At 46.1% G+C, this 72,089-nt stretch overlaps 1 protein-coding gene across 2 annotated transcripts; it reads left to right on the top strand.

The window, feature by feature from the left end:
- The first annotated feature begins 13,754 nt into the window (after positions 1–13,754).
- LOC145394074 (uncharacterized) lies at positions 13,755–45,197 on the top strand. 2 transcript variants are annotated; one of them, XM_080268040.1, is made up of 4 exons: positions 13,755–13,788; positions 37,351–37,717; positions 42,544–42,650; positions 42,767–45,197. In XM_080268040.1, the coding sequence occupies exon 4, from the start codon at positions 42,998–43,000 to the stop codon at positions 44,003–44,005; it is 1,008 nt and encodes a 335-aa protein (XP_080124166.1). In that variant the 5' UTR covers positions 13,755–13,788; positions 37,351–37,717; positions 42,544–42,650; positions 42,767–42,997; the 3' UTR covers positions 44,006–45,197. The 2 variants fall into 2 exon arrangements, with proteins under 2 accessions (XP_080124166.1, XP_080124167.1); XM_080268041.1 differs by having other exon boundaries at positions 13,759–13,788; positions 37,354–37,717.
- Positions 45,198–72,089: the final 26,892 nt, after the last annotated feature.

The raw sequence follows: 72,089 nt of genomic DNA, 5'->3' as shown, positions 1-72,089 counted from the left end.
CATACGATCACCCGGGCCGCGCGCCCCTATTCCCTGGAACTCGCCATTCGCCACCACCTTAGTCAAAGTGCACTACCTTCCGGGCGAGCTGACCACCGACAGGATTGGAGTGGAACTGGCCTTACAGTTCTGTGCAGCATCCCAGCCACGGCCTATAGCTGGGCACCTGAGACGGCCGATAGCCGCTCAGTTAATAAAGAGACGGCCTATAGCCGCTCACAAAAAGAAAGAGCCACGGCCTATAGCCGGGCACCAGAGACAACCTATAGCCGCTCACAAAAAGAAAGGGCCACGACCTATAGCTGGGCACTAGAGACAGCCTATAGCCACTCACAAAAAGAAAGGGCCATGGCCTGTAGCCGGGCACCAGAGTCGGCCTATAGCCACTCACAGAAAAGGTCACAGCCTATAGCTGGACCACTACTTAAGAGACGGCCTATAGCCGCTCTGCCTAGTGCTGCTCACACCCCCTACAGAAGCCAGCGACAGCCTATAGCCACACTGGGGAGAGACAGGTATGTCCCCTCTCCTGTAGTTGCCTCGGAGGGCACGCCACCAGCAACGGCCTATAGCCGTGCCCATAGGGAGGAGACGGCCTGTAGCTGCTCCTCTCCTGCACGGCACCCTCCTTGTGGGACCTCGGTGACGGCCGATAGCTGCACCGGCAGGCAGGCAAAAGCCTATAGCCACACCTCGCTTGAGTGCCCATTAGGGAGTCGGGCCCTGGTGACAGCCTGTAGCCATGCCGACAGCGAAGGGACAGCCTGTAGCCACCTGGCGTCTGTTGCCCAAGGGAACCTAGTGACGGTCTGTAGCCTTGCTGGGAAGAGTCGCCGAAATCTCTTGCCTCCTGTGACCCCGCAACGAAACTGTGAGCTGTGCTCAGTCCTGCCCTCCAGCAGGAGCACAGGTTACCCGCCTGTCCACCCAGATCGAGGCAACCTCCAGCAGGAAGACCACTGCTCGGAGGATTGGTGGAGCAGCCCCGTACTGTCCCCGGAGGAGAGAGAGGATGCCTACCTGACGGACTCCAGCCAAGAGCGACGCCGCTGCCCAGCCCTGGTGGCACCCCCAGCAGAAGACCACAGCTAAGGACATCCCCTGGACCCCCGGGGGGGGCCCACTCCCCACCACGATAAAGGCGACGCCCATCCTCCACCAGGCGCTTGAGCGAGCGCCTCCAACGCCTGTTTGGCCCCAGTCCTGAGGGCCAGACCACAGTCCCCAGCCCCAACAGTGAGGGGCCTTTCACCACGCACAGCCTGAGCCCCAGCAGAGAGACGATGCCCCTGAGAGTGGTCCCATGGCTGTGGGATGAGGGGACTCCCACAGGGCCTCCACCCATCCTGGGCCGAGAGTTGTGAGTTCTGGACCTTCCCTTCCCCCACTGGCACCAAGTGTGCACAAAAAGACAGTGAATTTATAGTAAACAGTGAGATTGGCACTAAGAGTACAGACTTGAGATTACAGTGAATACAGTGAGGCCAGAAAAGACCAAAACAAGTGAATAAAGAATAACAGGTGTCCTAGTGAATTCCAGTGTACAGTGGGGCCAAGTAAGACTCTAGGATATGGAGACGTAGACAGTGAATATTACGAGCAGTGATATTACCTTTGCCCCCTTGTAACGACACCTGTAACTATTCCCCTCCCCAGTATTCAGCCCATGAACTCAGTGTCAGAACAGTGAATGCCTCACTACAGTGCCTCACCACCACAAACAGAGTAATAGTGCCTTTACCCTCCTGAACCAGGCTGACTCCTGTGCATACAGTATCCTGTGCGATACTAGACCCAATAATGCCAGCCTATGTATTGAATCTTGTCTATGAAATTGTGTGAGATTGTCTACCTGTTCCACATCAGCTGAATTTGTCAATATACGTGTAAGGTCATTGCCCTGTGTTTTTATGCCCTGGCCCTCTCTTGTTTGTCTAAGCTCCAGTCTAGAAAGAGAACCCAACTGCACTCTAGGCGTTCTAGGGACGGGGAGCCGCCCCTTAAACACCTATCATAACGCTGGTGGACAGCGGTGGTTCTTGACCCGGGCATATACAAAGAGGACCAACAGCGAAATCATTCAAAATGGCAACAAAACCTCATGTACAATTGCCCAAGTTCGACCCCGAACAGTACGACATTCACACATATCTAGCAATAATCAAGCCATTGCTGGACATCAGGTTCAAAGATGACAGGCAGAAAATTGCTGTCACATTACCACTACTGGGGAAAGGCCGCAGCTAATACTGCACCAAAAATCGTCCCTGAACTCACATGGGCAAACGTTACAAAAGTAGTAATCCAAGCTATCACACCCTCATTGGGAAAGGTAGTAGCACTGTCCTAATTGGATAGCCTAGCATACAACGGCAACCTGGATGACACTTCGATCCAGGCCAGGCGACTCATCACCGCCACATACCTGGAAGCAGACGATGAAACCCGGGAACAACATACCTTCAACACTCTCCTCAGAGTCCTCTCAGGCATGGTCAAAGAACATTTTATAATTCATGACCCAACGGGAGACCTCGACCGAGACATCCAGCTGATACAACGACTCCTAACCTCCTGCTCCGCCCCTCAACAAATTAATGTGGTCAGTAAATTCCCCACGAACAAACTCACACCGCACAAACCTCGACCACCACTACCCCAGACCAGCACGACACCTGCTTGTTCTGGTTGGCCCAGTCCCCGGTGTTCATGTGCTCATGGAGGAGCCTGTAGTCCTCGTCCTGGTGCACTTCCTCCTCCACTTGATATAGGTCCACAGTGGAGCCTTCTTCGTCTTCTAGGGTGCAGGCCATCGCTGCCACAAATGCAACACATGTAGCCTCTTCTTCCGCCAAGTCTGTCTCATCTGGTCCGTCCCATAGCAGGGAATATCTTGAGAGTGCATCTGCTGTGCGGTTTGCCTCCCCCTTCAGGTACTTTATGCAAAATGAGAACATCAATGTCTTCTCCTTGAGGCTGAGTATATGGGGGTTGCTGATGTCTTTCAACTCTTTGTCCTTGAATATCTTGGTGAGTGCATGGTAGCCTTTTTCAGGCACCATGTAATGGCAAGGGCCTCCCCCTCCAATGTTGAGTAGTTCTTCTCGGCCGCTGATAGATGATGGTTGCCACATAGGGCCAGTTTCCAGCCGCCCTTGCAGCACAGGAGGGCCTCTTGAGACACACACTGGCAGTACTTCTGCATGACCACAAAGCCTGCTGAAGTCTGTGAACACTGCTGTGGGCCATGTGGTGTCATAATACTGGAGGCCCTCCACTGCAAGCTTGCCTTTAGCCTCCTTTGTTGACTCAAAGATGGACTGGAGTTGGCAGTCCCAGTACACCACTTTCCCTGACGGTTTTTTCAATGATTCTCTGAAGGGCTCCATGAGTGGTGCAATGGAGAGGAATGGCGCCACCTGGTTCACCAGTCCTAACCACGATTGGATATCTGTAAGGGAGGGGCGTGGTGCATCTGGATACTGGTTATGCTGCTTAGCAAGTCCTGACTAGGCTGATACTTCTCCCAGTCAAGCTGATAACCTGCGAAGCTCACACTTCTGCAGAAGTGGACTTTGTCTGGGTGGAGCGTGATCCCATTTTCTGCACACGTTTGAAGGAACTGGTATGTGTGCCAAAAAGCATCAGCAATGCTAAGCTCATGCAGGAGTGTGTCCTCGACACATTTTAGTTTCCTGGGGATCTCTTCTGTTGCATCATCAAAGTGGTTGGTAAAAGTGTCCTGCCCTGCACTGTGGCCCATGGGTGTGCGCTAATAGCGAGAGCGGCCCAACGGGGTAATGAAGCTGGCTAGCTTCTTGCTCTCCTCATCCAGAGGGAGCTGTTAGTACTCCAAATAAGCATCCACTACTGTTTTGAACGTGTGCTTTGGCACGACGGTGATGGCACTGAATGGGAGGCAGGTGTGGTGGGTCTTCTGCTGGCTTGCCTGGTTGAGTCACTGATATTCCACTGTTCTGCTAGGCCACCCGTCCTTCTTCGGGACCACCACCATACAAGAACACCACTCCATGGGTTCTCAAGCTGGTATGGGCTCGATGATACACTTCTTTATGTCCTCTTCCGATTGCAGGTGAACTTTGTGGTAGAAATGGTGAGGGACGGATTCTGGCATATGCATCGCATAGAGTTTTGAAGAGAGGCGCAGGTGGATGTGGTGGGCTGGTCTCGTTATCTCCGGCAGGGGGCCATGGATCACTGCAAATGTCGTGCGCCTGAAGTGCTCCAAGCGTAATGGTGTGTATAAAACTCACGTTGCTTACAAGCAAAGCGGAGATCCTCTCTTTGCCTCAGTGGTAATGTGCACACCTATGAAGCACAAGGGCCTGAGATCGACTCTCGATCAGGTCAGTGATTAATTTGTGAAGTTTCAGTCTGGTTATTACATTGGTTGGCAGTTATGTGGGATGTGAGGCGAGGCTCAGAGGACAATGATGTTGTTGCTGACAGCATCTTAGGCCTTGTATCCCGAGGGTGAGCTGTTCTGTGTGGTCCGCAGTGCCCCCAGTAGTGGCCTCCAGTATGCTACGCTACCACATGTGTTCAAAACTGCCCATATTAATCACCAAGAGGAGAAAAGAGTGATGTAATGGGATGTAGAAAAGCCTGCATTGCTTAGAAGCAAAGTGGGGATCCTCTCTTTGGCTCAGTGGTAACGTGCACGCCTATGAAGCGCGAGGGCCAGAGATCGACTCTTGGCCAAGACTATCTATCTATCTATCTATATACCTAGGCTGCTTCCCCCAAGGAAAGGGAGGTAGCCGAGACAGGACGACTCACTCTCCATTTACTCATCCATTCAAACACATTCATTCGCATCTTAGCCCCAAAGGGGAGAACGGACAGATCCTCACCGCATCACACCGCACAAGGGTTAACTGCGCAATGCAAGCAGCGACATCCACAGCAGGGCCCGACAGCAGAACTGGTTTACCCCTGCCACATCATAACAGACCCATCCCCTTACCCGCACCTGACCTGACTAGCTGATCAGACCAAATGCGGGAGAATATCCCCTCAGGGCTGCGTCATCACTTATTCATTCACAATTTCTCTCCATTTATTTCTGTCACGCACAGCCACTCTTCCTTGCTCAACAGACATCCCTCTCGCATCCAGCGCTCTCTTCACACTGTCCATCCATCCTATTCGTGGTCTTCCTCTCAGTCTTACACCTCTCACATCAGATCTAGTTATCTTTTTCACCAATCGCTCATTATCCATTCTCTCCATATGCCCAAACCATTGCAACACCCTCTGCTCAACTCTACCAGCCATCTCCCGAACAACTCCAGTTCTCCTTCGCACTTCATCATTTCGCACTCGATCCATACGCGTCACTCCACACATACTCCTCAGACATCTCATCTCCATTACATTCAAACTTTTCCTCTCTGCTACACCCATATTCCATGTTTCAGCCCCATATAACGCAGTCGGTACCACAACACCCTCATACAGCCTTCTCTTTACATCCATTCTAAGCGAACGACATTTAAACACTTTTTTCATTCCTCCCAGCACCTTTCCTACTTCATTAATTCTAAACTTCACTTCTGCATCTATTCTTCCATCCACAGCAACATGTGACCCTAGATATTTAAAACAATCTACCTCCTCAAGCAACTCACCATTCAAAACTATATTCATCCCCCTACCATCTATCAACCTCGTACACTTCATCACTTTACTCTTATTCTCATTTACTTTCAATTTCCTCCTTTCACACACCCTTCCAAACTCCTCTACCAACTGTCTCAATTTCTCCTCTGAATCAGTCACCAATGCAGTATCATCTGCAAACAGCAGTTGCTTCAGATTCCACTCTCCTCCATCAACATTTACCAGACTCAGACCACCTAAAACTCTTGCATTCACCTCCCTTACAACACCATCCATGTAAATATTAAACAACCAAGGCGACATCACACATCCCTGTCGCAGCCCCACTCTCACGGGAAACCAATCACTCACAGCATTTCCCACTCTTACACACGCTCTACTATTTACATAAAAACTTTTCACCCCTTTTAGTAACCTACCATCAAGTCCATACAATCTTAAAACAGTCCACAAAGCCTCCCTATCAATTCTATCATACGCTTTCTCTAAATCCATAAATGCCCAAAACACATCCTTGCCTTTCGCTAAATACTTTTCACACACTTGTCTCACAGCAAACACCTGATCAACGCATCCCCTCCCTCTCCTAAAGCCACACTGCTCATCACTAATCACTCCCTCTGTACCCTCTCTAACTCTCATAATTAACACTCTACCATACACTTTACCTACAACACTCAACAGACTTATACCCCTAAAGCTAGTACATTCATACTTATCACCCTTGCCTTTATACAACGGGACCACACAAGCACTTGCCCAGTCAATTGGCACCATACCTTTCTCAAAGCACACATTCAATAATCTTACTAACCAGTCAACAATAGTCACTCCACCACCCTTCAGGCATTCCACAGCACACCCATCCATACCTGCAGCTTTCCCTGTTTTCATCTCCTTTACTGCCTTCTCCACTTCCTCCTTCGTGATCAAAGAATCATTCAACTCTCCCAACACATTTATTCCTTGCACCCTTCTATCTGCCACAATCTCAGCCACGTTTTCCTCCTCTACATTTAACAATCTTTCAAAATACTCTGCCCATCTCTTCCTTACTGCATCCATCTCAATTAACATCCCTCCATCCTCTGCTTTTACTCGTTCTTCCTTCCCAGACTCTCCCTTTCGCACCCTTTTCACCTCCTTCCAAAACATTTTCTTATTCTGTTGAAAATTCTCTGTCAGCCGCCTACCCCACCTCTCATCTGCTGCCACTTTAGCATCACGCACAGCCCTTCTCGCTCTATTCCTCTTTTCCTTATACCTTTCATATGACATCTCATCCTTCCTCTGCAGCCACACTTCATATGCACGTCTCTTCTCAGCCACAGCCATACTTACTTCCTCGCACCACCATTCACATCCTTTTCTTACACCACCACCCACACGTCTCACACCACACACCTCTTCTGCATGCTCCACCACAGCACTCTTAAACAACTGCCATTCCTCCTCCACACTGCCATTTTCCCGATCTTTCACTGCGTTCCACTCATCTTTCAATTTCTCCTGATACTCTATCTTTTTCTCTCTTTTATCCAACTCACTCACTTTCAAAACCTCCCTGCCACACCTAACCCTCCTAGCTCTCACCCATCTCTTACCTACTCTTAACTTTCCCTCCACCAGGTAGTGGTCAGACATACCTCCACCCTCCCCTCTCAGAACTCTCACATCCAACAATCTTCCTATTACATTCCTAGACACAACCACATAGTCCATCAAGGCTCTATCAACAACCCTTCCACCCTCCTGTCTCACCCATGTATACTTATAAATATCTTTCTTCTCAAACAGCGTATTCCCAATCACCATCTCTCGCTCAACACACATCGCTATCATTCGTTCCCCATTTTCATTTCTTCCAGGCACACCATGCATACCAACTACGCCTTCAACTGCTACATTTCCCACTCTAGCATTCAGATCTCCCATCATTACCACATTCACATTCGCTCCAAAACTCTGCAGACACTCATAAACATCATTCCAGAAAGACTCCCTCTCTTGTTCATCCCTTTCACTACCAGGCCCATATGCACTCACAAACACCCACAACTCACGTTCAAATTTCGCTTTCACCCACATCAGTCTCGATGACACCTCCTTCCATTCAATCACACACTGCTGCACTTCCGGACTCACTAACAAGGCCACACCTTCTCTTGCCCTTCCTCTATCAACACCTGACAATCTTCCATTCACACTTCCAAACATATATTCCCCCTTCCCTTTCATCTTCGTTTCACTCAAAGCTAACACATCCAACTTTCTTCTCACAAACATTCTCCCAATCTCCTCCCTTTTAGCCTCAATTGTACTACATCCACGCACATTCATAGACCCAATCTTCAGGGTACGGGGATAACTCCATCCCCCGTCCCTTTCTCTGGCCTGTCTCTTTTTAGGAACTAAAAAAACAAAGGAGGGGGTCCCTAGTCCCCTCACCCCGCCAAGACAGTGATTAATTTGTTAAGATTCAGTTCGGTTATTACACAGGAACCACTTTTCCAACAGGTTCACATTTTCTTCCATCAAGGCGTATAGGGAAGTATCAGGTTGGGTGGAGATTGGGGGGTTTTCCACCTGTTCATCGGCCGCTACAGTCACAGGCACACTGGGGAAGTCATTTGGTACCACACCCAGAGCTTTGCACGTCTGCAGTGCCAGATACAACCACTGTATCCCATCAGTGAAGTACAGGTTCGCCATACCAGACCTTCCACCTACGTCGAAGCAGCACTCCTTGCATTCCACAATGAGTATGCTACTGCCTGCAAGGTAATTAATACATACAGTAGGTCTTGGCAGACTTTGCGGGGTCAGCCCAAGGCCACGCATGAGGTGGCATTCCGCAATGCATACCTGTGCACCCATGTCGGTTACCGCCATAACCTCGCATGCTGCAGGTGGGTTGTCACACATCACTTCTACCCTGAGGCATGCTGACGCCTTGGTGCTGGCTACCGTGATGCTGCCAGTGATCTCGGCGGGGCTGGGCAGCTTCACTGACCTACACATTCGCTGGAAGTGGCTGACCCTCCCACATCTGTGGCAGGTGCCCTTGACGGCACTCCCCGCTGCACTTGCTGCCACTGCGTCTCCAGCAGCCCTTTGCTGGTGGAGGAGGGGTACAAGGCTGGGGTGGCCCTGCACTCACCTGCCGTGCCTAAGTGGCACCGATAGCTTCCGTTTCCTCCTCGGCACTCACTGATGCACCTGCCATACCATTATGGCAGCGCACTCCTGCCATTTTCTCCACCAATTTTAACACTTCACAGGCGTTTGTGATTTTTTCCACAGATCGCAACGTTTGGAAATTGCCACAGCACTTCTGTTTTCATACTGAGGTTGCACAGCCCCATCACACGCTTTTTCAACAGCATGAAATCGTCGAGATTTATAGAACATTGGGGGCACTTAAAACCATACTCTACTGCCTTGGCTCTACATTTTACCACATATGACCACACAAGCTCCTGTATTTATGTGATGAAGTCTGACCATGCTCCCACAGTGTACCTAGGGCCAACCACCACATTCCTTACCATGCTAATGGCCTCCTCCGTGCACATGGCCTCAAATCTATACTTGGCCACCCATGCATCCACACATTGCTGCACTTCAGGATCACACAACATTCTCATGTAACCCTCGGCCAAGGGTGGGACCCACGCCTCGAACTGGGATGACGACATTCCCATAGTAGCCTTACCAGGAGCTGCAGGTGGAGCCAGCACTCACCACTGAGCCTGTGCCTTTGGGTGCAGGTTTGGGTACATTGGCTGGTAGGCTGTCCCCATTCCTGGAGGTTGTAGCTGTGGTAGTGGCATAATGTACATAATGCTGCATACTTGGTCTTCTGGCACCATGCAGCAGAGCTAGTCTGGGTTCACCTGCAAGAGCACTGGCGGTGCCGCTCCTGGGTCACCCGTAGAATTCCACTGCACCATGTTGGGGATGAGAACCAGGAGGATGAAAACAGAGAGGCCAGCTTGAAATTTATTCTAATAGGTAGAAGAAAGGGTGCATCCTCTTAAGGGTGGCCTGAGTCAGACGGCTTGCCATGCTCCGGGCAGTGGCAGTGGCGGGAAACTTCCCCTGTGATTTCAAACTCCATTGTTTTTGTTATGTCAACCTCTCGTCCTTAGAACACTAACTACTGAGCTGGGGTTCTCTTTCCAGACCGGAACTAGAATTCACAACAAGAGGAACAGGGCATAAAAACGTGGCTGACCAACCTTACACATATATTGCCTTAGTTACAATCAGTACAGTACAATGACAACAGTATACATAGACAGGTTAAGGGGGACACAAATGGCTAATAGACTCTGGCCCAGGCTGTTGGAGGTCTGGGCGGCCATGGTGCCTGGGCATGGGAGGTAGCTCGTCAGGTGTGCCTTCCTGTAGGAGGCACAGGACTACTGCTGGAGGCGATGTCGTCCGGACAGGGTTGCTGGTAGGCATGAAGGGAGGCCCTTTCCTGGTTGGGTCTTGACAAGGAAGGTGGCCCTCTGGACTGGGGCCGAACAGGGCCAGCAGTTGGGCTTGCCTCTGTCTCCTCCTGCAGGAGGGCTGCCTATGGGTAGGGCTGGGGAGGTCATGCCCCAGAGTCCTAGGGGTGCCCCTGGGTGTCTGGGGGCTGCTGTCTCTTCAGAGTCTGACTGCCGTCAGGAGCTGCCTGCGGCATCCCTTCCTCATGGAGTCCGTCAGTGGAGAGTGTCGTCCGGGGGCTGGCTGCAGGGTACTAATCCCCAGGGTCAAGATGGGCCCTCGCCAAAGTTCCTCTAGCTGCAGCTCCTCTGAGGGGCTGCACCTGTGGGAAGAGAGAGAAAGGCGTCCCACTCGGCCTCTGGATGGGTGGTGGGCTGAGCCAGGGACTTCCTCCAAGGGGGTAGTCTCAAGGGCAGTGGATGAAGGGCGTACAGTGGCCGTCCCTTCCTTTGCAGTGCATATAGTGGCCATCACCGCGGGTCCACAGGTCCTAGAAACAACAGCTGAAGAGAGGACAATGGCCGTCTCTTCCTTCCTGGTGTGTACAGTGGCTGTCACCGTGGTGCTGCTCCCTAAGGAGTTGGCAGTCGAAGGGCGTACAGTGGCTGTCCCTTCCTGGTGCGTACAGTGGCCGTCACTGCAGGCCTGGTCCTAGAAGCGGCCGCAGCCGAAGTGTGTACAGTGGCCATCACTTCCTTCCCGGTGTGTACAATGGCCATCACCATGGGGTTGCATGGGGCAACAGCTGAAGGGCATACTGGGGCCCTTCCTTCCCTGTGCGTACAGTGGCTGTCACTGTGGTGCTGCTTGGGACTGTACTAGGACAAGTCCCACCCCGATCCTGGCAAGGGCTGGTCCAGCTGTAATGTAGTCTGCCGAGACTGTGTTCCTGCTGGTGGCCATGTTGAGGGGAAGAGGGGTGCAAGGTCATGGGGAACCCAGGTCAGTATCACCCGGGCCTTGCGTTCTCCCTATGCACCTCCCCATGGTCTCCTGGGGTGGGTGTCAGGCCTTGGGTCCTTCCTGGGGTGGGCACTTCAAAGAAAGCATAAGCGTATCATTTGTAGGCTATGTACAGTAGTATCTAGGTGATCTACACTAGTAACACTGCCTATGAACAATAATCTGTGTTATGCTAGGTGTCTTTAGGTCGACTTCTTGCCCTAAGAACACCAGCTACTGAGCCGGGGTTCTCTTTCAAGACCAGAACTAGAATACACCACAAGAGGAACAGGGCATAAAACTCTGGTCAATCAACCTTACATGTGTCATATATTGAATTCACACACCACTAGACACAATGTAGATACAATTAAGACACAATACAGTCACTGTCCAGGCAAGAGGTCTCCTACAGGGCTGCTGAAGTCTTGGGCTCCTACAGGTGTTGGCCAGGTGTGGGAGGGGTTCTGTCAGGTGTGCCTTCCCTTAGAGGGCATGGGACTACTCTCAGGGTCTGCATCATCTTCAGTGGGCTGCTGGGCAGCATGGAGAGAGGCCCTTCTCTAGTGGGGCTTCGGTGGGGCGTCCGGTCCCTAGGGCTGGGGCCGAACAGGGAGAGTAGGCACACTCGTCTGCGCCCACCCTACAGAGAAGGTCGTCGTCCTCTGGGGCTGGGTAGGTCACGCCTCGGGGTCCTAGGAACGTCTCAGGGAGTCTGGGGATTGCGGTCTCCCTCAAGTCGGGTCGCCGTCAGGAGTGGTCTGCGGCGTCCTCTCCTTTGGGAGTCTGACAGTGGGTGGTGTTGCCTGGGTGCCGGCTGAACTGCTCGCACTCCCAGGGTCACGATGGGGCATTGCCAGATCTCCACCAGACAGGGTAGTTCCTCCTGGGGGCTGCCTCTTTGGGGAGAACAGGAGGGGTGCCCTGCTCGGCCACAGGAGGGGTGGGCCAAGCAAGGGATGTCCTCCAGAGGGGAAGTCACAGGTGGTGAGAGACAGGTGGTGTCTGGTCTCTCCCTGACACAGCAGGTGGCTGTCACTGAGGTCCCAAGGGCAACACGGGTAGGGCAGCTAATGTCCATCCCTCTCCTGTCAGTGCTGCTAATGGCTGTTACCGGGGCTCGACTTCCTGGCAGGACTGAGGGTGAGGTGCAGTGACTGTCACCGAGGTCCTGTGAAGGGAGGCGTGGCTAGTGGCAATCACCTGTCCCCCAGCACAGCTGTAGTGGCCATCGCTGGGGCCTTGTTCTCCGAGTGGACTGTGGGCTAAGTGCGGCTAGTGGCCATCACCTGCTCATGGGTGCGGCTTGTGGCTGTTACCTAGGTCCTGGGAGGGGAGGCGACGGCAGACACAGTGCGGCTAGTGGCCATCACCTGCCTGCTGGTGCGGCTTGTGGTCATCACAGAGGTCCAGCTCCCTGAGGCAGCTGCAGAAGGAGAGCGGGTGGTGGCAGTCTCTCCCCAAGTGCAGCTAGTGGCCATCACTGGTTTCTGCAGAAGCAGGGGGGGGATGCATCTAGTGAGCAGCTAGTGGCCGTCTCTATCCTAGTGCGGCTAGTGGCTATCACTCGGGCAATGTTTGGGACTGAATTATCAGCCCCACCCCGAACCTGGCGAGAGCTGGTCCGGCTGGAGGGTAATGCCTCAGCACTGAGTAGTTTTCGCCGGGTCTGTTGCGGGGAATAAGGGCGCAGGGTAGTAGGGAACATAAGCCCATACTGCCTGGGTATCGCACGCGCCCTCTGAGCCCCTTCGTTGTCTCCCCCTTGGGTTGGTGTCGCGACGTCCAGGTGGTGTCTCGAAGGGGGGGGGATATTTCAGTCTGAATTAAGTAGTGTTCAGCTAAATAATAAAATCATGGATCGCTCCATTGGAAAGTGCTATTTCCATACAATGTGATTTTGAATGCAGTACGATCATTCAAGGAAAAATACGCAAATTTAATCATACCCGTACGCTTGGGTGCCACACCACAAAGCCCGCCAGGAGACAGGACGTGTGTGCTGGGCAATCCCCAGGTCCTGTCCTCCCCCCTTACTATTTTTTTAACCAGCCCATACCCCACTGACCGGGCTAATGTATGGTCTGGCCTGCATTATATGTGTAGGAAATCTTTAAACAAACAACTTGGGTGCCAACTGAATCGGGCAAGTGGCAACCCTGCCGCCGAATCGCCGAGCCCGATTCGGCATTTCGTCTGAAGATGGAGCAGATAGCGAGGAAATTGCTGTCTGACCTGAAAGTAAAGGCTTATGGATTCACTTTGTTGACCTACACTCTTAAGTTATAGTACATAAACCTGATTTTCCTTTGTTGTATACTGTATGTACTCTGTATACCTTGACAACAATAAATGTTTCATTCATTTATGATCAGAGACCCAATTCTAGTTACACTTGAAAGGCTAAGTACATTTTGAAGCATTGCGACAGCCATCTTTATAAGCGTATATAGTGTAATAGAAGAATTTTTCCGTAAATTCGTTAACAGGATGTTACTAAAAAAAAAGGGTGAAAGAAATGCTACATCGTGCCCTTTTCTGACACATTCATTTAGATCTAGTTGATATGTCAAAATATTGAAGGATAGACAATAGGAGTGGAAAGATGTTCAAGAGCATGAAGTAAATGATGTGGTTGTGAGCTATCAGCTGATCGGTGCTGGCCTGCTGAAGGTTGTTGTTGCAATGTTCACACGTTCTCTCGAGGTAAGTGTCAAATTAAATTACCTATCCATGTCTGTAAGTGCATTTCTTCCGTTCTTTTTTTCATTATATAGCCCTGGGTTATTCCTTAATAACATAACCCCTTTATCTTCCAGTAGAATTGGGTAAATTTGTATTCACAATCACCGAATGTCAGTTTTCCAATGTACCAAATTTTTTCGGTCAATTTGCCGTTTCGTACAACCATCGACTTTCATAATAAAAAATATATATATTTTTTGTGATTCGATCGATTTTGATTCTCATTTCTGCCTCAAATAAACTGTTTCACAGTCCCCCCCCCCCGACGATACTAGGGGACTGGTGGGGGAATCGGGGGTTTTTGGGTGGGGGGAGCACGGCTGAAACGAGTTATCTGCAAATCTGAGTAAATATCGGTTTTCAGCCTATACTGAAAGACTGACGAAGAGAGTGTATGTGAGTGAGGTGGAGGGGGGAAGAGGGAGGGGGAGGCCGAGGATGAGATGGAGGGATGGGGTGGAGAGGTATATGAGAGAGGGGGTGTGAGTTGGGAGCAGGGCAGTGAAATGGCGGGGGACAGGGCGACTTGGAGGCGATTTGTTTGTGGCCACCCCAAACGGGACTGAGGCGCCTGGCAATAGATAGATAGATAGATAGCCTATACTGCTTTTTCCCACGAAACCTAGGCTTTTCTGATGTATTTTTTTATGTGAGTTTCAATTTTGAGAATCATTTCCCTCGGAAATGACCAGATTTTGAGATAAGACTCCCCTCCTCGTCCCCTTGCATTAATTGGGGATCTTTGGGGACTTGGTGGTTTTAGGGAGGGGAGAAACACAGAAAATTATCATTTCTGATTGAAATGATGCTGAGAATCGAATAAATCATACCAAAAACCATCAAAATATCCTAGGTTTCATGGGTAAAATATAGAGCTCAAACCTATCCGAACCCAACCTAACCCAACCTAAAACCTACTGGAACCGAATCTAACCCAACCCAGCTTAAAACTTAACCTAACCTAACCCAACCTAAAACCTAACTGCACCTAACCTAATCTAACCCAACCCAACCCAACCTAACCTAAAGCCTAACTGAATCTACCAGTAACCTAACCTAACAACCTAAAACCTAATCTAACCCAACCCAACCTAACCCAAAGTAACCTACTACTCAAACCTTACATCGTACCTTACGTGTCAGAATCTGTGTCCTCAATGATGGGTGTAGCAGGTGCAGGTATTTAGGTAGGCCTGGTGCAACCACAAAGTGGGGGATACAGCTTCACCATCTCCAATGCTTGAATCGTTGTTTTCAAAGCACCTTTGAAAAATGTAGCCAGAAGCCGAGGGACACCTGCTACACTGCACCGCCATATCTACTCTGATTTTGAAATGAAAGCAGTAGTGGGGGGGAGCAGTGCAAACGTTGATTGCCTGTAGGTGATCTGGTGATGGCTGTGACTGGTTCGCTTTGCGGTGATGTCGAGAGCTCAGTTTGAACCCAATTTCGTTGCGCCAGCAAGTCATCCTAGCTGGGTTGGAAGGAGGAGGGTGGGGTGGGGTTACCCAAATATTATTACATCTTCCTTAAAACCAATTTGTGACAGTAGTGTATAAAGGAAATGTTGATGAACTTGAAGAAATGAGTGTGCAGAACATAATAAAGTTGGCGAGAATGATTGTGGGGTGAAGACCAATATTATCCGAAATCTGAAGGCCAAAATTGATTGAATCAAGAAAAAACACCAGAGAACCATTCCTAATTGTGGGGGGGGCTCAGCTTCCCCAAACGTCCCAATATTAACTGACCTTATCACATAACTAACCTCACAAACCCTATCCTTGAAAATAGGTACCGGTAAGTCTTACCTTACTGTTTCGAAGTTGGTGGTTGCGGTTCTTGGATGTTGGAGTCTTTTTGACTGCATGGAATTGGGGCACTTTCTCGAACTGAGGAGGGTAAGCATCCACAGTACCACAAGTTTGTCTTTTCATTAAATACAGGGCAAATTGCACTTTGGACAGGCAATATGTGTTGGTAGAACTCCAGGTGATTTTTAAAGATTGAGCGCTACATCGTCTTCCTTGTAAAAACACTTCATGAAATCTCAGTAGTTATAGCTGCAACCACCACATATAGCAGCCATTTTTTAACTGGTCAGATCTGACTTTCAAGAGACACATGTTGATGAAGGTGCCACATGACTCACATCTTCCGATCAGATTGGTCGGCACATCTGTGTAGGTGTCACATGACTAAAGAGGTTCAGCCAGATTGGTCGGCACTCCTGTATTTTTACCCACCATAAACCCTGCCCATGGTCCCAGGTATGGCCACAGTAACACTTAATACACTAATGTTAATAATCATCTTTGATGATAAAGTATTTAGTAAAAACAGCAGTAGAAACTGAGATATTTGTACTGTCAAAAGGAAATTTCAGGGTTCCCTGGTTGTATGATATAGCAATTTGTCCAGTTTTGGTCATTATTTGGAAAACTACATTTCCCCATTTTATTTAAATATATTTTTTCTGGTAAATTTTAGTGTGATTTGAATTAATTTGACCTTCATTTTTGTCAGAAATCACTCGTTTTGGATAGGCCTACCCAAGTCTATCTCTAAAATGAGTGATTTCCAAAAGAACGAAGGTCAGATTCAGGCAAATCACACTAAAATCAATCAATCATTTCCTGTGGCACCCCATGGGATGCATAGGACCTCGATGAACTCTCTCCACCAATATTTGTCTCTTGCCATCTCCTTCAGGTCCCACCAACACTCCTCTTCTGCTTCTTTTTTCATTGTCCTCAACCAGGTTTCCCTCGGCCTACCTCTACCTCTTCTTCCTCTATCAGTCCACTCTGGCACATCCTGTATTAAACTGCCTTCTTTTCTGTATATATGCCTCAGCCACTTCCAGTGAGACAGTCTCTCATTAACTGGTTCCACTCTTGTAATATCCCTTACTCTTTCATTTTTAACTCTGTCTTGCCACTTTACCCCAAGAATCCTTCTCAGTATTTTATTCTGAAATCCTAATACTTTCTGATCTGTTGCAATTGTACTGTACCATGACTCATGCCCATAAATTAAAACTGGTCTAACCATGGACTTGTAAATTTTCACTTTAGTTTGTACCGAAAGCATATTATTATTCCAAACAGATTTCAACATTCCAACAGCTCACCAAGCCTGTCTAATCCTCTCCTCAATTTCATTGTTTAATGATCCATTAGATGTTACAATGATTCCCAGATATTTAAAGTTTTCTACATTCTTCACCACATTATTCCCAATTACACAATCGATTTGGTTCTCCACGTTCATATTAATAATTTCAGTCTTTCCACAATTTATTACCGTACCAATCCCACTTTTTCTTCTTCCTCCACCAGACAGTCAAGCACCCTCTGCATCTCGTAAATACATTACTCCGCAAATCAGTACAATATCATCATCAGCATAGTCCAAATCCATCAGCTTCTTATTTTCTTTCCAGTTAATTCCTGCACCTGTTCTCCTTACAACTTTTCTCATAATCCATAACCAAAACAAACAGCAATGGTGAAAGAATTCTTCCTTGAATCACTCCTGACCTAACTTGAAATGGATCACTCAAAGAACCACCCACCATTACCTTACAAAAAGTACCTTCATGCAGGCTTCTAATAATATTTACAAACTTTTCTGGTATACCATAGAATCTCATAATTTTCAGCATAGCTCCACGTGAAACACTATCAAACGCCTTATCAGAATCCACAAAACACATACTAAGTGGCATTTTCATCTCATTAGCTTGTTGCATTAGATGCCTTACAATAAAATTCTTATCATTACAACCTCGACCTTTTCTAAATCCCGCTTGTTCTTCTCTTAAGATTTTATTAATTACTGGCTCTAATCTGTTCAACAAGATTTTGGAAAAGACTTTTGCAACTTCAGGTGTCAAAGCTATCCCCCTCCAGTTGCCACACACACTTATATCTTCCTTTTTTGGTATTTTTATAATCACTCCGATTTTCCACTCTTCTGGAATTCCACCATTATCCCAAGCCACATTAAAAAGTTTCAAAAGGGCATTCATCAACTCGTCATTTTCCACCTTAAGCATTTCAGGAAATATTCCATCCTCTCCTGGGGCCTTAAAATTCTTTAACTCCTTTACAGATTTTGCTACCTCTTTCAAAGTTATCGTATATCCCGTTTCTATCTGCAAATCTCTCTCGGCTGGCAAAATGACCTCTTCAGCTGAGATTGGTCTATTTAGAACAGATTCAAAGTGCTCTTTCCACCTTCCTTTTATATTCAAATCTTTAGTCATCAAATTACCATTTCTGTCCCGTACACGTATTTCGTTCCTTCTCTTTTCAGTCCCAGTTAACTCCTTTATGGCCTGATACGCTGCTCTTGTGCTCTGACCGTCATTTTTACTTATTTTAATATCTGTCTCTGTTGCCTTGTCATCATATTGCCTCCTCTTATCACGTCTAATGAGACTTTTTACTTCAGAATGTAAACACCAGTACTTTGCTCTAAGTACTTCAACTACTTGACCATCAAAATGTTGTTCTTCACTTCTTAACTTACGCTCTTTCCTTTTCTGAATTGCATTCCACGTTTCATCTAATATCCACTTTTTTCTCGCTTTTCCCTTTTTCTTAACAGTAACCTTAACACTCTCATGCAAAACCTCTTTTACCTCTCTCCACATTTGATTAACCCTTAAACCGTGGGCTTGTTTTGTTTTGCCTTGCAGCTCCCGAGGGCATATTCGCGCTCCGACAGACTCTCTAAAAATATTTGCCAAAAATCAGTTATTAGTCCTAGAATATTGAAATCATATATACTTATGGCACATACCTTCAGCTTTTTCCCTGGGTGTTTGTTGAGCCTTTGTCGAGTACCGTAGGACTTGTGGAGACCTCTGAAGTTGGGTAACGAAGTCTCCACTTTACACTTCCCGACAACTCGTAATATGGTTACCACAGCCGATATTATCACTAGAAACACTAATCTATGATTCTCAAATAGTTTGGAATCCATACTCCCCCCAAAAAAACCACTGTGAAAGCAATGAAAATTACGAGGGCGTATGACCATCCCACTTCCGATCGTTCGCCACTAGTGTTGTCTATTATTCATAAAAACACTCACAGTTTATATTTCTGTTACTATATAACATTTAAATATATCTACAGTCTTTATCCATAGGTTTCCTTCAGTAATAGTAGTTTATTGTCACTGTAGGGATTCAATTTCTTTCAGTAAAATACGTAGCATTGACTTTCTCGTCCTGTATACTAACATTGAGAGTGAATGTCACTTTCACCTTCACTCTCATAACTCATAGTATTCATACATGCTAGAGTGAAACTTTCACTTTCATTACTCCTAGTATATATACTCGTATTCTTTTAATACCACTCATTTACATTTCTATTTTCGTTCTCTACTTTATTTACATTATTTACATTTCTATTTTATTTACACAGTGTTATGCACTGTCACTTGAAGTAACTTATAAAACTATTTTCCACTGTTCACTTATATTTACATTCATTGTTGTCACTTGCTGTTTACACATTATTTACACTTTATTTACAATTCCACTTTCACTGTTTTACTCAATAAAAAGATCATAGTCACTGTCTATCAATTGTCAGCCCTTTACCTCTTTCCACATGAGGTTTAGTAGGGGGTAAAGGTCACAGGGCCCTTTGCATGGGGCTATAAAGCGGCGGAAGTTAGCAGGAGCAAATCAGACATACTCCCACTTTCAAAGATGACAGTTAACTGTTAGTAGTGGCCTCCAGCCGCCTGGCTAGGGTGAGTGCAATACTACCAACTTCAGCCCTGTGAGACCTGCTAATATATAGCAGTGAAATGACTGGCAGGATACCAAGACAATACATAATAAATTAGGTAGTTCCAGGTGAATGTAAATATCACTTAGGCTTCTCCCTTCCCTCCTTATATGTATATTTATTGCGAAAATAGATTATACGGCATATTTCAAGGGGAAATAAACAGCGAAAATTAGCGAACGAGTGCACGTGAGGTGTTGTCAGGTGATAATTAGCCAATTCCAGGTGTATGGCACTATCACTTACTATATTTCTTTTTTGTATATTTTATTTGGTATAAGAATAGGGCATAGGGCTTATTTCAATGGATGAAATCAGTGGAAAATTCCAGGGAAGATTTACTTAGCATAGAATACAGTGTGGTGGCCTGCAATAATTAGGTAGTTCCAGGTGAATGTAAATATCACTTAGGCTTCTCCCTTCCTTTCTTATATATATTTTTATTACGAAAATAGATCATACGGCATATTTCAAGGGGAAATAAACAACGAAAATTAGCGAACGAGTGCATGTGAGGTGTTATCAGGTGATAATTAGCCAATTCTAGGTGTATGGCACTCTCACTTACCTTATTTCTTTCTTGTATATATTATTTGGTATAAGAATAGAGCATAGGGCTTATTTCAATGGATGAAATCAGTGAAAAATTCCAGGGAAGATTTACTTAGCGTAGCATGGCTGGGCAGGCGAGAGGACAGGGTAATGGAGGGGAGGTAGGGAGGGGAGTCAAGAGCGGGGAGAAATGGCTAAATTGTCAACAATGGATGGGAGTACAGATGAGATTAGGAGTGCTGACTAGTGTTGGACATTGGCAGTACTGATAGATGCTACAAGCCACCACTTCAAAGCCCGGGTGAATTCAAAATAACACAGAATCACAAAAGTGTCGCCCCGCGGTATGATCCCTTGCTCCCAAGTGTCACAAAAGTGACGCCCCGCGGTTAAGGGGTTAATATCATTGTCTTCAGATTCCATCAAAGTCTGCAGGACTAGAAACCTGTTCCTACATTCCCACCGAAACTTTTCCTTTGTGTTCTCATCACTCCTCAGCTCATCCATATCATAATTATTACCTCCTGTACAATTACCATTAACGTTTCTCGTAAGTTTTATTTTAATCTTTGACACAACAAGTTGATGATCACTGCCTATATCTGCCCCCCTCTTTACGCAAACATCTTGCAAATAACTCCTATGCCTTCTGCTAATTGCAATGTGGTCAATCTGGTTACAATATTTACCACATGGTGAAATCCAAGTACTGTAGTCTTATGTATTTTTCTATGCTCAAAGGTAGTTCCACCAATTATAAAGTCATTTGCCAAACAGAAGCTTCCAAATTGCACCCCATTTTCGTTTCTTATACCAACACCCTCCTTACCCATACAATCTTCAAAGCCATCCCTACTACTGCCAACAATCACATTAAAATCACCAATGCAAACTAACACATCGTGTCTTGCCACTCTGTTCACTACATCCTGCAGCTTCTCATAAAAGTCATCCTTCATTTCATCAGCAGCCTCATTTATTGGAGCGTACCCTACAACCATACTGATATTACCATGGTCAGATTTTAAACGAGCATATAGCAAGTGCTCATTAATTGGTTCAAACTCACATACTGCCTTACAAGCATCTCTACTCAGCAGTAAGCCTACTTCTTGGTAATGATTTCCATCACTCCTACCAGAAACCAACATAGTAATACCATCATCCAAATTCATTTTATCAACTCCAAGCAACCTCGTTTCTGTAAGAGCACAAATATCCATCTTGTATTCCTTGAACACTGAAATAAGTTCTTCCATTTTACCAGCCTGATTGAGAGTTCAAACATTCCAGTTTCCTATTCTTAAGGTTCTTTTTGGATGTATAAACTTATTTCTACACTGTGGGATTCTTAGCACCCCCTGCCCACTTAAGGGCTGCACAGAACTGAGGGCCATTGCTTCGTAACCAGAGTTCAACAAGATTTCTTAGGCAGAAAAATATTTTACCCTGGAGCCATTGCCAATGGCTCGCAGGAACCAGGCAGTGGAGAGAGGAAATTAACTAAATGAAAGTAAAATGCAGAGGGTTTGGACAGACAAAGTAGGCTACAAGGGAAAGAGAGAGAGCAAAAAGAATGTAGATAAAAGTGTCCCTTTTAGTCGCCTCTTACGACAAGCAGGGAATACTGGGGAAGTATTCTATCCCCCCTTCCCCAGGGGGGACGCTAAAATAGACCAGAAAAATATTTTTGGTTTCAAAATTGAGGCTATGGTTGAACCATATACCCTAACTGGGGGGCTTCCCCCCCAGACTCCCCCATATTAACCTAACCTAACCTAACCTAACATTAACCAAACCTAACCTAACCTTATCGTAAATGTCGTCGGAGGAGGGTGAAGTGGAAGGGTTTGCCTCAATCCTCTAAACCCACATGCCCTCCACTTCTTTGAATTTGCATAACTCTTAAAATTCTATAATGTAGGTCACTTCCACACTTCTTACACTTTGGGGAGAAAGGCAGAACACCATGACTGTGTAGGAAATTCACACTTTCCTTATTATTCTTAGAAAAAAACGAGCGATGGCCTCGTATTCAGTCGCAGCAAACTCACTACAAGTGGAAGCCATCGTGGGACTGACTAAAGTAGAGGATGTTTGAAATTTGAAAATCTAATGCTATCAATGATTTGATTGACCTGCCTTTTGGCTGATTTTAATTTCATTGGCTGTGACATCTAGGCATGCTATGCTGTGGCATGACATCACGCCTGGGAGCCCCCGTGATAGGGAGAAAGACCTATGCGAAAGTTTGAAACTGAGGAAAGGTCCAAAGTAATATTATGCAGGATTTTTACGTTAAATATACATTTCCGAATACAAGTGTATAGTGGAATAGATTCAGAATAACATGGCCTACAACATGGTTGTGTCAAATTTCCTGGATTGAGAAATGTTGTTTTCCGAAAATTGACCCCACTCTTTTCTCCTGTGTATGTTTAACTATTTTGCCTGTCAGATCCATCAAAAGTCACCCAAATTTTAAAATATATTTTCCACACCATGTGAAGGATGCCATGGCTTTTGATAGAAATAGTGGTACCTTATGTAAAACTTTACCACACAGGCATGGTGACTGCAACTGTCATATTACAATGTCACAATCATCAGGTTTTTTTTTTTTTTTTTTTTTTTTTTTGACGTGTCTGACTCTGGGCAAAGGCTCAGGGCCTATTTCTTGGGGGCAGTGGCCTATCCCAAGGCCCAGTAGTCCTACACCTCCACATGTCACCACTTCGGCGCTAACACCCACCATCCATATTGAATACATGCTAGGGCTGTCTCATACAGGACTGGTGTACTGGTATTAGTGGGGGTACTTTTACGACATGTCGGCGGGTCATCTGGTAGATCAGGAAAGTCTGCTTTTTAGGAAATTCAAATCCTTAAACTGTACCCTGCCCCAGCCGGGATTCGATCCAGGGTCCATTAGGACTGCAAGCTGCCTCTCCACCGATTCAGCCACACAGATGGTTATCAGGTTATTCAGACAACAAAAGTATGAAGGAAAAATAAAATATAGCCTACCCATTTCAGGGTGTTTAACGAAGTCGTCAATTTGTCCATGGTAGCCCCTCACCTGATGGGACACGTCAGTGCATCAGACATTCAGATCTGTAGGAAATCTAACGGTCCTGCTTAACGTGTTAATTGGGGGGTTTTACTCCTCCCTATCTAGGATTGCTATTTAACCTCTTTGGTACGCAATTCTCCAGCCTCGACTACTCTCCAGGATGCAAAAATGAGTCTATTTTTCGACTTTCTCGAAGGTTAAAAGTTTTATGCCTGATTTATAGAGCTTGAATGTACACACCAAAAAACACAAGACCCACCCTCCTAGACCCAATAGTTACCGAGCTATGGCCCGTCAAAGTAGTATCGCAGCCTGGGCAAGGGTAAAGATACTCTGTGCTAGGGGTTGCGGTGTGATAAGGCCAGGAGAGGGTGTACAGGGATGGAGGGATGGGCCAGATGCAAAGGAAGGGCCCCAGTGGAGTACAGGGACATGGAGGGAGGGTAGGGGGAAAATACCCTCCCCTCAGATGCCTAGGGAGGTGACATGGGGGGGATCCACATTGGAGGGATGGAGGATGCATGAGGAGGGTGTGGGAGGGGAGGGGGTGGTGGTAAGAATGGAGGGAGGGAGGGTAGTAATAACGTAGTGGGGTAGATGGACACGGTGAGAGGGAGGTGGGGGATACACCCTCACCGGCTGGGTACAGGCCTGGATCCTCCCTTCTGCATGTTCAACACTTAGTTTTGATTGGTCAGCAGCCATCTTCATTACAGCCAGGGTGGAGCAAGCTGCCACCAGTTTTTTGTGGAGGTTGCACGATCGACGTTCCTTGTCCATTTAAAAAACTGTGAAAAAACGTCGATCATCGAGCTTAGTACTTTAGGGGTTAACCTAACCTTAGAGAGCCTCCAAATTAAACTGTCAGACAAAAATCCCAGTCTGAGTCCTAACATACTCTGGTAAACCTAATCCAGTCTATCATAACCTAACCTTTGAACCTGGGTCTGTTAGGACTGCAGGCTGCCTCTCTGCCGATTGAGCCGGTCTGTATCTTAAGTGGAGCAATTTCGGAACAATCAAGTTTTAGCACAGGGATGTTCTGGCTGACTTCTTCTAAGGTAGAATTTCTGGCAAATGTACTGGCAATGATGTTTACTTTACCACTCAGGTCCTTTATACCATCAGAAGATTTTAGTGGGGAAATGGGTGATGACTTGTTAAAGTTATTATTGAAAGAAGTGTGAGTTGACCAGAATATCCTATTATCATTAGGATTATTTAATAACTTGGGTGCTTGGTTTTGAAGAAAGTTTGTTTTAGCGAGATTTATTACTGCTTTTGCATGGTTTCTAGCAATTTCAATTGATTGAGGGATTCGGATAATTTTGATTTTAATTAAAAATTATATGCTAAGGACTTTTGGGTTGTTTCTGTGGCACAGTTGCTGTGAAACCATTTGAGGAATCCGGTCCTTTAGTCAACCGTTCACTGGGTACGAGCAGTTCCATACCATCTTGTATTATTTCATTAATGTGGGACTGGGTAGAACTGATGTTGTTGGAGAAGAAAGACAGCCATGGAATATCAGCAGAATAATTTCTAAATCCATCCCAGTCTGCCCTGTCAAAGTGCCATATGCTTACCCTGACTGGTTCAGAACAGGGAGGTTTAGGGTAAATGGCTAATAAGGCTTTGATGAGATTGTGGTTGGAGGATCCAAGTGGTGACAGAACTTTTATCCTGTATTGATTTGGATTATTTGTCAGGAATAGGTCCAAGAGATAGGCAAAATGGCTGATATAACGCAGTGGCCATTGCTAAGGGGGAATGGAAATAGGTGTGATATCTGATGTTCATGTAGTGTGGTGTTGACTCTTGGAGGTAGAGGTATAATGAGAGTATGGTTGTTTTACCAGATGCGTTAGATTAAACGATTCTGCAAACAGCTCTAATTCAAGACCAGTATCATCAGTCCTGGCAGAATGTGATAACCATGCTACATTATGTGTGTTAAAATCACCCAAAACGATAATTTCAGTGGTAAGGGAGAGGTTAGATTATTCAATTGTATGGATAGGGAGTCAAATACACAGGGTTCTGAGGCAGCACCAGGGGAACAATAAACTGTACAGATATACGTATTTGGTAATACAGTACTTCGACAATTTAGTTTATACTGGTATAATGTATAATCAGAATTAGCTGAAGTGAAGTTCAACATAGTGTCAATTGCTATTTCAGATTTGACATTACAACAGGTACCACGCTTGTTACAAAAGTTTGTGAGGAGATGGTAACGAGGAAAACAAAATGGGGATATGTCATTAGAGGGAGAGATTAGGATTTCTGTGAGGAACAGGACTAGAGCGAATGTAGGCTGGAGGAAAAAGTGAACAGAATTCATATTCGTATTAAGTCCACGGATACCGGTATTAGTGAAGTATAAGGCCAAACCTGGACTTCTCCGCTAATGAGCATGAACAGTGTTTGCAACTACTGCTGTCAGCACAGTCACTTGATTGCGACCAGGAGGACCCAGTGCTGCCAACCCTACCCAGCCAGTGGCAGCGATCTCAGATACCACCAAATTTGCTGATATAACGCATTGGCCATTGCTGAGGGGAGATGGAAGTAGGTGTAATATCTGATGTTCATGTAGTGTTGTGTAGACTGTTGGAGGTAGAGATATAATGAGAGTATGCTGGCCTACTCTCTATGTTAACCCCTTTGCCACTTTGATGCTTATATATCGTTATAACCCTCCAGAGCACAGGTACTCTGATGCTCCTGTGTTGTCATATATCAGTGCAGCCAAAGAAGACAGCAGAGGGGTTCGTTCTCGTGCTAGGGCCTTTCATATTGGCTAATAAATGTTACTGAGGATGAAATAAGCTCCACTGACTTTTTTTTTTTGTGGCCAGTCCCAGTATACAGTATATGGGAGGTCCCATGATCACTAGCATGCTGGAGAGAAACATTGCCTGCTACCATGATCAGTCTTGGCAGTGACTCATAGGAGAGTGTTTTGTTGCTCCCCCCATCATGAATTATGGCTGAATCATAGATTATTCTTGAGGAATCTCGCAATTCCTCGAGTGAGTATCAGCCGTTGGTGCAAGACTCATATATCAACGACTTGTCCAGTGAAAAACTAAAGAGTGATGAATTTGATGAGACTGAGAAAGAAGTAGATGGTGGCTGGCGCCTGATAAGCAACATACAGTACAGTATTTGGCGACACGTCCCAACCATGTGCCTGAATTCACAATTGGTTTTTCCTGGCTAAGCCCAGCATTTAGTAAATCTAAAATTACAAGTGGCCCTCCACATTCGTGGAATCAACTTTCATGGGTCTCGCAGATTTGCGGATTGCCCCTCTGTGGAGCCAAGACTGAATTTAATGGGTATGATTGCAAGAAGTTAGGGTCACGTGTGGGCAAGTCATCAGCTATTTGTGATATTTTATGCTGCTTTCAGGTCCCACATATTTATTAGGTACAGTATGTGCACACTTGCTCACAGGGGGTGATTTGCGGCTGTAGAGGCATTTACGGGAGGGTGCACCAAACATTCGCGGAAAATTCCGGGAGGGTGCACCAAACATTCGCGGAAAATTCACATTTGCAGGGGTCTGTGTCCTGTAACCCCCGTGAATATGAAGGGCCTACATGTCACCTTTGAACTCTTTCAAACCAATTTTTCATGCTGATGTGGTGAAGAAAATATGTGAGTGGACAAATCAGAGGGCAGCTAATTTTTTAACTGATCACCTACAGAAAAAGCGTATAAAGTAAATAGCATTAGTTGGCATCCAGTTTCAGAAAGTGATATGTACACATAAATATCCATGGTATAGAGGGAATGAGGATCTTGTTGAAAGGAGCCTGATTGATTACGTGCTCATAGAGAGGTCGATGCTGGGAATGGTTGCTGATATGAAGGCCAAGAGAGGATGATGTGGAGGTCTGTCAGATCATGTGATTGTGGTATGGATGATCAAGCGGAGAGGAGTGAGGTGGAACAGGAGAGAGATGAGCAGTCAGGGAGAAAGACTGAAAGTCGAGATGCTGAGAATAAAAAAAATGGCAGATGAATGCAGGACCAAAGTAGGGGAGGAGTTAGAATCAGTGAATTGGAATTAAATGGATCAGGACAGCCTGTGGAATGCATATAGGGATTGCCTAGGAATGTTAAAGCAGTGTGTGGTGTGGCAAGAGTAACAGCAAAGAAGAAAGGTACAGCATGGTGGGATGCAGGGGTTAAGAGAGCACTGGAGGAAATGAGAAAGAAGTGGTTACAGAACAGGGGTTCAGTTGAAATAAGAACTGAATATATTGAGAGCAAGAAGCACATAAATAGACTAGTGAAGAGGAAAAAGAAGCAGGTAAATGGTGATACAGGAAGAAAAATGAATGCAAACTACTCTGAAAATAGGAAGTTATTCTGGAAAGAGGTGCAGAAATCTAGAAAAGACAGCTGAAAGAAATATGAAAGTGTGAAGGATGTAAATAGTAGGTTATTAACCCAAGGGGATGAAGTAAGGACCAGATGAAAAGAATGTTTTGAAAGCCTGATGAATGGGAATAGAGAGAGAGAGCCACTGTAAACATGATTGGTTTTGGGAGTGTGCAGAGAAGGAATGCAATGCCAGGAAAAGTGACACTCGCACAGTTGAAGAATGCTGTGAAGCGGCAGGAAAATGGGAAAGCAGCTTGGGTTGATGAGGTGCATGCAGAGATGTTTAAGTGTAGTGAAGAAAGCAGAATGAAGTGCTTGTTGGAGATATGTAAAAAGGCATGGATGAGTGAAACTATGCCAGCACAGTGGAGAAAGGTTGTGATTGTACCCCTGTACAATAATAAGGGTGAGCTAAGTGAGTGCAAGAATTATCGTGGCATAAATTTATTGATTGTTGTAGGGAAGGTATATGGATGAAATATTATAGTGAAGGTAGGAGAGATATCAGAAGTCCTAGTGAGTGATGAACAGGGTGGCTTTAGAAGTGGCAGAGGATGTGTGAATCAAATATTTGCAGGGAGACAGGTAGTGGGGAAAGCTTGTGAGGAGGACTATAAGGTGTTTATGGCATTTATGGATCTGGAAAATGCATGTGACAAAGTAGACAGAGAAAGATTGTGGAAGGTTCTCTGCATACATGGTGCAGATGGTAAGCTGCTAGGTGCTGTCAAGAGTTTTTGTGATGGTAGTGAGGCATGTGTGAGGGTAAATGGGCATCTAAGTGAATGGTTCACGATCAGTGTGGGCGTGTGACAAGGTTGTGTGATGTCCCCGTGGTTGTTCAGTATATATATATATGGATGGGGTAATGAGAGAAGTAAAAACACGAGTAATGGAGAGAGGGATGGTGTTGGTAATGGTATGCTGATGATGCAGTGTTACTTGCAAATACCAGACAAGAGCTTGGTAGACTAGTGCAGAGTTTTGCTGATGTCTGTGAGTGTCATGCCTTGAGAGTAAATGTAGAAAAGAGTAAAGTGATGGTAATCAAGAGAGAATGTGACTCCCAGTGTGTTGTTACAGTGAATGGAGAGAGACTGGAATTGGTGAGAGAGATCAAATACTCTGGTACCTAGAGGAAAATGTGCAAAAGAAGTGGAAAGTAGAGTGACACAAGGAAGAAAGGTAGCTGGTGCTATGAAGGCCTTGATAAGAAACAGAGACTTGAGTGTTGCAGCTGGACAAGGCTTACATGAAGGAATGTTAGTGCCTGCTTTAACATATGGATGTGAGACTATGGTGTTACATGAAAATGAAAAGTCAAGAATGAGAGCTATGGAGATGGGACTGCAGAGGACTGCAAGTGGAGTACAGACAGTGGATAGGATATGAAATAATGTAACTTGTGAAAGATGTGGAGTGAGGGAGTCTGTAGACACCAGACTTGATGAGAGTGTATTGAGATGGTATTGTCATGTGGAGAGAATGGATAACAATAGAGTGGTGAAAAAGGTATATCTGAGCAAATTTGAAGGAGGGAGGAGGCAGGGTAGGCCAAGAAGGTGGGGGGATGTGGTGGCTGAGTGTGTGAGGAGAGAGGTGTGGAAGTCGGTGAGGCTAGGGAACTGACAAGAGATTGAGCTGGCTGGATGAATGTTGTGAAAGAAGTGCATGATCAGGGATTTGACACCCCTTTTTAACATGACAGCTTTCAGATTTCTATTGAATATGTTTATGTGAAGCTACGGAATGTGGTGGAAGTTTTTTGGCATATCAGATATGGCCAGGATTCTGGGGGCATGAATGATGAGTGAATGGAAGCGTGGCCCATTGGATTGGGCAAACTTGGGCTGTCTGGACAATGCTACTCCTCACTCGGCTAGAGGAGGTCCAGATGATGATGATGATGATGATATGTACACTCTTATCAGCTTTTTGTTAACCATGGGAATAATGAAATTGACCTGCATTTACATATACTGGAGCAAAAGTATGTTGTATGGTGGCCCAGCAGTGTTCTTTCTTGAAGTGATGAGTAGAGACTAGTTTGTCACCCAAGATGTGAGTTCAGAGGCAATGCTTCTAATAATTAAGTACCTAGAATTAATTTACATTTACTGGTATATCATCTTTCTCTCCACTGTATTACATATGATAAACCTGTTCAAAATTTTCTTTCAAAATATATTATTTTTTTTTACAAACACAAGCAGTGGCAGTCAGTCTTACACACACACACACACACACACACACACACACACACACACACACACACACACACACACACACACACACACACACACACTTAGGCCTATACCCACATACACACAAACATAAGAAATACAATAACAATTTGCACGTGATAGCTGCTTTTCTCTGGAAAAGCAATGTGGGGGAACAAGCAGTGGAAGCCTCGTACAGGGAACCATGCGAGATTAGTCACCCTTGTGGTGAAAGGGTTAATGAAAACATCAAAAATTTTCCGCAGTGGAAGGTGGTCAGGAACAGGTCATGAGGGCTGGTGAAACAGGAGCTCCAGCTCTTCCTGTTGTAGACATGGGCATGATTATTAGTCAAAAAATCATAATCCATGGCCATGATTATGTAATCATAATCAAATCATAATCAGTTTCTTGGTAAGTTATATAATCATAATCTAATCTGATCAAAATTTACACAATAGTTAAAATCATAATCAAATCATAATAAAAAATTTACAAGGAATAATCAATGATTAAAATATGATTATTGTGATTATTTCTTAATTTCCATGTAACAGTGTTACTCTCTTACAGTTTCTCCTTGATACACCAGCCAGTGCTGCCATACACGTCACATACACGATCCAGCATGCTTAGCAGGCATGGTACCACTCTACATGTTTATACATGTCAACCTGTTTTGAGGCTGGCAGCTGGCTAGTTACCTCAGTACTCACTCCCACTCCCCACTTCAGTCCCAGACACTTAACCAAGCAGACACTTTTGTTGACTGTTACCATGGGCCCACTGCTTATACCTGACCACTTTCATGGGTCATCTACAGCAGATCCCAACAGTCGAGTGAAGTTAAAATGTAAGCCCTGGGACAAGCTAGTTGGTGGCAATGTTCATAGAACTTCAAACTTCCATACCCACACAAAATCATTACAAGCTTTAACCTCGAAAATAAGATCCTCACAGTTGTTACAGACAGTGCCAGTAATATGCTGAGAGCTTTTGTGACATTTCCTGGCATTGATGATCAAGGTGCCGTTCAAGATTCTGTCAGTGAGCGAGGATGAAGAGGATGCCCTTGATGTACCTGCAAATAACGAGAAGATCCTGGAGCTCTTGCCTGAGCATGTTAGCTATTTTCTTCATAACTTACAAAATACTGTGAAGGATGGCCTGGAGGAAACTGGACCTGTATCAGAGGTCATTGGATAAGCTTCTCATCTTGTATCCCACATTCACCACTCAGCTCTTGCTTCGAACATTCTTGAATGAGAATGCAGACCCCAAGCCAAGAACTCTGGCAGATGGAACAGCTCCATTCTGTTCTCAGTATTGACCCAGTAAAGCTTGATCAGCTGGACTACCCAGGAAAGCTGAACAAATACGAACTTAATCTCATCGCAGAAATCGCTGACGTCCTAACACCTTTTGAGGTAGCAACTCTAGAATGCCAAGGAGAGAATACTGTAACATCAAGTAAGGTTACTCCTTGTATTCGTGGACTGAAGGCTGAACTTCAACAACTATCACTTGTGTATAAGTCAAAGATGGTTACCACTTTCATGAACACTACTGACAGGAGTTTGAGCATCCATGAAGACAAGAGATTTTTCAGCTGGCTTCCCTTCTAGATCCACATTTCAAGATGGACTGGTGTTCAGCAGACAAAGTTATGATGGTGAAAGCCCTTCTGAACTCAAAAGTAGTTGATATTACTTCCAGTGATTCTACTGAGACCAGTGACGTAGCCGCCCCAGGAGCCACACCCAAAAAGAGGCGCAAGCTGTTCAGGTTCATGGTCCCATCAAGCAGCCCTTCAGTGCCCTCATCATCATAATCATCATTTCAATCACAAGTAGAATCTTATCTGAGTCAGCCAACAGCAGATGATGAAACTAATCCCCTTCTCTTCTGGAAACAGAATCAAGTGACATTACCGGAACTCAAAATTAGCCCTCTGCTATCTATGCATCCCAGCATCTTCAGCACCAGTTGAGAGACTTTTCTTCATTGCTGGAAAAGTCATTCGACCTGAGTGCTGTAGAATGACTAATGTCCACTTTGAGGAGCTGATGTTTATCAAATGCAACAAGCATATTCAGTTACGAACTTTTTAAAACTTGCCTGTCAGTGAGGATGTGAATCCAAACTTAGTTTTAAGTTAAACCATTTGTATATTTTGTTTTATGTGTGATACCATCATATCAATATGTTTTTGGAGTGTTTTTTTTTTTTTAAATTCACAGACTGAAGTATCTTTAGTTTGAGCATGAAATATATTTTTTAGTGCGTTTAGGTTATATGATGCACATTTGTAGGATCTGACTTTTTCAACAGTAATGGTGTTACCATAACTAATAAAACCTTACAATTTGTATTTTTTTTATTACATGAGTTGAAAATTGATTTAAAATGGTCATTATTTTAATAAAAAGAAAGCTGAATAAGCAGTTATGGAGGACTATATAGTATGCATTGCTACCACTGATCGTATGAATTACCACTAAAATACTTTTTGAAAAACTTATTACCTTCATAAAAAGTAACCCTAAATCATAATCACTATAATAATATGATTTTAAATTTAACCAATAATCACAATTTAATATGATTATAATCATAATTTAATCATAATCATAAAAGTTTAAGAAAATCTAATCATAATCAAAAATAATAAAACATAATAATCATAATCAAATCATAACCAGAAAAAATAAAATGGAATGATCCTAATCAAAACATAATCACAAAAATATTCAGGGCAATAATCAAAATCAAATCATAATCATTTTAAATAATCATGCCCATGTCTGCCCTGTTGCTAGCTTGCCACCCACCTTGGGAGTAGACTGGTGCCACAGTTTACTCCCTAAAAATTATTTCAGCTTAGCTCATGATTAACCCGCGGCGTCCCGTCGACGTGAATTAACGTCCTCACGTTTTGTCACTGCCAATTCCGTTGACGTTCATAAACGCGAATCAATTGCAAGGTCCCTAATTTGCACAATTTTCAATTTTCGCGAGTGATTTTTGGTATGTATACACAGGACACCTTCCTTTACAAGATGCCAGGCAGGGACAGTGCCTTACCCAGCATGACCTCCCCACCACCCCTGCATGCCATTGTCTCAGCAATACACCTGTTACCAGTGACCTGGCCAGTAGAGCCATGTCATGCCACGGTACGAAATTCAGGGCCAGAGTGATTCCCTAATCGATGACAATGTGGAGGACAAACTTTACATAGCATTAGAGGAAGAAAGTCAGAAATGATGATCAGGTAATGTCGCCAAAAAAGGTCAGGTATGTTGATGTGTTTCATGAGTGAAACAATGCTTATATTGCCTATATTACTGTGTGAAAACCAATATTCTCTCTTACTACATATAAATTCGTACCAAATAAATAAATAAATACCGTTTATGAGTGGTGTGGAATGGTTACACTCCCATAGAACTCGTTTTCTTTGGAGCCAGCCTGATAGAAAACACAGTAAGGTGAGGAGGTACTGGTACCTGTATCGAGTATTTTAAACCTCAGATGAGCGATTTCTCTATGATTTTTCGATGTTTCTCACCAAAAGCGGAGGTTTCGGCCAAAAAAATTTTTTTCCAAAAATGGTTGGGATTGGGGGGAGTCAGTGGTGGAAAAGTGGTCGGGATGGGGCGGGTTAAGTTGATGTCCCTTTGCATGGAGGATTTATCAAGTAAGGCAGATGAGATGGGTGTCTGTGAATCTTTGTGTACATTTTGAGGTCATTAGTGAATATCGTTGCTTGCAGTGAAGTCCATTAACAACAAAGTTTCTGTAAATAAGAAACAGGGTGGGTCCCAGAACAGATCCCTGGGGAACTCCACTGTTCATTCTGGCAGGAGCACTCTCAGTGCCCCCAACCAGTACCCTCATCGTTCTGCCACTGAGAAATTTGCTAATCCAGGAAACTAAGGAGCCTCTATTTCTGTTTGGGAAAGTTTTGTCATCAGGATGTTGTGGTTAACAAGGTCAAATGCATTTGAGAGATCAAGTAACATAAAGTCTACCATATACCCCTCATCTGGCCACGAAGTAATGTCATCGTACGACAAAAGAAGTTGATCGCCGACGGGGTGTTCTGCTCTAAAACCAAACTGCTCAGGCAACAGAAGATTGTTTCCTTTGAGAAAAGACTGTAGGGGATTAACAACTAACCTCTCTAATAATGAGAAGTGGTGGCTGAATCTGTAGAGAGGTGGCCTGCAGTCCTAATGGGTCCAGGTTTGAATCCCCGCTGGGGCAAGGAATAGTTTAAGGATTTGAATTTCATAAAGCAGACATTGCTGATCTACCAAAAGACCCTCTAACATGTCGCAAAAATGTCCCCGCTAATACCACTACACCGGTCTTATATGAGACAACCTTAGCATGTACTGTATTCAAAAGGGACAGTGGGTGTTAGCACTGTTGTGGTGACATGCGGAGGTGTATGGTATGTAGGAGGACTATTAGACCTTAGGATTGTGCTGTGAAGCCAATGTTCAGAGTCGGACACACTAAATAAAAAAAATAAAAAATATGCAGGCTACTGACATCAAGCTTCTTGCTTTGTAGTTCAGAGGAGAGGCACAGAACCCTTTTTAGAAGATAGGAACTACAAAGAAGCTTTTCCACACAAGGGGAAGAGTTCCACATTGGATAGACATTTGAAAAATGCACATTAGGGGATAGCCTAAGCTAAAGATACACTGCAGTGCTTGAACAGACATGGGTGTAGATTGTCAGGTTCCAATCTACTAGATTTGTTCAGGCCTTGCAAGACTTTGGCCACTTCCAATAGATTGAAGGGTAATTCTCCTAGTTCTCTGTCAAAACTCTGATGGCCCACAGGATTGCCTGGGGTGTTAGTTGAGTATGCTGCAGAAAAAGCAGTAACCAAAAGCTGGGCCATTTCAGCAGTAACAAAAAGCTGGGCTATTTCCCTGTTGGTGGAGCATACTTTCCCCTGATACATCCTTGAGTGGTCCAATGGAAAACCTTCTTGTTCCAAAAGTAGGAGTGAAATAGTTTAGACTTGGTTTTAAAGTTGTTGATGAGAGAGGCTTCATACTGTTTTCGAGACCTGTACTCAAAATTCTGATACTGGAAATTGTTATTAATAAATGCAGACAGGGCATGAGTAGCAAAGCTGGAGTTCCTTCCATGGAACCGACGCACGGTTAGTAATGGGTGCTTACGACGTGATGCCCAGTAATAAGTTCTCTGGGAGGTTTCATTTTCCAAGGAACTGCCAAATACCCATGCTGTCTTGGGATATAGAGAGAGACCATTTGGTGCAGGATTTTAATGAATTTAAGCTTCATCAAAGGATGTCAGAAAATTTGTAATCAAAGTCAGTCTTACTCAGGGCATGGTAATTATCTTTGTGCCACAAAATGGTAGGCTTGAGGTGCCGAGTGGGAGAGGGGATGCCTTGAAATGTATAGGAAAAGCAGACTGGGAAGTGGTCACATCTTGGGAAGGAGGATTGAGCCGGGTATCAGCAACCCTGTCATGTTCGGATGTAAATATAGTAATCTCTTGATTATGTGGATGACCACTTCTTGGAAAATCCATTACCTAGATGTTGTGATCTAGCTGTTCCAAATCATTTTTTCCCACTATCTGGACAAAATGCTTGCATCCATTTTGAAATTATAGTTGTGCGAAAATTTTTCTCCCGGACGGTCGGGTGGGAATAGCCTGGTGGCATCACAGTGTCTGGCTGGTTAGTTTACCCTGTGTCTGCCAGAGACCCCCTTCCCTGTTGCTCACCCTCAGTTCCCACGTGGCGATGTAAGACTGCTGTTATAGTGGCACATGTGGTGGTTGTTGTGGTTGTTCCCTACCTGCTTCTCGCCTTGCTATTCCTTGCATGATGGCCCCTTCACCAGGGAAAAGGAAGAGGGTATTGCTGACTCTTTAGAAGCAGGAGATCTTGGGTAAGATTGATGTGGGATGGTCGAATTGTGAGTGTTGAGGTTGATTTTATTCCAGCTTACTATACTGTACCATGATTTTATTCCATTTACCGTTATGCTTTGTGCCTATTGCATTTTTAGGTCTGCATGACCAGATAGAGTAGTGTTAAACAACAGGAACAAGTACTGTATGATGTACTGTAGTGGCCATTTACACTGGCTTTCAAAGTTAGATTATGTACGAATGGGGGCCAGGAGTGAAATCCACTATCCGGACAGAGCCATGACCCAGACATGCCTTTGGCTCTGTTACAACGGATAATCGAGGGATCACTGTACTAGATCAAGAATATTATCAGAATGTAAATTACTGGGCTCCATTACCCATTGGTGCTGGTTTAGAGAAGCAAAACAGGTAAAAAAACTCTCCCATCATGTGCATTCATAACTGTAGATGCCTCCCCTATCCAATCAATACAGTACTAGGTAGATTAAAGAGTCTCATTAAGATAAGCTCTTTGCCATGGACATAATTCTCCAAAGATAACATAAAGTGTCACCATCATCAGGCGTGCTAGAAGGGAGATGGTAAGCCACCAAAATGTGAACAATAGAGTATAGTCAGGAAGATAGACATCTATCAAGTTATTAACCAGTAAATCCAGGAGGACATAAGTATTTCTGCCATGAACATGATTGGATACTCCATACTTAGGTACAGTGCTTGGCGTATCCTTCCTGATCATACTGTAATTGAGAATTGCAACAAATGAATTTGGGGTAGAATGGAGGAGCCTTGTTTCTGTGAATGCCAAAATGCCTGTCTTATTTTGAGTGAGGAAGTGAGAGAGTAAACTAACCTTACTGCTAAAACTATTTAAATTGATAAGGATTAGGTTTGTTGTTGTAAAGAGACAAGGGAAGGAGTATCATCCTGTGCCTCAGGACCATTGTGCTGGTTCTGTGGTTGGTTTGGCCCAGCTACTGTGTTGCACTCAGCCTAGGAGCTGCTAGCAACAGCAGTTCTGACTTGCTGACACCTGTGTACAGCTCCTGTCTCTGGGCATAATTTAGGTCCTTAGATGTGTATATATGGATAGGTTCTCAGCATTTCTAAGGGTATTTGCTTTTGGAGCAACTTGTTTCAGAGATTGTCATCTGAACATTTACCTCTGTAGATCCCTTTTGCCCAATTGATACAGCACAGGCTAGACAGGGGGAATGCTGACCCTAGAACAACGGCAGTAAACTGAGCTATCTTAGCCTCGGCCTCATTCATGCCAGAAGTCGTAATCCCACAAAATATCGGTGAATCCTTCCTCTTTCCCCATTCCTCCATCTCAACAATTTCCTTCCTGATAAAGCACTGATGTTAGGGGATTCAGCCTGAGTCACTTGAGGAATCACTGGTTGATTCATTGGGATGCCTCCCTTCCAAACACTGGCCATAGTTGCTTGGCCAGAGCTGTAACTAATGCACAAAATGCCTTGACTTTTTCATGTAGCTAATTGCTTAATTGCACCATTTCCACCAGCAGGCCCACCACCACCACCAGAGGCTCCATGAGACTGATAGCTGGAAGTCTGAGAACTAGACCTACTCTTGGTTCTACAGCCTGTGCAAACAAGAAGTATTCCCTCACCAGAAACATCCTTAAGGGCCTGTATGGCAGACCAGGGTAGACCCATACAGAGAGGGGTATTGTGGAACCATAGGGGACACCTGCCACAACCTGCACAATTACCATCTGCCTCACCACCAAACATTCATGCAGCCGCCGCCATCACTATTAGCATCAGTGGACTCTTTTGGGACATTCTGAAAATTGTTGTTCATATGGTTGGGGCTCTTTCCTCTCATGTTCCCACATCCTCTGGCCATTGTTGTTGGTCTCTGTGATGGTATGTGTGATATAAACAAGTCTTCATGTATTTCTTAGGTAAAATGTTATACTGTAGATTGCCCTGTATTTATGGTAGTGTATGAGGCACAAGAAGTAACCTGTGAAAGACTAATATTAGTGGGAAATAAGGAAAGGCCACACCTGTGTGGCAAAGAAAAAAGGTAGAGATCTTTGAAATATATTGAAAAATGTAATTTGACCCAGCCTACATTATATGGATTTTTAAAAATATTAGCAATCTCACCACAGTTTTTCTTTTGTTTTTGTGGTTTAAATGAAAAATCACCATTTCATTTTTTAAAATGCTCATTACAATCGGAAATGCCATATTTTACCATTTTTTACCACCTCCCTGCTCCCATGGCAAAAAAAAAAAAAAAAAAAAAAAAAAAAAAGATTGAAACACATGAAAACTCATCAGATAAAACGAGTACTGTACAGGCATAGACTGGTTTAATGATGCAATTGGCTAAGTAAAAACCTATCGCTAAGCAGGGTATTGTATTTCGGGGTAGATTTAACATGAGAAGTATAGGGACGTGTTTCTGAGCCTTGAGTTTCCCCCCCAAGTCCTAAACCCACCCAAATGAGTCCAAAAACAAGTACAGTATCTAGCTAACCTAAACCTCCAAATAGCTTTAAAACAAGCTAAAGTAAGCCTAAAAGCAGTTTATAACTCACCTAAACCCAAAAATAAAATCTGAAAATCATCAAAAATACGTCTGGAAAAAAATCAAACTTAGTAAACTGTACCCCAAAATGACAGTGTTCACCCCACCTGTGACTAAAACACATTAATCTAAATCCAAAAACAGTTTATAAATCTAACCTAAACACAAAATTTAACTCAAAAATATTATCAAAGTCGGTTTAAAAAAAACAAAACCCATTGTTATACTAAAAACAAAACCCATTGTTATACTGGGGTTTGGCCATCGTTCAGCGGGGTAGGGTGGTATTTCTACCTCCATCACTATGCTGGAGTATCATATCTTGGGGGTCTACCTGTATGTAAAAAAAAAAAAAAAAAAGGCCATACTAAAGCTGGGTAGCCTAACTGGGAAGGCTTTGCCACCCCAGACCCCCCCGCATGGCATTGACTATCCAGACCACCACTAAACTTTGAAACCCACCCAAACTAGGCTAGCCACATACCTTAGAAAGCCACAGCTGGGTTGGCATGTTTGTATGTTCGTTTCTCTCAAATTTGGCTGGGGTGAGGACTCTTGCAGCCCGGCACGCATGTGGTTTTGGGATTATTGCACTGCCAATATCTCATCTGTGTTATACCAGAACACTGTATCACATTTAGAACACTTCACTTCAGTTGGTATAACCCTCGATTGTGAAAAATCTCTAGACTTGCCACGTTATTTGAAAACACCTCTCAACTATGTCCCGCTGCACTGGAGCGCAACCATCAACAATGACTGCATATTTGAAAAGACACACTTGTTGAAAGCAGACAGGGTTGCACCCAGTGCCCCCAGGTCAATTACTGTGGGATTAGTCGTGCTTCTTCCATTGGTTCATTCATGAAAGATTAAATGGGGGTGACACGGTAGGAATAACGACCAAGAAAATTGACGAAGGGCATCACTGTCACAGATCAATTTAAAGTTGCTCCCACAAGATCGAGGACCCATAGTAACAAAGATTCACAAAATATTTCCCAAATTTTGTACTCATTATACCATCTTAAACTTAGTTGAGAGTTGTTGCAAGAAATGCCTAAGAATATTTCACAAAAGATTAAGTCACATTCCCAACCAAGTTAAGTGTAAGGCTGACAAATTTCTTTCCATATGAAAATCGTATAGCAAAACTTACAGAATATAAATGTACAATTTTAAAGCATTATAGGCCTTGGTATCAAATGAACTTATTACTTCAATTTAAGTAGATTATTCTACAGACTGTATTTTGCTAGAATTCATTGAAATGGTATTTTCATTAAGTTTGTAATTTCATTGCCAAGGGATGGAGAAACATCTTGTTTTTGTTAATTTCTTATTTGTTTCTTTGCAACTTGATGAACCTAGTGACAGCTGCTGGTGATGCTGAAACATCTGCTGTCTGAATTATCACTCTGCTTACACTTGGCTGTTAGGCCCCAAGGCATATTATTAGCAATTGTAGTAGTTGAGGCCTCAGTGGTAGGTTTGCTTGTGTTTGGATCAGGCATTGTTTTAAGCATTAAAGTCCCCAACAATGATAGAAGTAGGAATGTGTTGTAGGGGAAGGAGCTGATGGTTGTATTTCACTGGTACAATGTGGGAGGAGTCAGGGGAAATGTAAATATTAAAAATAATGATGTCTTGCTTTGACAATGAATGACTATTTCTAATGTTTCATTCTGGAGAAGAGATTGTGTTGTTTTTGTCTTGTTTTTGTAGAGGAGTGATGGGTGAATGTATGTAATGAGGCCGCCTCCATGTCCCCCAGTTCTGTCCGAGCCGATGTGGAAGTGGTGTTTGATTTATGGGTCTTTTGTTTGTTTGTCTGTTTGCAGGTGTATGCCATGGGTGTAAAGGATTTTTTTAAAGGGCATCACCATTTAGGTGTAGTATGTATGTTTGAGATGGTGTATGTCTGTGTTGTACGTGAAGTTCTTGTGTGCAGAGACTGGGTTGTGATATCTGTGGTTGTGTGAGTAGGAGAGTTGTTGGAGGGGTTGAGGGGAGTTGTGCTTGGTGCAACTGGAGTGTTTGTGGATGTGCTGCACCTGTCACACACCCATACACTATGGTGTTGTCTGGCATTTGTTAGTGCATTGAACAGATCTACATGTTTGTCTTGTGGTTGTGATGTGTAGAGAGCGAACAGGGTGCGTGTGTCTCTTTTGTAACCCAGCACTGCTCACAGTGTCTGTGGCTGGTGCGAGAAACAGAGAAATTACTGCCAGAGAGTAATTTTCCGATTTAAAATGATTGCATAGGGAGTGACTGCCCCTTGCTGGAGACAACTCCCTGCCTGGCAGGACTGGGGTCCTCCACACAGGATGCAGGGCAGTATGAGGAAGTCATGTAACTGAGTGAATTATTTGTCTAATTGGACAAATTTAAAATTTCTCCTTACCTTTACAAATGCTCTTCTCAAGTTCCATCATTACTCTGATATATATTTTGATAACATATAATGATAACCAATACATACATCTTGTGATATAATGTATAAATTGGATTATAATTCCCTATGCTTTTACTTTTCATGCAGGAACAGTAATAGGATTTTTTTTTTTTTTCTTATTTTTATTCATTTTTAGCAGCCACGAAGGTTATCCATACTGGTTTTATTAAGGTCCTGTCCACCTCAGAGAGGACACATTTTCTGAATGTTGAGTTTGCATGAACGTCCTACCTTAGGTAGTATTCATAGGTACCAAGACACTGCATTCCAATGGGTCTTGCCAATTGGAAGATTTCAGAAAATAACCCTTTTGCAAGCTCTGGAATGTAGTGCATTCACACTGCCCTTCTACACTCTTAGTCCTTCCATCCCTCCTTCATGCTTATTCATTCCCTGATCTTATCTAGCTTAGTGCAGTCTTTCCTTACCTCCTTTATGCTTACTCATTCCCTGCTCATACCTAACGTGGTTCAGTCCCTCCCTCCATCCTTCATGCTTGCTCATTCCCTACTCATACCTACCTGATTCAAATGGGTATCCTGAGTGAAAATAAACAAACAACAGAGCACTGCCAAGCACAGGGCTTTCATATGCCTTGGCAAATAGTTTTCCACCTGTCAAGAGGATGATTCCACATTATAGTGTTGCCTCTGCTGATGATTTTCACTAATGTTCTTTCTTGCAAGCAGTCTGCATTGCCTGAGGCCAGGCAGTAGCAGTTAAGGCACTGCATTTCTTGGGGCTTGCATACACATACAGCTTTGCAGTAAAACTGGCCAATATTTCACTCTCTTATTTCATAAATTTATCAGGCATTTCCTATTTTACTATTTTCCAAAGTTTTCATAATGCAGATTTAGGTGACCAGAGTTACCAGTTGCATATAGTACATCCTGTCTTTCCAGCCATTTCTGGGTAACTGAAGTGTGGACTGGGTCCAGAAGCACTGACAGGTAGATAGGTTTGAGCACTGGTGTGCAAATTAGACCTACCAAACTTTGACAGTGGCATTAAAGTCCAGAACCTACATACTCCTTCCCTGACACACTGCTACCACTAGCTTTGAATCCTTATAGTATACCTCCCCTGACCTAGAGGTATTAATGGATCCACTCATATATATATATATATATATATATATATATATATATATATATATATATATATACAGGTATACCTTGGTTTAACGATGCAAATGGTTAGGTAAAAACCCATCATTAGGCGGGGTATTGTATATTAGGGTAGTTTTATCATGTAAAGTAATGGGATGTGTTTTTCAGCCTTGGGTTTCCCCCCAACCAAGTCCAAAACCCACCCACATGAGCCCAAAAACAAGTTTAAAGCCAATCTAAATGGCCTAACAGCTGTAAAAGAAGCTAACCTAAGCCTAACACTTATAAATAGCTCACTAAAACCAACAAATAAAATCTGGAAATCATCAAATATCTCTGAAAAAATCAAATTTAGTAAACTGTACCCCAAAATGACAATGTTCACCCCAGCTGTGGCTAAAACACATTAATCCAAGTCTAAAAACTGTTTATAAATCAGCCTAAACACACAATTTCAGTCTATCATCAATATCTGTTTAAAAAATCAAAACCCATCGTTAAACTGGGGTTTGGCCATCGTTAGGTGGGGTATGGTGGTATTTCTACCCCCATATACTGTATAATGATCTGTGTTTTGTTTCAGGTGAATTGTGAAAAAGCAGCTGGAGAGTGGACGTCTTTATGTACAAGGTAGCCAGCAGTTATTGTACCATAGCAACTGACTTGAACCCTGCTGACCCTAGCTGTAAGGTAATAATTATGACGACACGTATCTTGATGCTGTTCCTCCTGACTGTGTGCACAAAGTCCTATTCAGTATAACCCAGTTCACAGAGATGCTGATCTAATGGCAGCTCTTGTTCCAGGTCCACAGCTGAAGTCAGGTCGGTGAAGCAGACACATCAGTGTGGCCATCAGGAAACTGCTCGTGTAGTAAATGATAAGTATAGGCAAATATAGGATCACACCGTGTGTCGATGCCCTAAAGAATATTTGATTTCATTGCCAGAACATATCTTGCAACAGGCATCTTAACCAAAAGTGTGTATATTATATGTTAGTGTCCACTACTGTAAGACATAAGAATCATTTGATGTATGGGAAGAGGCAAGAAGGAGGATGTATTGGAGGTGATGAAAGAAAAAACAAATATGATGTCAGAGTGTGAGGAGAATGAGGAATTAAAGCAGGTGATTAAGCAGGAACCAGATGTGAAGTTAGAGTTTGAGGTAAATGAAGAATTAAAGCAGGAGGTTAAGGTAGAAGCTGATGTGAAATTGTATGATGTGAGTGAGGAAATATTTGTCAGTGATGGGATTGTCCAAGATACTGTCACCGCATCAGCTGAAGCTGAGAAACTCAAATGTTTAGATTGCGGTAAGCTGTTTCAGTATAAAAGCCACCTCATTCGACACACAACAGTTCATTCAGGCGTGAAGGAATTCGAGTGCTGTGAATGTGGTAAACTGTTTGGGACAAAAAGTAACCTCAAGCAACACCTACAAATTCATTCAGGAGTTAAGAAATTTAAGTGTGATGAATGTGGTAAGCTGTTTGGGAGAAAAGGTGACCTCACCCAGCACCAACTAATTCATTCAGAAGTGAAGAGATTTAAGTGTGATGAATGTGGTAAAGAGTTTAGTCAGAAAAGTCACCTCACCCAACACCTACTGCTTCATTCAGGAGTGAAGAGGTTCAAGTGTGATGAATGTGGTAAACTCTTTACTTATAAAAGTAATCTCAATGACCACTCTCTTGTTCATTCAGGAGTGAAGAAGTTCAGCTGTGAGGAATGTGGTAAGCTATTTGGTTCTAAAGGTGATCTAAAAAAGCATTTACTGATACATTTAGGAGTGAAGGAGTTTGTGTGTAATGAATGTGGCAAAATGTTTGTGAGGAAAAGTGCTCTCAACCAGCACCAATTAATGCATTCAGGTGTGAAGAACTTCAAATGTGAGGAATGTGGTAAACCCTTTGCTCATAGAAGTAATCTAAAAAGACACTTGCTTGTTCATTCAGGAGTGAAGGAGTTCAAGTGCGATGAATGTAGTGAAATATTTGGTACTAAAAGTGAACTTAGCAGCCACTTAATAGTTCATGCTTGAGTGAGAATTTATATTTGATGAATGTAGTAGCTTAATTCATAATGAAAGCAGTCAAACAAGGTAGTTATTAATATGTTACATAGAGTTAATAGGCACTTACATGCTATTTCTCTATTTTGAGCTGCATTAATACTGAATATTTGTAATTTGGAGTGGATCAAAGTAAGTGATTGAGAGATCCTAAAGCTCCCAGGCAGTTGCATCAAACATTTGCTGGTATCATCATTTCTGGGAGGAATGAGTTTTTATTAAAAGATGAACACCTTTGTTACCACTCCCACAGAGACTGATACACATAGTGCTCTTTGTTCAACTTACTGGAGAGGTTTATTGACTCAGTGTGTTAGTGAAATATGAACAAACACTGCATTTTGCCACCCCTTTAATTTTGACAAAAGAATCCAGGCATAGGACTTGACACTTTAGGAGCTAAAATTAGGACAGTGATGTAGAACAAGCAGCATATTATATGCATCTTCAATAATTATATTGTAGCTTTAACAGTTAATCCTTTAACCCTTACTGCACTGCAGCACTCATATGAAGCACAGTGAAGGTCTGCACAGGTCAACATAAAGCCTCATATGAGGTACAGTTTACATTGGTTATGAAACAATGACTATGGAGAAATAGACTACCATACAAAATATCTGCATGCTAGAGGTTAACTGCAACAATGGGTGTGCAGAAGAGGCTGTGTGATGCCACAACATGGCAAATTTAATGAACATTACGAGAACTGATAAAATATACGTCATCAGATTTGAGAATGTAAGGCACATCTGTGCATGAAATATTTTAAAACAACCCCTCATAGCTTCGAAGATACTGTACTGTGGTCAAAAATTGCAGTTTGGTGGGAAACCGACAACTCGCCTTCCACAGTGGGGTGAAATTTGGGAATGGAGCCTTGATGTGTGGGATGAGAAATTATCTTTTTTTTTTTTTTTTTTTAAATTGCTTTTTTGTCCCCTTTATACAACACTTATGTTGGGTGTAATCATACAGATGACAGCATAATTTATTGTTTCTGTTGTGGTATCAGTATTATTTACCTACCGGTAAAAATAAAAGCATACTTAGCTTTGGAAATTGAGTGACAAGCTAGGTTGAGACATATATATTCACCCACCCCAATGATGAGTACAATGGCATCCTAATTCATTGTAAGGATTGTGGCAACTATTATTTACATAGCTGTGGTAATAAAATGTTGTCAGCATGACTGTTGAAGTATTGGCTGGTTTGAAGGTGTGGTCTCCAACCCTGATTTAAATATTTAATATATATATATTTTTTAATATAGCTACATCATCTTTATTTTTGTGTTAAGGAAAGTGTATTGTTTTCTAAGTGTCTACAGAAATAAAAGTATTATTAGCTTTGGAAGGAGAGGGAAGAGGGGGGAGTGGGTCTATCTACAGTGCTCGTCAGAAGTATTCAGCGTTGTCCGCCGGGCGCGCAATACTTATGGCCCAAAAAGAATCACCCATTTTTGGGGGTAAGAATTGAGCCACAAGTTTGAGCTCCGAGCATGACGTCACGGTAGCCTGAGGCCTTCTGACGCGCTGGTTGGTTCCCGCCTCAGTCGCCCACGGGCTGCCTGAGAGAGAGGAACTCCGCCGAGTGTCCCTCTCAAATTGCGCCATTTTTTACCGAGTGTCCCGGAGTGTTTTGGCCTTCAAAACTTTGTTATGGCATCTACCCGTGAACTATCGAGTGAAATCATATCCCAGATCATTGCTCTAAAGGAGGCAGGCCACCAGACAAAGGAAATTAGTGAATTGGTTGGTGTGGCACGATCGACAGTGCGTCGTTGGTGTGCGCGGTTTCGGGAGGAAAACAGTGGTGAAGTTCCCACAAAGAAACCGAGGTCTGGTAGGCCTAGGAAAACTTCCCCAAGGTCTGTTAATGTTTTAAAACGTGCAGTGGAGTTTAATCCTTGTGTGAGTGCAAGGAAAATTAAGGAGAGCAACCCGGAAGTGTTTGGTGAGGTGTCAGTGAGAACAGTGTCTCGTAGGGTGCATGAGCTTGGTTACACAAGTCACAGGTCTGTGAAAAAGCCTCTTCTCTCTAGCAGCCAGAGAATTCGTAGGCTTGCCTTTGCTAATAAATATCTAAATTGGGGTGAGGAGCAATGGTTGTCAGTGTTGTGGTCTGATGAGGCAACGTTTAGTGTTACCTGTAACAGAGAAGCATGCAAAGGTAGTGACCCACTTGACCCACGGTATGTAGAAAGCACAGTTAAACATCCTGATTCACTCATGGTATGGGGTTGTTTTTCAGGGAAGGGTTTGGGGAAGCTTGTTGTACTTCCCAAGAACCTCAGAGTGAATCAGGATGTTTACCTGGAGCTTCTGTGTGATCATTTACCAGACTCCTTCGAGCTAACAGGTGCACGAGTGTTTCAGCAGGACGGTGCACCTGCTCACAAGGCCAAATCGGTCACCAATTGGCTTCGTGACTGCGAGGTATCATTCATGACAGACTGGCCAAGAAATAGCCCAGACCTCAACCCGATTGAAAACCTCTGGTACCTCGTAAAGAAGAGTCTCCAAGGGAAGGACGTGAGCTCTCTGCCTAAGCTGGAAGCCGCCATTCGTGACTCCTGGGACAAAATACCCCTCCAGCACCTCAGGAGCCTCGCCCTTTCACTTCCAAGACGTCTCAGGTCCGTGAAGAAACGTAAAGGCTACCCTACGAAGCACTAAAGGTAAATAAAATGCATTATTTATATGTTTTTTCAATGTTGAAAGGTTTGTTTCTCAGGAGGGACGCAGGGCGCCCCATACTTCTGACGAGCACTGTATATATTGCCAGATGCCTCAATCCCATTTGGGGTGGCCACAAACAAATCACCTCCCCCGCCATTTTACTGCCCTGCTCCCAACTCACACCCCCCTCTCTCATATACCTCTCCACCCCATCCCTCCATCTCATCCTCGGCCTCCCCCTCCCTCCTCCCCCCTCCTCACTCACATACACTCTCTTCGTCAGTCTTTCACCCTCCATCCTCTCCACATGGCCAAACCACCTCAGTGTGTTCCTCATAACACTTCCTATCACATCCACATCAACACCACAACGCTTCTTTATATCCTCATTCGTTAGCCTGTCTCTCCACGTGACTCCACAGGCTCCTCTTAAATAACTCATTTCCACTGCTCTCACTCTTGACTTGTGTCCTTCCAACAATGTCCAAGCTTCACTTCCGTACATTAGAGTTGGTATCACAATACTGTCATGTAGTAACTTTTTCACTTCCATGCTCACTTCCCTGTTTCTTATCACTGCTTTCAAAGAACCAGCAGCCTTTCTTCCCTGCTGTACCTTTTCAAGCACTTCATCCTCCAAACCTCCATCCTTACTCATCACACTACCCAAGTACTTAAACGTACTCACATTTTCCAATTCCTCACCATCTAACCTCGCTGTACATTCACTAACTTCACCTCTCTCAAAGACCATCACTTTACTCTTCCCTACATTCACCTTTAGATTCCGTTTCTTACACACTCTCTCAAACTCATCCACCAAACCTTGCAGCTCCCCTTCGTCTTCACTTAACAACACAGTATCATCTGCAAACAACAGTACAGAGAGTTTCCAAACACTATCCTCTCTCACCAGGGCCACTCCAACATCCACTACCCTACCTTGTACCTCTTTTATTACCCCATCCATGTACAGATTGAACAACCATGGAGACATGACACATCCCTGTTTCAAACCAACTTTCAAAGAGAAAAATTCACTTAGTTCACCATCTACACGCATTGCAGCCTTCGCACCATCGTACATACTCTTCACAGCATTCAACAACATCCCATCTACTCCATATATTCTTAACACTTTCCACAATCCTTGTCTATCCACCCTGTCATATGCTTTCTCCAAATCCATGAAAGCCGCATACAACTTCTTTCCCTTCTCTAGAAACTTTTCCACTAAAGATCTAAGAATGAATATCTGATCTACACAACCTAGCCTCCCTGTTCTTCTCCAGCTAATTTCTCTGTTCTTTCTCTAACTCTGTCTGTAAGTATCCTACCATACACTTTTCCTATCATACTAAGAAGACAAATGCCCCTATGATTACCACACACTTCTTTTTCCCCTTTTCCTTTGTACAAGAGAATAATTATACCTGACTTCCAATCCTCCGGGACTCTACCTTCCTCCCAGGCCAATCTGCACATCTTCCACATCCATTCTACTACTATCTCTCCCCCATGCTTCAGCATTTCACCACACACTCCATCAATTCCTGGGGCTTTCCCCGATTTAACTTTCTTCATTGCTTCCACAACTTCTATCCTACTGATTTCTTCCTGTCTTCTTACCTCCCTCCTTCTCCCAGCCATTCCCCAGCCACTTATACTCGCATTACTTCCATCCTTTACGTTCAACAATTCCTTAACCCCTACACCGCGGGCTTGTTTACCAATGACTTGCGTGTCCCGCGGGGTTATTTGGGCTCCGACAGACTCTCAAAAAATATTTGCCAAAAATCAGTTATTAGTCCTAGAATAATAAAATTACATATGCTTATGGCACATACCTTCAGCTTTCTCCTGGAATGATTGTTGAGCCTTCGTCGGTTACCGTAGGACTTGTGGAGACCTCTGAAGTAGGGTAATGAAGTCTCCACTTTACACTTCCCAACAACCCGTAATATGATTACCACAGCCAGATACAAACACTATAAACACTATACCACAGCCAGATACAAACACTATAAACACTATTCTACAATTTTCAAGTAGTTTGGGATCCATACTCAAAAAAAAAAACCACTGTGAAAGCAATGGAAATTACGAGCGCGTCTGATCGTCACACTGGCACTAGTTCACTCTTGGTACTCTGTCATTTATTATTCATAAAACCCCTCACACTTTATATTTCTATTACTATATAACACTTATATATATCTACAGTCTTTATCCATAAGTTTCCTTCAGTAGTATTAGTTTATTGTCACTGTAGGGATTCAATTTCTTTCAGTAAAATACGTAGCATTCACTTTCTCGTCCTGTATACTGGCATTGAGAGTGAATGTCACTTTCATCTTCACTCTCATAACTCATAGCATTCAGACATGCTAGAGTGAAACTTTCACTTTCATTACTCCTAGGGTATATACTCGTATTCTTATAATACTACTCATTTACATTTCTATTTACGTTCTCTATTTTATTTACGTTATTTACATTTCTATTTTATTTACACTGTGTTGTGCACTGTCACTTGAAATAACTTATTAAACTATTTTCCATTGTTCACGTATATTTACATTCATTACTTTCACTTGCTGTTTACACATTATTTACACATTATTTACAATTCCACTTGCACTGTTTTACTCAATAGAAAGATCGTAGTCTCTCTTTTATCAATTGTCAACCTCTTTCCACACGAGGTTTAGTAGGGGGTAAAGGTCACAGGGCCATTTGCATGGGGGTGAAAAAAGGCCTTGAAGTCAGCAAGAAGAAACATACGTACCCTCGCTTCGGAAGATGAGAGTAAACTGATAACGGAGGGCCAGCGTGGAGGCCTGCTTAGGGGTTATTCAGAGTTACCAATATTAGTTCTTGAAACAGCTAAGTCTAGCACTGATATGATTGGCAGGAAATCTAGACATTATAAATTTGGTAGTTCCAGGTGAATGTAAATATCACTTAGGCTTCTCCCTTCCCTCCTTACATGTATATTTATTACGAAAATAGATTAGAGGCCTACTTAGGAGATATATATTCAGAGCTACCAATGTTAGATCCTGAAACAGCTTTGTCTAGCACTGAAATGATTGGCAGGAAATCTAGACAATACATTAAAAATTAGGTAGTTCCAGGTGAATGTAAATATCACTTAGGCTTCTCCCTTCCCTCCTTACATGTATATTTATTACGAAAAATAGATTATACGGCATATTTCAAGGGGAAAAAAACAGCGAAAATTAGCGAACGAGTGCACGTGAGGTGTTGTCAGGTGATAATTAGCCAATTCCAGGTGTATGGCACTCTCACTCACCTTATTTCTTTCTTGTATATATTATTTGGTATAAGAATAGGACATAGGGCTTATTTCAATGGATGAAATCAGTGAAAAATTCCAGGGAAGATTTACTTAGCGTAGCACGGCCGGGCAGGCGAGAGGATAGGGTAATGGAGGGGGGGTAGGGAGGGGAGTCAAGAACGGGGAGAAATGGCTAAATTGTCAACAATGGATGGGAGTACAGATGAGATTAGGAGTGCTGACTAGTGTTGGACATTGGCAGTACTGATAGATGATACAAGCCCCCACTTGGAAGCCCGGGTGAATTCAAAATAACACAGAATCACAAAAGCGACGCCCGGTATGATCCCTTGCTCCCAAGCGTCACGAAAGTGACGCCCCGTGGTTAAGGGGGTTAGTGTTCTCTCCATCTGCTCACTTTTTCTCCCTTCTCCACCAGTAATCTACCATTTTTATCTTTCACTCCCCTGCTAACTTGACTTCCATTCTGTCTTACTTTTTTCACCTCTCTCCAGAACATTTTCCTAAGTCCTTCCACTTTACACACAAATTCCTTCCAAATTCCTCATCTACTCTCTTCTTACTCTCGCTTACTAATCTTTTCACCTCTCTCTTTCTTTCTACATATAACTCTCTCTTCCGCCTCTCAACTTGTTCCACGCCTCTATTTCTCATCCATTCATTGTATACTTTCTTCTTTTGTGCCACAGCCTGTTTCACCTCTTCAGTCCACCACGCTGTTCCTTGCACTCCCCTCCGTCTTCTCTTCCTTCCACACACCACATCACATGCTGCACATATTTCTTCTGTAAATATCTTACACACAACTTCCACATCTCCCATCTGCTCCAATTCAGATTTGCCCAATCGTTCCTCCACTTCTCTCTTATACTCTGCCTTTTTCTCATCTTCTTGTAACCTTTCCACTCTCCTTGCAACTACTCCTTCCTCTCGTCTTTCCCTTCTTCTATTCCTCCATCTTACTTGCATTCTAATTCTGGCCACCACCAAGTAGTGGTCAGAAAGTCCACTCCCCCAACCTCTATACACTCTTGTATCCTTTACACATCTTCGCATCCTTTCATCCACACACACATAATCAATCATTGCCTTCCTTTCATTCAGTTCACCACCCACCCTTCTCATCACTCGCCATGTATACCTGTGGATCATTTTATGCCTGAAGAGGGTATTGGCTATCACCAACCCCCTCCTAGCACAAATGTCCACTAAAGGCCCTATCACACGGTACCTCGTACCAGGAACGGCCGAGGAAGATTTAAGTGGAACAAAACTTGGACGCTATCACACATGTTCCTCGTATCCTCGGCAAAGGACATGCTTCTCACACTGTTGCCAGAGCTCCGTCTCGCGACTGTGGAAAGTGATCGCTGTCGCTGACTCGGTAAAGAATAAGGAGAAGCAACTTTTGTTTACAAACTGGTACAGACGTGGAACTGCCTCAGTTTCTCTATAAGGGCGAATTCAGCTGCCCTTGTCCAGGAAATCGATGATAAAGCTATCAGTACGTTGTTGTGGTGGTGTGTTCAGGTGGTGACTGGTTCGTCTACTCTACCTGCAGTGGAGTCCTCAGTTGTAAACACGTGATATTTTATCGACATCACAGTTTCCTCGGTGTAGGAAATATTAACTCTTTATAAGGCCTTCAAAACGATTGATATTTATTATAAAATATTAATAAGTATTCAGTGTTAGGCTAAATGTTTAATAATGTAGTATGATATATTCTCTGTCGAGTAGCCTGGGTTTTGGTCACACTGTTTTGCCCGTCGTATCCTCGGCAGGAATCCATCCAGATGGGTTCCAAATGCCCGTGGTATCGTCGGCAATTTTACCACGTTACCGTTCCGATTTACCATCGTATCCTCGGCAAACCTCGTATGAAGTGCCGTGTGATAGGGCCTTAACGCACTCCCATTCTCATCTATCTCAGCAGGCACACCCCACTCACCAACTATTCCATCCACCTACACATTCCCAACTTTACCATTCATATCACCAATCAAAAACACTCTCATTCCTTCTAAACTTTCCATGCACACTTCTACATTTGTCTAGAACTCTTCTAGCACGATCTTGTGTTGGTGCATACACACACACAATCGCCAAAAACTTTCCCTACAGTGAGAACTGAACTTAGCCCTAAGGTTCATGCACAGTGATAATTATCCACACAACACCGCTACTCTCCCCTCTCTATACCTTCTACCTCACAGCTCTTGTCTCGGCTACATCACACTGCAGCTCTGCCACCACCGTGCACCCACCACCTCTCACTCCATCACCTTTATTCTACCTTTCCACCAACAATCCCCAGCCAGCACTCTCAGTTCCCACATAACAGTTTCCTCTACTTCACAGCACTCAAGACACACCACCAAGGTCACAGTGATAGGGAAGGTAGAAGGAGGAGGAGGGGCAAAAGAGTGAAGGAAAGAAGGAAGAAAGGAAAAGTTGGTCAAGGATGGAAGGTGTGGGTAGGGATGGGACTGCCACCTCCATACTTTTTTTAATGTATGATTACCGGATGATGTAGGCATCTGCTGTTTTACTTAGTTTGGTAGCCACATTATTCACCAACCTGACTCAGATATACCTGTTAAGCCCTAAAATATATCCATGTAATAACACTATTGTCCTCTCTCTCTACCCTCAACCACTCAGTGTCACCCAAGGCCATGACACAGCATCACACCACCACCACCCTACACTTACCTCCTCACACCCCCTCACTTCCTCATACCTCCCTCACCTCCTCTGTACTATTTGTTTTACATAGGTCTCCAGCCATCCCCACATCTCCACCTCCTCCCATATTCCCCATACCCTTCATCCACACATGTAACGGTCAAATCGCATCACCGAATACGGTGATAAAGGAGGGAAAATGAGGAAGTGAGAGAAAGTAAACGAACGGACAGAAAGTGGAGGAAAGGAGGAGGGAAGAGAGAAATTGATCAAGGATGGAGGGTGGTTGAGATGGGGAATGCCACCTCCATATTTTTTTCCATCTTCCTAGGTACTAAATATATTACCACAATGTGTACTCCCTCTCTCTCTCTCTTTCTCTCTGGGTATATTAACCACATTATTCACCAACCTACCTGAAATATGTCTACTTCTACTACCCTTCTGGGTGAAGGGGGACCTGGGAGTCTGGTACTGCCCCTTCAGTGATACAGGCATACACTGGTTTAACGATGTAATTGGTTACGTAAAACCCCATTGTTAAGCGGGGGTGTCGTATAGCGGGGTACTTTTAACACTTAATGTGGAGCATTTACCAGCCTTGTGTTTCCCCCCAAATCAAGACTCGTTGTGGAGTACCGAACTGTGAGAAACATCGGGAATTCTCCAGCACAATCTAACTAGCAAACCAGCTTCTTAACACTACCCTCTCCCTAATCCTTTTGTCATGCTGACAAAACTACACAAAGTTTACAAACATAGTCCATATCCGAAGTAAACATTTAATTACACACACAGTAATCCTTCAACTTATCAGGTCTTCTATGCCGCTTCCGAGGATGTCCCTGCTCCTCCACACGGTCCACTCCTGGAATGTCTTTGTCCTCTTCCTGTTGCATTTCTTGGGAAACTGTCACCATCCTCTTGTACTTCAGTTTGTCGGTCCTCTTCAACATCCTCGGCTGCAGAAGAGCATGATTCCTTGGAGACGTCACAGCTGTACTGTCCTGGCTCATAGTACTGCCACAGATGATTCACATGTACCACCTTTGTGCGAGATTTTCTGCCTCCCCGAATCTGGTACGCTACATCTGATAGGCTGTCCAACACAGTGTAAGGCCCATCCCATGGGCTCTGCAGCTTTGGTGACTGTTCCTTCTTTCACTGAGGATTGTATAACCAAACTCTGTCACCATCCTTGACGCTCACCTCACTTGCTCTGGCATCATACTTTCTCTTCATCACCTCTTCTGAAAACTTAAGGGTTCCTCTCACTTGATGACATACCTCAGCCAGCCTTTCCTGAACATGCTTTGCATAGCTGGAGGCGTCTGTAGGCAGCTTTTCAACAGGTGGTCTTCCCATTAACAAGTCAACAGGTAAGTGTAACTTGTGTTCCAACATCAATTTTGCAGGGGTGTAGCCGGTAGACTCATGGGATGCAGACCGACATGCCATCAACAATGCAAGTAATTTCTGGTCGTCCATCTATGCAGTATTTGGCCAGTTCTTGTTCCAGGGCCCAGTTGAATTTCTCCACCATCCCATCTGACTGTGGCCTTAGTTGGGTCGTCCTGGTCTTCTTCATCCCCAGTAACTTGCAGCACTCCAGAACACAGCAGACTCGAAGTTTCCACCCAGGTTTGAATGTAGCTCTTGTGGCATCCCCAAATGACAGAACTGATCAACCAGCATCTGAGCATCAGTCGCAGCCTCTTGATCAGGGATGGCATAGGCTTCTGGCCACTTTGTGAAGTAGTCCATCGCGACATATAAATACAGTGAGTCCTTGAAATACGAAAACCCGAAGTACGAATTTTCGATGGTATGAAATAGATTAATATAGAACAAATTCCACAGTACGAAAATGTCTCGATACGAAAATCGATACTCGATACAAAAGAAAATGCAGAGATAGCCTGATTATCCAGACTATACGATGTGAAGGAGTGCCTGAATAGTCTGAAATCACGATTACTCTGGTGGAAACAAAACACAAGTACTGTTAGATTGTTTTATTTACTGGTAAATGTACAATGAAAGACAACTATCATCCCAGTTCAGTCTTAAGAAAATTTACACCAGGCAAAATACAATGAAAACCCTGTTTCAACTAGTGCGTGTTTCAAATGGTTCAATTTTTCCATGCTATATTCGCCAGACTTTGGAAAGATACTTGTGTCTTTTATTGTACACTTGAAGCAGCAGAAAGACCTTACCAATTCAATTCATAATCCTCCAGCTTGTTTCTGTAATTTTCTGACAACTTCGGTTTGGCAAATTACTTTTTCTTGCTGAAAAGTTTCCTCTCCGTTATTATCACTTTCCCCTACGATCGTTTCCAGCGCAGTGGAAGAAACTCGGCATGCTCAAAGGTGGATATCGTTTCCCAATTTCCCAACTGGAGGTTAGGTTAGGTTAAAATTATTAGGTACAGATAAGCTCGGTTAGGCCAGGTTTAGTTAAACACTTATGGAAGAAAAGAACAGTCCTTTCCGCCATTATGTTAACGAAATAAACAGAGTTGTCACACCAGAACAGCTAAAAATGATGGGGAAACAGATTTAATAACAAACATTTATATACTGTATTTACCAACCCAGAAATAATCTGAAAAATGTAACAGACCGATCAGGAAGAACTGATTTGGTATGGTGCTTTTACTGCTTAAAGTAAAACGTATGTTCAGCCCCCTCAATGGCTGTGGGTTCAGATATTTGTGTGCTCCCATGGTTGGCCTAGGGACCATTTTTTCAAAGTTCTAAAATCAATTTTTTTTTTTTTTTTTACATGTGAAAAAGACTCATCTGGCTCACCTGGCTTTTTTTTTTTTTTTTTTTTTTTTTTTTTTAAACCCATCCTGTGCTTTGCTATGATTCGTGTAAGAATGAATAAAATTAGGATGCATGTTACATCACCATGTATACATCGGACAAAAACATCTGGACGAAGTGAACTGTGAATGCCAGACTTGAGGTGGTACAGTAGGGTCGTGTAAACACACCAGCGACCCTCATTCCCTTCCCATAATTGCTCGCTCACCCTAACTCAACGTCACTGACACCAGTACGGTTAGGCGTTGTTCGGGGCCAGCAGCTATGAAAGCGATAAAGGAATACATTATTGTTTGTATCAGTCCTTTCTCTTTCACACATACACATAAGAACAAACAAAAGAATGAGCTATAAATGTACACTAAGAGGCAGAAATAACTGTGCTTAGTCGGTCCGAAATATATTGGGAAGAGTGATACCGAATGAAGAATGTGGAACTGAATGCTAACCTACGAGAACATGTGGGACGAAAGAGTAATTTTTTTCTGATTAGCAAACATTTTTGTTCCATATCGTCTCTTAAAACTGTAAAACCCATAATCTTTCGTGTAAGCATACAGCCTAAAGACCTTACCAATTCAGTTCATATTCCTCTAGTTTGTCTTCTATATTTTTCTATTTTGACGGTGGTAAATTATGTTCTCTTACTGAAAGAAACTTACTCAAAGTTAGGGCGCATGTAACATAATCATGTAAACACCGGCGAATACATCTGGAGTGAAGAGAACGCCTGAGTGATGGGATGGTAGAGTAGGGTCATGTACACACACCAGTGACCTTCGTTCCCTTCCCGTAATTGTTTGCAGTTTTTTATAATGCCCTAACTCAACATCACTGACACCGAAACATTCAGTATTGTTCAAGGCCGGCAGCTATGAAGGGGTTAATGAAATTGTAATGCTGGGTAGAATTAGGCTCGACTTCTCGTACCTATTTCACCCAACGTGGAGCGGGGTCCTCTTTCGAGACCGGAGCTAGTGCAATAAAGAGAGGTAGGACATAAAAACCTTCGGCAACACCATACACGTATATTACCACAGTCAGACACAGGACACTTCAGCAGATATTACAACACAATATAGAGCAATACAAAAACCTTATCTAAGATATGCGTATCTCGCAGGATACTAGCTTTCTAGATACTAATGACAATACAACAAATCTTAGTACTATAGTAGCCGCAGCGAGAAATGAACGCTGTGGTGGGGCAGGCGGGATGACCGGGGATTCCCCCACTGTAGCCATATCCACATGTCACCGACCATCGGCCACCGCTGCAGCCCCGCTCCATGATCCTTACCCTGTGTCTCTGGCTTTCTCTCTCGGTTTCTATATAAACTGGTGTATTTCCGAAACTAATTATGAAATTATTATGACTTTTGTTCCACACCACCACTGAGGTAAAAATCAAGGAGAGTTTTCTGTTTCCCCCCCCTCCTAAATGTGACATATGAGCGGGGGAGTGCGGCCTTGCCGATACCTCCGCCTGACCAATAATTATACACTCGCCAGAACTGACCTGTCCTCAGACAAGGGGGGGGAAACCTTTATACAGAAAACTCTCCTTGATTTTTACCTCAGTGGTGGTGTGGAACAAAAGTCATAATAATTTCATAATTAGTTTCGGAAATACACCAGTTTATATAGAAACCGAGAGAGAAAGAGAAAGCCAGAGACACAGGGTAAGGATCATGGAGCGGGGCTGCAGCGGTGGCCGATGGTCGGTGACATCCTACCTCTATGGTCGGTGACATGTGGATATGGCTACAGTGGGGGAATCCCCGGTCATCCCGCATGCCCCACCACAGCGTTCATTTCTCGCTGCGGCTACTTTAGGAGTGCAGTAAATACAGGTGCGCGCGGAGCGTGTAAGGGGGAGGGGGGGAGGGGGGTTTGTGATCCACCAGGAGGAGGTAGGGGAGACGCGGAGAGTGACTTAAAACGGTGAGGAGAAAGTTATGGTAATATTGAAGGATGCCCGATATTAGTAAGGGAGTTTAGGTGTTTTCTGTTGGCGAAGATTCTTTGACAAATAACTCTGATTCTTACTTTGGCTTTAAGAGCGTGAGCGAGGAATGGAGAGAGTTTTTAGGAGTAGCGTGCGGAGAAGGGGAATATCGTTAATACTCTCCTTCCTTGATATTTAGGTGGAAACAGGTTTCTGTAGGCACAAGCTTATTCATTACACATCTTCTAGGTATGATATGTAGACTCTCGCTTTATAACGCGTAACAAAGTCGGAATACTCGTAAATACTATTCCACAATACTACTTAGAGACTAGCCAATAGAACTCCAATAATATTTTAGTCTTTCTTCTGGTTCTAGAGATATGTCTTTAGAAAGAGTCGGGGTGACACTCGCACGTATTTTCACTTTAGGTCTCAATCCACATTCTCGTCCTTCAACTGGATATTGTGCTCTGATTTACCCCAATGGAGATTACATAAAGTCACTGCACAATACTTATTCTAAGAGAGAGGGAATCACACTTAACCTACTTCACGATTGTTACAGGGTCACTCGTATTTCCTCATGGAGAGAAACAAGGACACGTCATCGGCGATCCGGTTGGACTGAGGGCGTCGTCAGGGTGGGGCGAGCCGAGAGGACACGGGGCGGCTCGCGAGGGCGTCCTCTTGCGTCCGTGGTTTTCCGGTCTGGGCTCCGGCGTAAGGCCCGTAGGGCTGGGGCCGAAGAGGTCTAGGAACCTCTGGGTCAGGTCCCGGTGTCGCGTGGGCGTGGTGAGGTCTCGCCCGGGTGTCCTAGGGAGGGCCGGAAGAGGCGACAGACTGCGGTCTCCCACGACCAGAGGCGCCGTCAGGGGAGGGCTGCGGCAGCGGTTGTCACGGGGGCCCGACAGGTGTGTCTGCTCGAAGGCCAAGCATAGGGAACAGAGACCGGGGGAAGCAGGGAGGTCTTTCCGGGATATTCTGGAGCGAGACCCCTGAAGTTCAGTCTCCGGTTGTGGAGACGTCCCTTTCCTAACTACGCCCTGGGAGCGACCATCGATCGTCTCTACCTGGACACTGGGGAGCGACCATTGATCGTCTCTACCCGATTATTGTGGGAGCGACCATGGATCATCTCGACCGGAGTGCTGAGGGAGCGACCATTGATCGTTTCTACCGGGACACTGGGAGAGCGACCATTGATCGTCTCTACCCGAGTACTGTGGGAGCGACCATTGATTGTCTCGACCGGAGGGCCAAGGGAGCGACCATTGATCGTCTCTACCTGGGCTTTGGGGGAGTGACCATTGATCGTCTCTACCTGGACTTTGGGGGAGTGACCATTGATCGTCTCGACCGGAGGGCTAAGGGAGCGACCATTGATCGTCTCCACCTGGGCTTTGGGGAAGCGACCATTGATCGTCTCTACCTGGGCTTTGGGGGAGCGACCATTGATCGTCTCGACCGGAGGGCTAAGGGAGCGACCATTGATCGTCTCTACCTGGGCTTTGGGGGAGCGACCATTGATCGTCTCTACCTGGACTTTGGGGGAGCGACCATTGATCGTCTCTACCTGGACTTTGGGGGAGCGACCATTGATCGTCTTTACCTGGACTTTGGGGGAGCGACCATTGATCGTCTCTACCTGGGCTTTGGGGGAGCGACCATTGATCGTCTCTACCTGGCCTTTGGGGGAGTGACCATTGATCGTCTCGACCGGAGGGCTAAGGGAGCGACCATTGATCGTCTCGACCGGAGGGCTAAGGGAGCGACCATTGATCGTCTCGACCGGAGGGCTAAGGGAGCGACCATTGATCGTCTCGACCGGAGGGCTAAGGGAGGGACCATTGATCGTCTCGACCGGAGGGCTAAGGGAGCGACCATTGATCGTCTCTACCTGGGCTTTGGGGGAGCGACCATTGATCGTCTCTACCTGGACTTTGGGGGAGCGACCATTGATCATCTCTACCCGAACATTGTGGGAGCGACCATTGATCGTCTCGACCCGGGTCCTAAGGGAGCGACCATTGATCGTCTCGACCCGGGTCCTAAGGGAGCGACCATTGATCGTCTCTTCCTGGACGTTGTGGGAGCGACCATTGATCGTCTCGACCGGGGTCCTAAGGGAGCGACCATTGATCGTCTCTACCTGGACGTTGTGGGAGCGACCATTGATCGTCTCTACCTGGGAATTGTGGGAGCGACCATAGATCGTCTCTACCAAATCACTGTGGGAGCGACCATAGATCGTCTCTACCAAATCACTGTGGGAGCGACCATAGATCGTCTCTACCAAATCACTGTGGGAGCGACAATAGATCGTCTCTACCAGAGGGGCACTGCCTGGAGTGTTATTTCTGACTCCACCCCTAGCTAACTCAGTGATTCCGCCACGCGAAGGTAGTGTCTTTCGCCTACGGTGGCGGTGGCGTGGTGGTTGAATGTCACAGGGGTGCACGGCCCGGGCTGACATGCGCCGTTGTTGCCTGGAGTGGTGGTGGCTAGTGGCGGCTACCCCGTGGGGTCCGAGTGGGGGTGTCGGCATTCTCGTGGGCGAACTCCGTTGTTTCTGGTTCGCCCTGTTGTCGGGGATACTATGGTATTCTCCGGGATATTCTGGAGTACCGTATGTGTGTCTGTTAAAGCCACGCATTTCACCACCGTGTTCTTGAAAAAAGTCACGTCCCTGTGGCTGGAGGTGGAACGCTAGAGTGTTGGGGGTGGTGTAAATGGACTGGAGGTGTCGGAGTGTGTTCTGCCAGGCGACAGTGTAGGAATTTTCCTCCTGTGCTTGGTCATAGGTGAGGAAGAGGGTGGAGGGGGCGGTGGTGGACTGGAGGACATTTAAGAGGTGGTGTGGCCCGCTGAGTCGGTGGTTCTTGGCAAGGGTAGGGACCCATACGGCCCGCTTAATTCTCATGTTGCTTGGTGTGGCTGTCGGTGTGGTTGGAGGTTGAATGCTGGATAGAGTGGGTGAAGGCCGGGTTTTGTGTCGCGGTAATGCGGCGTTGAGTCTCTGGGGAGTACAGGTAGGAGGGATTTGGGCCTGATGTAGCTTGACGGTGTGTGTGTATCGGGTGGGTGGGCATAAGAGTCGGCCGGAGGGGGTGGTGGTGGTGGTTCTGAGGGTGGGTGTGGGTGGGGAAGCAGGCGTGCGGGGTGGGCGAGGTCGGTTAGTGCGGGCCGTCGCGTGCGTTGGGGACGCGGAAGAAGGTGAGAACGTCGGAGTGGGCGTGCGTAGGTGTGGAGGGGAGAGGGCGGTGGTGGTGGGTTGTCCCGCGGGGGTGGCGGGGTGGGCGGGGCATGTGGGCTTGGGTGGAAAGGGTGAGGCGGTGGAGGGAAGGGGTGAGGGTGAGCGAGGCGTGGCGGGTGAGATGTCAGGTGTGGTGCAGGGGGTGGTGGAGGCGGTGGAGGCTGAGGTGGTAGGGGAGGTGGAGGGGGATGGCGAGGAGGAACCAGCGCACCCGTATGTGGAAGTGACAGGCGGTGCGGGAGCAGGGGGGGGTTGGGGTTGTGAGGTCGGTAATGGTGGTGAGGCGGCAGGAGAGTTGGCTTGGAGGGTAGGTGGCGAGGAGGGAGTGCGATCTTGTGGTGCCATCCCGGTGTTTGGTGGTGGAGTGGTCTGGGCGGTAGCAGGGCTCTGTGCTAGTGGTGTGGGGTGGGCGGTGGGTACGAAGCTAGGGGATGGTGCGGGTGTGGGGGCGATGGCGGACGGTGTGCGGTGCTGAACCCGTGGTGGCCTGGCAGGGGCTGTGGAGTGGGATGTGGCAGGTGGGGTGTGCCGTCGGAGCCGAGGAAAGGTGGGGTGAAGTGTAGGGGAAGAGAGAGACGGTGGTGGTGGGGAGGTGTGGTCTTGCGGGGTTGTTTGAATGCTCGGGGATGAGGAGGAGGGTGTGATAGGGAAGGTGAATGAGTTAACTTTGTGGGCGGGGAAAGCGAACGGTGGTGAAGTGATGGCGGTGGGTGGTGCGGGGTGGGAGGTGGAAGGCAGTAGACGGGGGGAGGTGGTTTTAGGAAGTAGGTTAGGGGAAGATGTGGAGAGGGTCCTAGGAGGCCTGTGAAGAGGGAGGCCGGTTTTGTGTTGCGGGAGTATAGTGGTGTGTGGGGTGGGAAGGTTAGAACTAGGGGCAGGAATAGGGGAAGGTAGAACAGAAGAGATAGTGAGAGGGGGGGAAAAGGAAAGATAACGTTCTCCCCTGTCGTAGACTGGGGGAGAGGTGAGGTGGCCCCCGCCATTACGGTGGGATGCCGGGGCAGGGGGGCGCTTTTTGTTTTTCCCTTTTTGTTTTTTCTTCCCCTGGGGCTTAGGGGAATTTGCGTAAGGTGGGGAGGTTTGTAAGCGCCCTCGTGTCATTTGGCTGCACTGGGCAGCTTCTAGCTGCACACGGATGTCGTGGATCGGACATCCGTGGTAGCACGGAGAAAATTCCCATGGGTTGATGGTGATGAGGTCAACGGGGAATTGATTTATTTCGCCGATGCGTTGAGGGGTGGCATGGACGGCTAAAAGGCGCCTCATTAAACTGATATCTCTATCCATGTCTCCTGTTGGATCATGGATAGTGAAGTGTTGTCTTACAACACTTGGGAGTACTCTGAGCAGAGTATTAAATGTGTGTTGATCCCGGGTTTCTTCATCTGCCTCTGGGTAGGCAGCAGTAACCAGGCGTCTTGCCTGCAACAGGATATTTTCTAAATCCCCGTCATAAGTAAAGCTATCCAATTTGGATAGAGCCACCACTTTCCCTAGTGATGGGGTGATGGCTTGGACCGCGAACTTGGTAAAGTTCTGCCAGGTGAGTTCTGGGACAATTTTTGGCGCAATATTCGCTGTGGCTTTACCCAGTAGTGGTAGTGTGACTGCAATTTTTTGTTGGTCATTATCGAAGCCAATATCTAGTAAGGGTTTAACTATTGCAAGATATGTGTGTATGTCATACTGGTCAGGGTCAAACTTGGGTAACTGAACGTGCGGTTTAGTTGCCATTTTCTCAAATATATCCTGTTTACCTCTCTTCTACGCTCGGATCTAGAACCACCGCTGGCCACCAGTGTAATGCTGGGTAGAATTAGGCTCGACTTCTCGTACCTATTTCACCCAACGTGGAGCGGGGTCCTCTTTCGAGACCGGAGCTAGTGCAATAAAGAGAGGTAGGACATAAAAACCTTCGGCAACACCATACACGTATATTACCACAGTCAGACACAGGACACTTCAGCAGATATTACAACACAATATAGAGCAATACAAAAACCTTATCTAAGATATGCGTATCTCGCAGGATACTAGCTTTCTAGATACTAATGACAATACAACAAATCTTAGTACTAGGAGTGCAGTAAATACAGGTGCGCGGAGCGCGTAGGGGGAGGGGGGAGGGGTTTTGTGATCCACCAGGAGGAGGTAGGGGAGACGCGGAGAGTGACTTAAAACGGCGAGGAGAAAGTTATGGTAATATTGAAGGATGCCCGATATTAGTAAGGGAGTTTAGGTGTTTTCTGTTGGCGAAGATTCTTTGACAAATAACTCTGATTCTTACTTTGGCTTTAAGAGCGTGAGCGAGGAATGGAGAGAGTTTTTAGGAGTAGCGTGCGGAGGAGGGGAATATCGTTAATACTCTCCTTCCTTGATATTTAGGTGGAAACAGGTTTCTGTAGGCACAAGCTTATTCATTACACATCTTCTAGGTATGATATGTAGACTCTCGCTTTATAACGCGTAACAAAGTCGGAATACTCGTAAATACTATTCCACAATACTACTTAGAGACTAGCCAATAGAACTCCAATAATATTTTAGTCTTTCTTCTGGTTCTAGAGATATGTCTTTAGAAAGAGTCGGGGTGACACTCGCACGTATTTTCACTTTAGGTCTCAATCCACATTCTCGTCCTTCAACTGGATATTGTGTTCTGATTTACCCCAATGGAGATTACATAAAGTCACTGCACAATACTTATTCTAAGAGAGAGGGAATCACACTTAACCTACTTCACGATTGTTACAGGGTCACTCGTATTTCCTCATGGAGAGAAACAAGGACACGTCATCGGCGATCCGGTTGGACTGAGGGCGTCGTCAGGGTGGGGCGAGCCGAGAGGACACGGGGCGGCTCGCGAGGGCGTCCTCTTGCGTCCGGGGGTTTCCGGACTGGGCTCCGGCGTAAGGCCCGTAGGGCTGGGGCCGAAGAGGTCTAGGAACCTCTGGGTCAGGTCCCGGTGTCGCGTGGGCGTGGTGAGGTCTCGCCCGGGTGTCCTAGGGAGGGCCGGAAGAGGCGACAGACTGCGGTCTCCCACGACCAGAGGCGCCGTCAGGGGAGGGCTGCGGCAGCGGTTGTCACGGGGGCCCGACAGGTGTGTCTGCTCGAAGGCCAAGCATAGGGAACAGAGACCGGGGGAAGCAGGGAGGTCTTTCCGGGATATTCTGGAGCGAGACCCCTGAAGTTCAGTCTCCGGTTGTGGAGACGTCCCTTTCCTAACTACGCCCTGGGAGCGACCATCGATCGTCTCTACCTGGACACTGGGGGAGCGACCATTGATCGTCTCTACCCGATTATTGTGGGAGCGACCATGGATCATCTCGACCGGAGTGCTGAGGGAGCGACCATTGATCGTTTCTACCGGGACACTGGGAGAGCGACCATTGATCGTCTCTACCCGAGTACTGTGGGAGCGACCATTGATTGTCTCGACCGGAGGGCCAAGGGAGCGACCATTGATCGTCTCTACCTGGGCTTTGGGGGAGTGACCATTGATCGTCTCTACCTGGACTTTGGGGGAGTGACCATTGATCGTCTCGACCGGAGGGCTAAGGGAGCGACCATTGATCGTCTCCACCTGGGCTTTGGGGAAGCGACCATTGATCGTCTCTACCTGGCTTTTGGGGGAGCGACCATTGATCGTCTCGACCGGAGGGCTAAGGGAGCGACCATTGATCGTCTCTACCTGGGCTTTGGGGGAGCGACCATTGATCGTCTCTACCTGGACTTTGGGGGAGCGACCATTGATCGTCTCTACCTGGACTTTGGGGGAGCGACCATTGATCGTCTCTACCTGGACTTTGGGGGAGCGACCATTGATCGTCTCTACCTGGCCTTTGGGGGAGCGACCATTGATCGTCTCTACCTGGCCTTTGGGGGAGTGACCATTGATCGTCTCGACCGGAGGGCTAAGGGAGCGACCATTGATCGTCTCGACCGGAGGGCTAAGGGAGCGACCATTGATCGTCTCGACCGGAGGGCTAAGGGAGCGACCATTGATCGTCTCGACCGGAGGGCTAAGGGAGCGACCATTGATCGTCTCGACCAGAGGGCTAAGGGAGCGACCATTGATCGTCTCTACCTGGGCTTTGGGGGAGCGACCATTGATCGTCTCTACCTGGACTTTGGGGGAGCGACCATTGATCATCTCTACCCGAACATTGTGGGAGCGACCATTGATCGTCTCGACCCGGGTCCTAAGGGAGCGACCATTGATCGTCTCGACCCGGGTCCTAAGGGAGCGACCATTGATCGTCTCTTCCTGGACGTTGTGGGAGCGACCATTGATCGTCTCGACCGGGGTCCTAAGGGAGCGACCATTGATCGTCTCTACCTGGACGTTGTGGGAGCGACCATTGATCGTCTCTACCTGGGAATTGTGGGAGCGACCATAGATCGTCTCTACCAAATCACTGTGGGAGCGACCATAGATCGTCTCTACCAAATCACTGTGGGAGCGACCATAGATCGTCTCTACCAAATCCCTGTGGGAGCGACAATAGATCGTCTCTACCAGAGGGGCACTGCCTGGAGTGTTATTTCTGACTCCACCCCTAGCTAACTCAGTGATTCCGCCACGCGAAGGTAGTGTCTTTCGCCTACGGTGGCGGTGGCGTGGTGGTTGAATGTCACAGGGGTGCACGGCCCGGGCTGACATGCGCCGTTGTTGCCTGGAGTGGTGGTGGCTAGTGGCGGCTACCCCGTGGGGTCCGAGTGGGGGTGTCGGCATTCTCGTGGGCGAACTCCGTTGTTTCTGGTTCGCCCTGTTGTCGGGGATACTATGGTATTCTCCGGGATATTCTGGAGTACCGTATGTGTGTCTGTTAAAGCCACGCATTTCACCACCGTGTTCTTGAAAAAAGTCACGTCCCTGTGGCTGGAGGTGGAACGCTAGAGTGTTGGGGGTGGTGTAAATGGACTGGAGGTGTCGGAGTGTGTTCTGCCAGGCGACAGTGTAGGAATTTTCCTCCTGTGCTTGGTCATAGGTGAGGAAGAGGGTGGAGGGGGCGGTGGTGGACTGGAGGACATTTAAGAGGTGGTGTGGCCCGCTGAGTCGGTGGTTCTTGGCAAGGGTAGGGACCCATACGGCCCGCTTAATTCTCATGTTGCTTGGTGTGGCTGTCGGTGTGGTTGGAGGTTGAATGCTGGATAGAGTGGGTGAAGGCCGGGTTTTGTGTCGCGGTAATGCGGCGTTGAGTCTCTGGGGAGTACAGGTAGGAGGGATTTGGGCCTGATGTAGCTTGACGGTGTGTGTGTATCGGGTGGGTGGGCATAAGAGTCGGCCGGAGGGGGTGGTGGTGGTGGTTCTGAGGGTGGGTGTGGGTGGGGAAGCAGGCGTGCGGGGTGGGCGAGGTCGGTTAGTGCGGGCCGTCGCGTGCGTTGGGGACGCGGAAGAAGGTGAGAACGTCGGAGTGGGCGTGCGTAGGTGTGGAGGGGAGAGGGCGGTGGTGGTGGGTTGTCCCGGGGGTGGGGGGGGGGGGGGGGCACGTGGGCTTGGGTGGAAAGGGTGAGGCGGCGGAGGGAAGGGGTGAGGGTGAGCGAGGCGTGGCGGGTGAGATGTCAGGTGTGGTGCAGGGGGTGGTGGAGGCGGTGGAGGCTGAGGTGGTAGGGGAGGTGGAGGGGGATGGCGAGGAGGAACCAGCGCACCCGTATGTGGAAGTGACAGGCGGTGCGGGAGGAGGGGGGGGTTGGGGTTGTGAGGTCGGTAATGGTGGTGAGGCGGCAGGAGAGTTGGCTTGGAGGGTAGGTGGCGAGGAGGGAGTGCGATCTTGTGGTGCCATCCCGGTGTTTGGTGGTGGAGTGGTCTGGGCGGTAGCAGGGCTCTGTGCTAGTGGTGTGGGGTGGGCGGTGGGTACGAAGCTAGGGGATGGTGCGGGTGTGGGGGCGATGGCGGACGGTGTGCGGTGCTGAACCCGTGGTGGCCTGGCAGGGGCTGTGGAGTGGGATGTGGCAGGTGGGGTGTGCCGTCAGAGCCGAGGAAAGGTAGGGTGAAGTGTAGGGGGAGAGAGAGACGGTGGTGGTGGGGAGGTGCGGTTTCGCGGGGTTGTTTGAATGCTCGGGGATGAGGAGGAGGGTGTGATAGGGAAGGTGAATGAGTTAACTTTGTGGGCGGGGAAAGCGAACGGTGGTGAAGTGATGGCGGTGGGTGGTGCGGGGTGGGAGGTGGAAGGCAGTAGACGGGGGGAGGTGGTTTTAGGAAGTAGGTTAGGGGAAGATGTGGAGAGGGTCCTAGGAGGCCTGTGAAGAGGGAGGCCGGTTTTGTGTTGCGGGAGTATAGTGGTGTGTGGGGTGGGAAGGTTAGAACTAGGGGCAGGAATAGGGGAAGGTAGAACAGAAGAGATAGTGAGAGGGGGGGAAAAGGAAAGATAACGTTCTCCCCTGTCGTAGACTGGGGGAGAGGTGAGGTGGCCCCCGCCATTACGGTGGGATGCGGGGGCAGGGGGGCGCTTTTTGTTTTTCCCTTTTTGTTTTTTCTTCCCCTGGGGCTTAGGGGAATTTGCGTAAGGTGGGGAGGTTTGTAAGCGCCCTCGTGTCATTTGGCTGCACTGGGCAGCTTCTAGCTGCACACGGATGTCGTGGATCGGACATCCGTGGTAGCACGGAGAAAATTCCCATGGGTTGATGGTGATGAGGTCAACGGGGAATTGATTTATTTCGCCGATGCGTTGAGGGGTGGCATGGACGGCTAAAAGGCGCCTCATTAAACTGATATCTCTATCCATGTCTCCTGTTGGATCATGGATAGTGAAGTGTTGTCTTACAACACTTGGGAGTACTCTGAGCAGAGTATTAAATGTGTGTTGATCCCGGGTTTCTTCATCTGCCTCCGGGTAGGCAGCAGTAACCAGGCGTCTTGCCTGCAACAGGATATTTTCTAAATCCCCGTCATAAGTAAAGCTATCCAATTTGGATAGAGCCACCACTTTCCCTAGTGATGGGGTGATGGCTTGGACCGCGAACTTGGTAAAGTTCTGCCAGGTGAGTTCTGGGACAATTTTTGGCGCAATATTCGCTGTGGCTTTACCCAGTAGTGGTAGTGTGACTGCAATTTTTTGTTGGTCATTATCGAAGCCAATATCTAGTAAGGGTTTAACTATTGCAAGATATGTGTGTATGTCATACTGGTCAGGGTCAAACTTGGGTAACTGAACGTGCGGTTTAGTTGCCATTTTCTCAAATATATCCTGTTTACCTCTCTTCTACGCTCGGATCTAGAACCACCGCTGGCCACCAGTGTAATGCTGGGTAGAATTAGGCTCGACTTCTCGTACCTATTTCACCCAACGTGGAGCGGGGTCCTCTTTCGAGACCGGAGCTAGTGCAATAAAGAGAGGTAGGACATAAAAACCTTCGGCAACACCATACACGTATATTACCACAGTCAGACACAGGACACTTCAGCAGATATTACAACACAATATAGAGCAATACAAAAACCTTATCTAAGATATGCGTATCTCGCAGGATACTAGCTTTCTAGATACTAATGACAATACAACAAATCTTAGTACTAGGAGTGCAGTAAATACAGGTGCGCGCGGAGCGCGTAAGGGGAGGGGGAGGGGGTTTGTGATCCACCAGGAGGAGGTAGGGGAGACGCGGAGAGTGACTTAAAACGGCGAGGAGAAAGTTATGGTAATATTGAAGGATGCCCGATATTAGTAAGGGAGTTTAGGTGTTTTCTGTTGGCGAAGATTCTTTGACAAATAACTCTGATTCTTACTTTGGCTTTAAGAGCGTGAGCGAGGAATGGAGAGAGTTTTTAGGAGTAGCGTGCGGAGGAGGGGAATATCGTTAATACTCTCCTTCCTTGATATTTAGGTGGAAACAGGTTTCTGTAGGCACAAGCTTATTCATTACACATCTTCTAGGTATGATATGTAGACTCTCGCTTTATAACGCGTAACAAAGTCGGAATACTCGTAAATACTATTTCACAATATTACTTAGAGACTAGCCAATAGAACTCCAATAATATTTTAGTCTTTCTTCTGGTTCTAGAGATATGTCTTTAGAAAGATTCGGGGTGACACTCGCACGTATTTTCACTTTAGGTCTCAATCCACATTCTCGTCCTTCAACTGGATATTGTGTTCTGATTTACCCCAGTGGAGATTACATAAAGTCACTGCACAATACTTATTCTAAGAGAGAGGGAGTCACACTTAACCTACTTCACGATTGTTACAGGGTCACTCGTATTTCCTCATGGAGAGAAACAAGGACACGTCATCGGCGATCCGGTCGGACTGAGGGCGTCGTCAGGGCGGGGCGAGCCGAGAGGACATGGGGCGGCTCGCGAGGGCGTCCTCTCGCGTCCGGGGGTTTCCGGACTGGGCTCCGGCGTAAGGCCCGTAGGGCTGGGGCCGAAGAGGTCTAGGAACCTCTGGGTCAGGTCCCGGCGTCGCGGGGGCGTGGTGAGGTCTCGCCCGGGTGTCCTAGGGAGGGCCGGAAGAGGCGACAGACTGCGGTCTCCCACGACCAGAGGCGCCGTCAGGGGAGGGCTGCGGCAGCGGTTGTCACGGGGGCCCGACAGGTGTGTCTGCTCGAAGGCCAAGCGTAGGGAACAGAGACCGGGGGAAGCAGGGAGGTCTTTCCGGGATATTCTGGAGCGAGACCCCTGAAGTTCAGTCTCCGGTTGTGGAGACGTCCCTTTCCTAACTACGCCCTGGGAGCGACCATCGATCGTCTCTACCTGGACACTGGGGGAGCGACCATTGATCGTCTCTACCCGAATATTGTGGGAGCGACCATGGATCGTCTCGACCGGAGTGCTGAGGGAGCGACCGTTGATCGTCTCTACCGGGACACTGGGAGAGCGACCATTGATCGTCTCTACCCGAGTACTGTGGGAGCGACCATTGATCGTCTCTACCCGAGTACTGTGGGAGCGACCATTGATCGTCTCTACCCGAGTACTGTGGGAGCGACCATTGATCGTCTCGACCGGAGGGCCAAGGGAGCGACCATTGATCATCTCTACCTGGGCTTTGGGGGAGCGACCATTGATCATCTCTACCTGGACTTTGGGGGAGCGACCATTGATTGTCTCGACTGGAGGGCTAAGGGAGTGACCATTGATCGTCTCTACCTGGGCTTTGGGGGAGCGACCATTGATCGTCTCTACCTGGCCTTTGGGGGAGCGACCATTGATCGTCTCGACCGGAGGGCCAAGGGAGCGACCATTGATCATCTCTACCTGGGCTTTGGGGGAGCGACCATTGATCATCTCTACCTTGACTTTGGGGGAGCGACCATTGATCGTCTCGACCGGAGGGCTAAGGGAGTAACCATTGATCGTCTCTACCTGGGCTTTGGGGGAGCGACCATTGATCGTCTCTACCTGGCCTTTGGGGGAGCGACCATTGATCGTCTCGACCGGAGGGCTAAGGGAGCGACCATTGATCGTCTCTACCTGGGCTTTGGGGGAGCGACCATTGATCGTCTCTACCTGGACTTTGGGGGAGCGACCATTGATCGTCTCTACCCGAACATTGTGGGAGCGACCATTGATCGTCTCGACCCGGGTCCTAAGGGAGCGACCATTGATCGTCTCTACCTGGACATTGTGGGAGCGACCATTGATCGTCTCTACCTGGACATTGTGGGAGCGACCATTGATCGTCTCGACCGGGGTCCTAAGGGAGCGACCATTGATCGTCTCTACCTGGACGTTGTGGGAGCGACCATTGATCATCTCTACCTGGACATTGTGGGAGCGACCATTGATCGTCTCGACCGGGGTCCTAAGGGAGCGACCATTGATCGTCTCTACCTGGACGTTGTGGGAGTGACCATTGATCGTCTCTACCTGGGAATTGTGGGAGCGACCATTGATCGTCTCGACCGAATCTCTGTGGGAGCGACCATAGATCGTCTCTACCAAATCACTGTGGGAGCGACCATAGATCGTCTCTACCAGAGGGGCGCTGCCTGGAGTGTTATTTCTGACTCCACCCCTAGCTAACTCAGTGATTCCGCCACGCGAAGGTAGTGTCTTTCGCCTACGGTGGCGGCGGCGTGGTGGTTGAATGTCACAGGGGCACACGGCCTGGGCTGACATGCGTCGTTGTTGCCCAGAGTGGTGGTGGCTAGTGGCGGCTACCCCGTGGGGTCCGAGTGGGGGTGTCGGCATTCTCGTGGGCGAACTCCGTTGTTTCTGGTTCGCCCTGTTGTCGGGGATACTATGGTATTCTCCGGGATATTCTGGAGTACCGTATGTGTGTCTGTTAAAGCCACGCATTTCAGGAATACTGTATGAAAAATTCAAAATGGGTGCGATGCATAGCGCCGCACTCGCTTGCCGAGAAAATGAACTAACCCCTCTCTGATAAACAAATTTTCACGTGTTTCTCAGCTGAGTCCACGTCCCTCCTCTCCTCCAAGCCTCGCTGTACGTGAGGATATTTTCACGGCCCTTCACCTTTTCGTATTGTTTTGCCATGCCTCCCAAGCGCCCTGCATTATCTCCAGCATTGAGGGAGCCCTCTGCAAAGAAGCAGCAGCATCGTACTCTAATTCTGGAAAGGTAATTGGAAATTATAAGATCCCGTGAGGAGGGGCAGGGAGTCTCGGAGATTGGGCGTGCTTTAGGCCTTGCTGTTTCCACCATTGGGATTGTGTCGAAGAAAAAGGAGATGTACAAGAATATGCCCACCTCTTTCTCTACAATTGTATTCAGGTATTGCTTACTTCTTAATGGGGGGGGGGAGTTCAGGTGGGGGTCCGAGGGAGTCCTGGGATGCATCCCCCCATTTATATGTACTGTATATTTCAATGGGGAAAATCGTTCCGATATACGAAATTTTAAATTACGGAAGTTTTTTTTTGGTCCCTATCCCTTTTGTACATCAAGGACTCACTGTATTGGTTTCCTCTTTAAGTGAGAGGCAAAGGTCCAGCAATGTACAACGCAACTCTTTCCTTCGATTCATGCACTTGGTATAGCTGGAGAGGGGCATAACCATGTCTCTTGGATCCCTTCATGGCACAACATACATCACAGGCCCGAGACCACTGTTCAATGTCCTGATGCATGCCAGTCCAGTAGAAACTCTGTTGCAGACGACTTAGAGTTTTCTTCATTCCCAGGTGCCCACTAGTGGTCTGGTTATGAGACTCATCCAAGATTCCGGACCTAATTTTCTTCGAAACCACCAGTTGCCAGTATTTGCTGAGGCCATCGAGTGTCTCCCACTGACACTCCAGTAGTCCTTTGTTCAAACGAAGAAGGTCCCACTGACTCTAGTAGCTCTTGGTCGCAGGGCCGAATCTAGAAACCTCTTCTCAAGATGGTCACACTGTACTCCTTCAGCA

Source organism: Coenobita brevimanus, chromosome 26 (genome assembly GCF_032717465.1).
Source record: "Coenobita brevimanus isolate Jiangsu-jjx chromosome 26, ASM3271746v2, whole genome shotgun sequence".
Lineage (NCBI taxonomy): Eukaryota > Metazoa > Arthropoda > Malacostraca > Decapoda > Coenobitidae > Coenobita > Coenobita brevimanus.
This window is presented reverse-complemented; position numbering and strand designations above follow the sequence as displayed.

What these genes read in the sequence shown, in the direction of transcription:
- LOC145394074 (XM_080268040.1), top strand. Translation starts at nt 42,998, where the DNA reads ATGGGAAGAGGCAAGAAGGAGGATGTATTGGAGGTGATGAAAGAAAAA.